The sequence below is a fragment of the Pseudoliparis swirei genome, chromosome 3, assembly GCF_029220125.1.
Source record: "Pseudoliparis swirei isolate HS2019 ecotype Mariana Trench chromosome 3, NWPU_hadal_v1, whole genome shotgun sequence".
NCBI lineage: Eukaryota > Metazoa > Chordata > Actinopteri > Perciformes > Liparidae > Pseudoliparis > Pseudoliparis swirei.
In genome coordinates this window covers 16323212-16395300 of record NC_079390.1, presented here as the reverse complement: position 1 = coordinate 16395300, position 72089 = coordinate 16323212, and the positions used below count along the sequence as shown (strand labels likewise).

General features: G+C 46.5%; 1 protein-coding gene across 4 annotated transcripts; it reads left to right on the top strand.

Moving 5' to 3' along the window:
* Positions 1–21269: 21269 nt before the first annotated feature.
* nrip1b (nuclear receptor interacting protein 1b) lies at positions 21270–64638 on the top strand. Of its 4 annotated transcripts, XM_056442529.1 has the most exons (4): positions 21270–21573; positions 26891–26972; positions 34399–34529; positions 58575–64638. In XM_056442529.1, the coding sequence occupies exon 4, from the start codon at positions 59009–59011 to the stop codon at positions 62660–62662; it is 3654 nt and encodes a 1217-aa protein (XP_056298504.1). In that variant the 5' UTR covers positions 21270–21573; positions 26891–26972; positions 34399–34529; positions 58575–59008; the 3' UTR covers positions 62663–64638. The 4 variants fall into 4 exon arrangements, with proteins under 4 accessions (XP_056298504.1, XP_056298494.1, XP_056298521.1 ...); XM_056442519.1 differs by lacking the exon at positions 26891–26972; XM_056442546.1 differs by lacking the exon at positions 34399–34529.
* The last annotated feature ends 7451 nt before the right edge of the window (positions 64639–72089 follow it).

The window sequence follows — 72089 nt, the reverse complement described above, 5'->3', positions numbered from 1 at the left end:
GTGGCGTAAAATCACACGTGAAAACACAGTTCTACATTCTACTCATTAGTACGCGGAATGTCAGGTCCAATGTAAACTATGGTAATCACATATAATACAAAACAAAGTTTTATGTTAGCTGAAACAGAGAAAACCACTTCTGACTGTTTTTTTCTCAAAGCATATATGGTTGGATTCGAAATCTCAGGACTTATTAAATTCAGTTTATTTTGTATAGCCCAGAACCACAAATTGCAGATTTTTCTCAGAGGGCTTTACAATCAGACACAAATGGTATATATATATATATATATATATACAGGGCTCTCAAGTTTTGAAGACAGGCAAGCGTGAGATTTCCATCTGCACCCAATACAGCTGACCGTTACGCGCGCCGGCATCGAGCCGAAAAGAGTTGTTGACGGGGGGGGGGGGGGGGGGGGGGGGGTGCTAGTGACTATTTTGCTCCATCCCAATGCGCGCAGACCGGCGTCGTCGGAGCTCTGCAGCGGAACAATCGATCGGCGTATTGAGCACCCCTGCATTCAAGCATTAAATAGCCGAGAGGTTTTTTCAGGGAGTGCGTGAGATAAGACCGAAATGCGTGAGAGCCCTGTATATATATATATATATAGTTATTAGTTTTTAAATATATATACGTATATATACACTACCGTTCAAAAGTTTGGGATCACTTAGAAATGTCCTTATTTTTCAAAGAAAAGTATTGTTTTTTTCAATGAAGATAACATTAAATCAATCAGTAATACACTCGATACATTGTTAATGTGGTAAATGACTATTCTAGGTGGAAACGTCTGGTTTCTAATGAAATATCTCCAGAGGTGTATAGAGGCCCATTTCCAGCAACTATCACTCCAGTGTTCTCATGGTACATTGTGTTTGCTAATTGCCTTAGAAGACTAATGGATGATTAGAAAACCCTTGAAAACCCTTGTGCAATTATGTTAGCACAGCTGAAAACTGTTTTGCTGATGAGGAGAGCTATAAAACGCAAGTTACGTATGTAACTATGGTTCTATGAATCCTGGATGACCGCCAGAGGCGGTGCTTAGCACTGGATATCTTCCGTCTTGCGCATAGCAGGTCGAGTATTAATAACGACAAAGTCACCCGTGACCTCGGATGACCCGCCCACCGGGTATAAGTTCCGGTGTCATCCCGAGATCAGTTCTACGGAATCTTCTCACGAACTCACGAGATTCCGAGTGACCAAGAACTCTGGCGGTCATCCAGGATTCATAGAACCATAGTTACATACGTAACTTGCGTTCTATTTCATCCTTCCTGACCGCCAGAGGCGGTGCTTAGCACTGGATGACTTATATCAACAGAGTCACGAGGAATCCCAAGGAAACTACCTCATATGACTCAAGCAGAGGATTTGGACGGAGAACCACCTGCAATGCATGGAGGGTGTTCCCGTTCACTCTGTAGTCTCTGGTGAATGTGCGCAACGATGCCCTGAGGCTGTTGCATACATATGCACCTATATTCCCTACGGGCATACCTCTCAGGGTCGCCCGTGATGTGGGAACGCTGTTGGTAGAACAACACCCTGCTCTGGATGGCAGAGCACGGACGTTCACCACCTCTGTACAGGCAATGGCCTCCACTATCTAGTGGAACAGGCACTGTTTTGCAATGGCATAGCCCTTCTTAGATCCACCCTAACTGACTAGTTATGGTGGTCAAGCTGTGCAGGCTGGACAGGCTGGTTGAGACCCGAGCGTGCCAGCACCTTTGGGGGAAGCCACTGCTTTAGGCCGCAGTGTGACACCCGAGCCATCTGAGTTCCCCTCAGACAAGGCTCATTGACCGACAGGGCGTGTAGCTTGCCTACTTGCTCTGCCGCAGTTATGGCAAGGATGAAAGGTCTTTGCCGACAGCAACCACAGCTCTGCCTCTGCCAAGGGTTCGAAGGGAGGCGAGCATAGGGTGTCCAGTACCACGGGCGAGTCCCCTGGAGGAGCCCTCGGGGGGGGGGGGGGCTCAGGGGATAGTCACTGAGGCCCTCCTTATGAAGAGGGACACCAGCTTGTGGCTGTTCCGCATCATTGTCGGCTTTAGCATGCTGCCATGAAATGGCAGCTATCTAGGCCCTCAGGATAGAGGCAGACATGCCCTTAACTAGAAGGGATGATGGAGGCGTGAGTACCGTAGGCACAAGGCACCGTACTGGGTCCCTCCGTCCGCCGGTCGGGAAGCGGCTTCGGTCTGCACATGTCTTGTAGACGGATGTCACTCTGGCGTTTAGAATAGTCCTTTGGACTGATTCTGTTCAGCTGCTTCTGCTCTCCTGCGGCCAAGCCCTTTGTTGGGCACGGCCGGGATTAGGATGGCAGGTCCCACCATCTAGCTGTGCTAGGGGTCCCGCATGTCAGCGAGGCGCCGTGGCGTCTCACAGCGAAGTCTGTGCAGCCAGGGGAACCAAGTCCTGGCTGGACGCAAGGGGGCCACCAGCAAAATTCGGTGGCCCTGTTGAAGACCCCGAGTAGTTGGCAAGATCAGCGGAAATGTGGGGAACGCCCTGGTTCCGTTCTCCTGGTCGATACCTCGCCCGACAATTGGTCAGGTGAAGGGTTACCGGAGTAAGAAAAGTCAGAAGGGCACGGGAGCTCCGTAGCAGCTCTGCAGCCCTAGAGACCCCTGGAGGTTCAAGCCAACACGTGGTTGAGGCGATGTCTCGCCCAACAAGTACATATTCCCTCCCAAGTATGGCAGGAACTGTTTGAGCGCTAGGTGCATGGCCTGTGGCTCCAGACCCAAGTGTCGCGAATAGACTGTCCTCTGGAAGTCCTGTACCGCCAGACTGCGCCCCACCTTGAGCCGAGGGCACCACTGTGACACCCATCTTGTGCCTGTGGCCCCTGGCGAAGGCCGTTAGGCCCTCCATGCGAAGGGCGCAGCGACAGCAGCCCAATCATTTGCCCGATAGGCAAGGAAAAAAGGATAAAAGACCACTGCCTGCCCCCTCAGAGAGGGGAAGGCTGCGGAGGATGCCGTCCACCTGCTTGAGTGACGGGCAGGCCCGCTTAGTGGCTGCATCTAGAGCTACACCAATGAAGGTTATGCTCTGAGAATGGCTCAGACAGTTGTTTGTTCACGAAGGCCCAACCGGGCGGCGTGAGAGAGAGTGCAAGTAATGCACTGTGTGGCCCTAAATGGGTATGGCGCACATATCAGCCAGATCGTCCAGGATGGCAGTTTCCTCACGCCCTGGTGATTGCAGGGCGGCAGTAACGCCTTTTGTAGAAACTCCTGGGGAAGTCCACATGGAAGAAGCCTGGGAATAACGGCTTTGGAAAGCATAACAGAGCAACCGTCTGTGAAGCATTCTAGGAACCTGACAAAAGGCCTCCCTTAAGTCGACAGACATGAGCCGATCTCCTCTGGAGACCACACGAAGGATGTCTGCTGTGCTCAGCATGAGAAAGTCAAGACGTGGCGCCCCCGAGTCTGCGGGGTGTGGACACGGTCCTGCGAAGACCAGATAACTGCTGCCTGGTCTAACCGGCTTGCACCGTGCGCTGCTGCGCCTGTAGAGCAGGTCCCTGATTTCACTGGGACAGTAGGGAGGTTGTTCCTACATGCCTCCGACAAGGGTGCCTGCGCCGGCCAAACAGCTGGTCTGAACCCTGGAGAGCATTAGGCGCCCAGGTTCTCTTGACGTAAGTGCAAATGCCTGCAGCGAAGCATCACTGAGGCTGTAGTCAAGTACGACATAGGAGGGGGAGTTGCCGTGTAGTAAGCACGGTAAAATGGTCACCTGAGAACCGACTGGGCTCGAGGGCACCGGTCATCCGGCCTCGGAGTCCCCTTGGGGAAAAAACCGATGGATGCGATAGTCAGCTCAATGGATGGCATGCGACGAAGGCCACATTTGGCCATGTCCTGCATGGACGCCGGGGTTCGGTGATCTGTCGTAAGATGGTAACCCCTCAGATAGTCTCTGGAGGGGAGACTGAAAATGTGGCAGGGCCGGGAATGCCCCTGAAGAATGCACTAGCGTGCGTGGGGTTCCGGCTGCTGTATATCCAGCAGTTCCTGTGCCCTGCGAATGACGAACCCGATGGGGCCGTCGACTGCCACCTACAAGGGGCTCTGGCCTGAGGAATGGGAACCAGGCCCAGAAGCGTGGGTGGGCCGCTTGTCCCCGTCCTCCAGTAAGGAGATTGGTGGACACTGCCACTGGGATGTCCTCCCTTGGGAATGGATCAGCCGTGGGTGGATCTGATGCTTCAGTCCTCCCTGCACTAGGGTGGTGACTTATCTGAGCTAGTTCTGCGGTCAGCAGACCTACTCTATAAGCTAGCATGCCCGATTGAACTGCTAGGGGAGCCCCTGCACCTCCTAGCCGGCGCTTGCAACTGGTCGGCTGGCCTGGAGCTGACCTGACCTGTCTGTTGGGGTCCTAGCAGTAGCCAGAGTGAGCGCACTCCGCTACTGCAGCGCAGGTCCTGTAGAGCAGGACAGAGACAGCCCGTCTAGTGAGGGGAGAGCGCAACGCTGCCCTCACTAGTACGGTAGCTTGAGCAGCTGGGGCCGCAGTAGTAGCACTCCGCTACTGTGGCCCAGGTCCTGTAGAGCAGGACAGAGACAGCCCGTCTAGTGAGGGACGAGCGCAACGCTGCCCTCACTCGTACGGTAGCTGTAGCTGCTGGGGGTCGCAGCAGTAGCACTCCACTACTGTGGCCCAGGTCCTGTGGAGCAGGACGGAGACAGCCCGTCTAGTGAGGGTATCAGCCACCACTGGCCTCACTAGTACGGTAGCTGTAGCTGTAGCAGCTAGGGTCGCAGCAGTAGCACTCCGCTACTGTGGCCCAGGTCCTGTAGAACAGGACGGAGACAGCCCATCTAGCGAGGGTAGAGCGCGGACGCTGGCCTCGCTAGTACGGTAGCTGTAGCAGCTAGGGTCGCAGCAGTAGCACTCCGCTACTGTGGCCCAGGTCCTGTAGAACAGGACGGAGACAGCCCGTCTAGCGAGGGTATCAGCCACCACTGGCCTCACTAGTACGGTAGCTGTAGCTGTAGCAGCTAGGGTTGCAGCAGTAGCACTCCGCTACTGTGGCCCAGGTCCTGTAGAACAGGACGGAGACAGCCCATCTAGCGAGGGTAGAGCGCGGACGCTGGCCTCACTAGTACGGTAGCTGTAGCAGCTAGGGTCGCAGCAGTAGCAGTCCGCTACTGTGGCCCAGGTGCTGAGGAGCAGGACGGAGACAGTCCGTCTAGTGAAGTGAGGGTGTCCCAAAACCACCGCTGTCCTCACTTACACGGTAGCTGTGGCTGCTGGGGGTCGCAGCAGTAGCACTCAGCTACTGTGGCCCAGGTCCTGTGGAACAGGACGGAGACAGCCCATCTAGTGAGGGTAGAGCCACCACTGGCCTCACTAGTACGGTAGCTGTGGCTGCTGGGGGTCGCAGCAGTAGCACTCCGCTACTGTGGCCCGGGTCCTGTGGAGCAGGACAGAGACAGCCCGTCTAGTGAGGGTATCAGCCACCACTGGCCTCACTCGTACGGTAGCTGGAGCAGCTAGGGTCGCAGCAGTAGCACTCCGCTACTGTGGCCCAGGTCCTGTCGAGCAGGACGGAGACAATTCGTCTAGAGCGAGGACACCTCTTCAATACAGTAGCTGCAATTACAAGCATCCCACGAGTAGCCTGGGCGAAAGCACTGTGCTACGGGGGAGCAGGTCCTGTGAAAACAGTCGTAGTGAGAGGGCAGGTCTCTTCGAGGACCCTTTCCACTAGTATGACCACTGTACTTACTGGTGTCCTCCCAGTAAGCCTGAGCGAGAGCTCTGCGCTACTGTAGACGCTGATCCCGTGAGCACGGGTCAGAAAACAGCATGTCTAATGAGAGACTGAGGACACACTTCACTCGTCTGGTAGCTGTCAGCATTAGCGTGGCATTAGTTAGCCTGAGTGGAGACGCTCTGCTAGCTGCAACAGCAGCGATGTCATGGAGGTACATGTGCACGTATGCATCAGTATCGACTTATAGCCTCCTTAGCGTCCCACCGGTGAGCCTGAGCGGGACGCTCTGCTCACTGGAAGCCGGTCGCGGTGTAGCAGTGTGGCATCCAGCCGCAACGAGCGGACGCGCTCTCGTTAGCGCTGTAATCGCCCAACAGTAGCCTGCGCGAGAGCACTCCGCTACTTGGGCCGAGGTCCTGTGCAACAGGAGGTAGCTGTCGGATTTAGCGTAGGCTCCGTTAGCCTGAGTGGACACACTCTGCTAGCTATGCACGGCGGCAATGCTACCAAAGTCAACACACACGCTATCCCAATCGCTACAGAGAGCCAGTCGCGCCGGTGTAGAACCTTGGCGACACCGAGCGGACGTGCTCCCGTTAGCACACAGTTAGCAGGAGCGAGAGCTCTGCCACTGTGGGATATGAAGTCATAGACAACAATTGTATTCGATCTCACCCGATTGAAGCTTCGCGGTGAAGGTGCTCTGGTGAAGACCGAGAAAGACCCGTGCGTTCTCCGGTCCGCCTCGACGGTCCGCCGTAGAGAAACGCAACGTCCTCCTCCTCAGAGGAGAGCTCGTCACAGCCTTTGGAGGGCGACGGATCGCAACTCCGACCATTTGGTCACAAGGCGACGAGCTTCAGTTAAACTTCAGCTTTAGCTGATGCTAACGTAGTAATTCCGTTAGCCTGCATTTGCGAGAAGATGAAAAAGAACTGATCTCGGAATGACACCGGAACTTATACCCGGTGGGCGGGTCATCCGAGGTCACGGGTGACTTTGTCGTTATTAATACTCGACCTGCTATGCGCAAGACGGAAGATATCCAGTGCTAAGCACCGCCTCTGGCGGTCAGGAAGGATGAAATAGAACTGGCCTTCCTTTGAGGTAGTTGATTATCTGGAGCATCACATTTGTGGGTTCGATAAGACTCTCAAAATGGCCAGAAAAAAAGAAGTTTCATGTGAAACTCGCCAGTCTATTCTTGTTCTTAGAAATGAAGGCTATTCCATGCGAGAAATTGCAAAGAAATTGAAAATTTCCTACAGCGGTGTGTACTACTCCCTTCAGAGAACAGCATAAACGGGCTCTAACCAGAGCAGAAAGAGAAGTGGGAGGCCCCGGTGCACAACTCAGCAAGAAGACAAGTACATTAGAGTCTCTAGTTTGAGAAATACACGCCTCACAGGTCCTCAACTGGCAGCTTCTTTAAATGGTACCCGCAAAACGCCAGTGTCAACGTCGACAGTGAAGAGGCGACTCCGGGATGCTGGCCTTCTAGGCAGAGTGGCAAAGAAAAAGCCATATCTGACTGGCCAATATAAAGAAAAGATTGGTATGGGCAAAAGAACACAGGCATTGGACAGAGGAAGATTGGAAAAAGGTGTTATGGACAGATGAATCCAAGTTTGAGGTGTTTGGATCACACAGAAGAACATTTGTGAGACGCAGAACAGGTGAAAAGATGCTGGAAGAGTGCCTGACACCATCTGTCAAGCATGGTGGAGGTAATGTGATGGTCTGGGGCTGCTTTGGTGCTGGTAAAGTGAGAGATTTGTACCAGGTGAAAGGGATTTTAAATAAGGAAGGCTATCACTCCATTTTGCAACGCCATACCCTGTGGGCAGCGCTTGATTGGAGCCAATTTCCTCCTCCAACAGGACAATGACCCAAAGCACACCTCCAAATTGTGCAAGAACTATTTAGGGAAGAAGCAGGCAGCTGGCATGCTGTCTGTAATGGAGTGGCCAGCACAGTCACCAGATCTCAACCCCATTGAGCTGTTGTGGGAGCAGCTTGACCGTATGGTCCGCAAGAAGAGTCTATCAAGCCAATCCAACTTGTGGCAGGTGCTTCAGGAAGCGTGGGGTGAAATTTCAACAGATTACCTTAACAAATTAACAGCTAGAATGCCAAAGGTCTACAATGCTGTAATTGCTGCAAAAGGAGCATTCTTTGACGAAAGCAAAGTTTGAAGAAAAAAATTAATACTTCAAATACAAATCATTATTCCTAACCTTGTCAATGTCTTGACTATATTTTCTATACATTTTGCAACTCATTTGATAAATAAAAGTGTGAGTTTTCATGGAAAACACGAAATTGTCTGGGTGATCCCAAACTTTTGAACGGTAGTATATATAATATTATATACTTAATTTATATATATATAGTATAATATATTAATGATCTGAGGACTGTAAAACCAGCCCTCGTGAAAATATCAGTTCTTATTAGTTATTGGACTTTAAGGCTTTTCAAATCTACAGAGAAGCAGCAGAGTTTAAATGTATGTTAGTCCATATTTATAGACACTCCACCCTGGAATACAAATTATTACAATGACAATTAATCGAATCAGATGATGTTATAGCCTGATATGTAAAGGTCAGAGGTCAACAACTTGTATAATTTAAGAGCCATATTCCCCTATTTTACATCAACTACAATTTGTCTGGAGACACAAAAGCTATTTGATATCACATGAAGTTATATATATACAGGACTGTCTCAGAAAAGTAGAATATTGTGATGAAGTTCTTTATTTTCTGTAATGCAATTAAAAAAACAAAAATGTCATGCATTCTGGATTCATTACAAATCAACTGAAATATTGCAAGCCTTTTATTCTGATTTATTGCTGATTATGGCTTACAGCTTAAGAAAACTCAAATATCCTATCTCTAAATATTAGAATATCATGAAAAAGTATACTAGTAGGGTATTAAACAAATCACTTGAATTGTCTAATTAACGCGAAACACCTGCAAGGGTTTCCTGAGCCTTGACAAACACTCAGCTGTTATAAATCTTTTTTTTAACTTGGTCTGAGGAAATATTAAAATTTTATGAGATAGGATTTTAGAGTTTTCTTAAGCTGTAAACCATAATCAGCAATATTAAAAGAATAAAAGGCTTGCAATATTTCAGTTGATTTGTAATGAATCCAGAATGCATGACATTTTTGTTTTTTTAATTGCATTACAGAAAATAAAGAACTTTATCACAATATTCTAATTTTCTGAGACAGTCCTGTATATATATATATAAACCAAAAAATATTGTTTTGTTGTATTTATGAAATTATACAACAGGAAAAAAAGACAATTCTCAACATTTTATTGCAAGACAATATCAAACCATTATAAAGAGAAGACAGAAATACCCTGGCGTGTGTAGGCCTACATTGAGGTAAATTAAACACAGAACTAAGAAGTCCTTGATTCCTTCATCTGTGGAAATAAATCTAGCTGCAGAAGTGAATTATACACAGACAATGCAGGTCGATTTGATTACTCACCATATTTGTTGGTGAGCCTATTAAATGAAAGTGTTCTCACCTGTTTAATGTGATTTATTTCTGAACAATGCTGCAGAGTTTCTCTATGTCAGGGCTGTATGATGTGACTTTGAGCTTCACACAGGACTGCGGGAGCAATATTTGGATTTGATATAGTTAATGTTGAAGAAAACCTGCTCGCATATTATGTCGATCCAAAGATGGACAAGACTCCAAATGCATATTTGTCCATGTTCATGTCAGAGTCAGGAATAGCCTTCCATGTTTCAAACACTAGTTCGTCGGGTATGGTGAGGTTTTCAATCTCGCTCCATTTGTGTTCTTGTCCACGCGTCTGACAGGGAGGATACTGTCCTTTTTTACTCTCTGAATCTCTTCCCAAATGCAGTTTGCATTCTCATAATTGCGCCCTGTCAATACACACAATTTATGGGAAGGGAAGTGAGAAGCGTACATTTTTGGCAAACACTGTCATCTTGCGCTCTAACGCCAAACATCCTCCAGCACCTGCAGAGCCGGACCTCCCCCACCCTGGAGATTTTTTTACAGCGTGTTTAATTAATGACTTTTCATATCTACCAGGAGGTTAAACGTTTCAATATTGAGCTAGGTAAGACTTACATTAGCTTGTCACCAAGCGAAGTAAACGATTCGCGGTTCTGTTCAGAGTAATTTGGCGTGTGTGTCTGCATTTAGTTGACGCGTTGGTGAACACATTTGTCTACGCGCGCAATCACACCATTTGGGCTACAACCTCACGCTGATGTGGAAGCTGGAATAGTGTCTTGGCTGCTTTTGCAAAGCCTGCATTTACTGTTTATTTTACAAAAAACTATGACATTTGTAAGACAGCAAGGGTGCACGGTGGGTTCACGGGACCATATACAAATCCTCTGTAGATAATGAGAAGAGTGTGTGATGCTGGGAGGCAGTGTTATCCATCTATCTGTCCATCTCCAGCAGGTTTCATCAAAAGGAAAGGCTTTGTCTGGAGAGTCCCCTTTCAATGATTTGCTCATCCAGGTTACATGCTGCAGGTTTCTCAATCACAACTCAAGTTAGTTGTGTTAGATGTTTATCGGAATGCAATCTTTCATTAAGCTTTGAACTCTGAATTACACGGAAGTTTGGTTGTTGCGGCAAGCTACGCAATATCATTTCAGAAATGTACTCTTTGGTTTGACGCGAACAACAACTTGTGAAAGATTTGCAAAGAGCGGATTGTTCGGCAGAAGATCTATATCCCGTATGAAGGATATTTATCGAGGCCGCTGCCGGAATAAGACCAGGAGAACCTCGGGGGTCTAGATGTTCTCCCGGAAGAAGGTATCGGAAACCCCGGTGAAGCACTCGGGAAGATCTTCTACTGTACCCTCAGCCCACTCAGATCCTAAATGAGGTCACTGACCCTCCCCTGCACCCGCCCCCATTAATACAAAACTGTTATACTACAGTATTTAAAGCTTTTTTAATGAACTACTGTGACTACATTTCCCTTTAATTTTACAATACATGATCACATGGGACAAATGAAATGCATTAATTGGGTGCTTGATTGGTTCATTGATTAATTGATTGAAAGTTAAACATAATGTTTGTAGGCATTTGGCAGCAAACTTAAAATAGAGTATTCAGTAGAGCATTCAAGTATAGGGCCATCATATTTAATATGAACACAAGTCTGTCCATTTCCAACATAACGAGCTGACATGGGGGAAGGAAAAAAGGGGAGCTTAAAAGCATCAAACATTTCACAGCTCAAAGAGTTTGCGGGGGAAGTCTTTAATACTACTGGCAGTATCTGCCGCCGCCTTTCTCGCGTCTTGCTCGTCCGCCTTTGAGGCGCGGCAGATCAGACGCATCAGTGCCATCACGGCTTGTCACGGGGAACAATCGCGTCTTGAAATAACACAAACAGCCGTGTTCAAAGAACAGACATGAAAAGATGACATACGCGTCAAGAGTTCTGAATGCAGTTTGTGCGTGTGAGTGTGTGTGTGTGTGTGCCACATTGAGACAGACAGTTTTGCAGGGATGAAGAATAGAGGGAAACATTTTTTTTACTTAAGGGGCATTAAAATGAGTGATTTAGTGTGAATGCAGCTACTGTAAAAGAAAGGCAAAGAGAGAGAGAGAAAGAGAGAGATGATGGGAGGAAGAAACAGGGAGACAGGCGGGGGTGGATTGGGGGGATGTGGGGGGAGGAGAAGAATAGACTTTAACTGTCTGAAGGACAAAGCTACTGACCCGCGGATCATTCAGCGGATTGCCTTTCGGTTTCAGAGCAAGGTCAGGCTGCTTATTTTACCTCAGTGTTTTCACTAATCTGCTTTTTGTGTGACACAAACAAACACGTGCACGGACACACGGCGCGGCACGCACATGCAAACGCTGAGGCTAAGCCTTCCCATAATGCCTTGAAATAATGACAGCCCATGCAGGCTTTGCTATCAATAAACATTAGACGTGCAGGCTTTGTGCCTACATGAGTATCACACTACCTTGGACCTGTCATGAATTTCAATTTGCCGGAAGGGGGGCCTTCACAGGCCGCACATGTCCACGCTGCATTCCAATGTCTCCGTGACGTTTTCTCCCCGCTGATGATTCGGCCTTCGAATGAATAAAACACACTGATCTTTATACTTTAATCTATTGTTAGACATCTTGGCGTAATGAGCTAAAGTCGGTCTCCATCTCGTATTGACAGCTCCGACAGTGGTCGTCGGTTGGCAGCTCATTAGGAGCCACACTACATTTATGTCAACACGTTCGCTGACAATCAGCGGTGGGGGGGGGGAGGGGGGGGGATGCTGGAAAGCCGTGGCGGTCCCAAGGGACCCACCGGCATCTGCGGTTGAGACATACCGGTGGGCATTGAGCTCCTGGCGAAGCACTTCATCGTAACGCAACGACGTCGGCAAGTAAGCGCTGCATTACTGCCCCACTGCAGTTTTTGAAGGGTTGCTACGAAGCAGCGGCGAGGTCCAAAAATACTACTCTAAAAGCAAAGTAATCTGCACCCGGTGTGCGTATGGAGTGTCAGGATGTATGTGTGTATAGGGAGGGTTAAAGTGCCCTAGTGTGTTCCATGCTGATCGGATAATGAGTGAGCAGGGTCAATAGGATGTTAACGGCCCCGTGGGAACGGCCCGTGGTGGATGGGTGGAGGAAGGACGAGGGCCCAGGGACACGGAGCTGTGTTTTCACTGTCCTCGCTCGCTGCCATCTGTGTGTGTGTGGGAGAGAGTGAGTGAGACAGAGTGCAGCAGGGACAGTAAGGTGCCTCTGTCCCTGATATTTGACTCTTTAGCTCAGCCCCCGCTGTGGGCTCCCAGTAAAGCCCCAGTCAAACAAAGCAGCTCGCCCAGTGTAAAACCAACAACCAACACAGCAGCATTGACTACAGATTAGGCGTTGCTCCACTTGGCTCACTCAAACACACACACACACACACACACACACACACGTTAAACAAATACATACGCACATCACGCTTCAATGTCGCGTCCAAGAACAATATCGGACACTCAACTGGAGGCTCGTTTATTTTGTAAAGGTTTCCGACTCATTTTGCTCGCCAATGGCCCGCACTGGGCGAACAAAGAGTCGTACATCGCCAGGTGGGAGAGTAATTGGATCCAAACATTAGTAATAAAACCTCATACGAGAAGACAGCGTGTCAGCTGTGTGTCTGCGGGGGAAACTCCTGTTACACGTGTAAGCCGAGAGACCAGCACTGATAGCTCGACGGCTACGGGATCGGCACATCTCGGCCTTGAATGGCTCGCACCCACACACACGGTTAAAAGTATCGGTACCAGTCAGGGTCAAAGTGAGCGAAACAAATCTAAATAAATGGGTGAAAGAAAAAGACCCATGTTAGAGGGGGGGTGGGGGGTGAGAGAGGAGTAGCAGGGAGCACTAAGAAAACATTGCATGTGTTGGCAGGCACTCCAGTCAAATCCCTTGGCGTTATTTTCCCGTCTCTCCCCGCGATGCCCCGCCCTCGCCATCTGATATTCAAATGTGAAAAAGGAAACTGGAGGAGAGCTCCCCTCGGACCACCCGTGGAATCGTCGGGGATTAGTCAAAGAGCACCAACTAGGTCAACAAGATGCAGGACCAGCGCGTGTTTAGGGGGGGACGCGAGGCAACTCACCCGCACAGGAGTCGACCTAGTCTTGCATTCCCGTTCACACACGTTCTCTCTCTCTCTCCCTCTCTCTCTCAAACACACACGAACACAGCGCTCTCGCACGAAGAGGCAGCCACGCTTTACGCAGTGACCTGTTTTTTTGTGTTTTTTTCTCACATACTTTGACAGTTATCCAAAAACAACTCCAAAATTCCTGTTGATTTTTCTGTTTCAGAGCAAGTGTGTATGGGTTAAGCATCAGATATGAGGACAGCGTAGGGAGATGTGAACATTCCCACTGCTGTCAGCAGCCTCGCCGTTGATTCCCTGGCAGAACATTTGCTTTACCGGGCAAAAAGAAAAGAGATGAAATTGAGTTTCAATACACGAGGATTACTGAAGTTAGTTTTTTGGAAACAAACTAGTTGTTTCACCTCTAAACTTTTACATGCCGCGTGTGTTCAGGTCACGTCGAATATTGAATGGCAGTCACACCTTCAGAAAACAGCTCCAGGCTGGGCGGCCTTTGAGATTCCTTTCTTTCTTTTTTTAAACCATAGGTGTTCATTCTTCTCTGTAGAAGGCCGAAGAAGCTACTGAATAGGAAAGCAGACACCCTCCCTATTTTGGAGCCTACCATCAGGATATCCCTCCGCAGGGATGCTGCGCTACACAACACTGACATACCTGGACTGTGAGCGTAAAATGGATTGTCTGAGGGCCACTGGACGCAGAAGGTGACCTCAGTCAAATGCATTGTCGTCCCACGATGACCTCAGTCAATGCAATGGGCCTTTTCTGGAGCACTTTTCCCGACAAACTTAAATAACTCGCGGGCCGTACTGATTGTGAGTCTGATGAGAGGATAAGGTGAGACGGGGTCGTCAGACTGAATCAGTAGTTTGGCACGCCTTTCCTGACAGTGGCAGCTGTGACTTTTCGTGTATCTCCTCGCATAGCGCAGGAATTATCTATCTTGTCTATCAGACATAGTTTCATCTCCTCGACACACTTCAAGGACAAAAGTGGAATATTTACTGAGATGGCTGTTTAGCATGTCTGCCGTAATCCAGTCATAATCACTCCCGTCTGTTTATTTTGAGCAGAGGTCACTCATTTTCTGTCTCCGTTCACAGTTTGTTGCGCCAATAAAGACAGTTTACCTCGTTAATGAGCATACGTAGTTCTATGTATTTTACGTGTGATGTTGTATGTATTTTATTCTATTTCATGTTTTGTACTATCTGGACCTTGAGTCTGAAATAGAAGTTTGATTGATTCATTGATTGATTTATTGAATGATTGATTGATTGAATGAATGAGTAACCCGCTCATCACAAAGACCGAGTCCGTGGTGAGAGAGGCCACTTACAACGTTTGAAAGTTTGAACTTGTCAAAACTGCTTGAAAACGGGGGAATGTGGCTTGTCATCGTGGTTGTGCCTTTGTTCACTTTGTTGAATTCCACATGCTGCCTTGGCAGAGTTTTATTGGAGAGAAAGCAGTCGAAGAATCAAAATACGCCTCATCTGCGTCTCTGAGTCACATGCTTTCAGTCGAAACCTCCCCGCAGCTGTATACGTGGGGAATGTCACAGCCATCCCTTACTCATTCCAGTTCAAAGGTTACAGTGTGGTGCGACTTCCAGTGGACCTTCCCACTGCAGATCGCACCTGCCTCCTCCCTAACAGGGCCTTCCTTCCCTCTAAAAACTCTTAGGAGTCACCGCGGCAGAAATTGGGGAGTAAAGGTCAAAGGTCTGGAGGGTTAATGTCTGCTGACACTCCGGCTCCCTCCCTCTGAGACAATCAGGCGTCTGATTCTAAACTCTCCTCCGTCTGAGCTGCCGGGCCAAGAGTACGCCACTGCAGTGCTGACCTTTGCCCACGCATTCATGTGTTTTCCATCTATTTTCTCTTTCTTTTTTTAACTTGAATTCATTCAGTGGAGTACAGTATAAGTGTAGAGGGAACCAATTTTAAAGAGGCGGGTGTCAAATCCCTCTGTTCCTGGATGGAGGGAACAAATCAAATCTTCATAACCCATCCAAAGACCTGAATGGTAATCTGCCCCAGTAGCCGCTCAGTGAACTCGAGTGACACCGAGAGGTAGGGATGGGAATCGAGAACCGGTTCTGTTTTAGAACCGGTTCCCAGTGAACCGATTGTTTGGGATCGTCAGCCAAATTCTTTAACGGTTCTGCTAACGGTCGTCTGTGGCGCTACTCATGCGCGAACTTTTTTAGTTTCTTCAAACTGCAGCAAACATGGCAACAGAAGCGTTCTAAAGTTTGGCTCTATTTCAGACGACAAAATGACAACTACGCCACTTGTAACGTGTGTAAAAAGTCTATTTCGTCGAAGGGAGGAAATACAACCAATATGAATAAGCATTTGAACACAGCATGGAATTAAATTACAGGAATGTCATGTGTTCGATGCATGCAGCAGCTCAGCTAACGTCGGTGCTTCATCTCTTTCTGTCCAAGGTAAACTCCTCCAAAGTGATCACAACCACTCACTGTGTGAAGCAATTTGCCTTTATTGTGTGTAGTCGATCAAGTTATCTTCTGTCCCTTCGTTTGAAGCATACATTTTAGCTCCGGCATTGGTCTCCCATTATTGATCACTTCACGTTTGGATTGAAAGTCCAGTTTTGAGAAATGTTTGATCGTAACGGTGTTAATTATCGGAGGGTGTGTGTTATCAGCAAACGTTCGCGTTATCGTGTTAACCCATTATTAAACTGAGCATATCGATTTTTAATCCATTATTAAATTTAGCATATAGCTACGCTAGCTTAGCTATATAATCTTCCATTTTCAGCCCCCTACATTGAGGCAGAGGTCGTGTTTGCCTCCCCTCTTAATGTGGCTTTATGTCAGCTCAGCAAATTCAGCGATTTTGTTAGTGCCATTTGTTTCATTGTGTAAACCAGCTTTCACTATATAAATAATCACGTCTTGTACACCTCCTCATATCTTTGTGTTCAGGCATCCTCCACCCCATCTGAGAGAGTGTTCTCCACGGCTGGAGACACAATAAGTCCTGAGAGATCGCGTATCCTCCCGGAGAAAACAGACATGCTTATTTTTCTGCACAAGAATTGTTGATGATCCATACAATTGATGGTTGCACACTTAGTATTTGCCACTGCTAGTTTCATTTTTGGCAGCTCAGTTCATATACCCTTTTAAAAAAAGGAAGGAGCACTGTAATTTCTAGGAACATGTTTAAATTAAACAGAATACATTTTATTTAAGTTATGTAAGTTTTATTTTAAGTTCAAGAGGAATATGTATAAATGTTTTTGGTTATTTAAAAAAATGTAAATGTGTATGTATACATACTGTATATGGTGTGTGCAGCATTATAGAAAATTATATAAAAGAAAATTAATGTAAATAAACCCGTTTGTGCTCTTTTTTTCACCCCTTGCCCAATAAGAATCGATAAAAGAATCGATAATGAATCGAATCGATAAGCAGGAATCGATAAGGCATCGGAATCGTTAAAATCGTATCAATTCTCATCCCTACCGAGAGGTGAGTTTCAGATGAGCTGGCAATATCGCCGCAGCCTATTAATACACTTAACTAGAACGGGCACTCGGTAGAGCGCATACCTTCGCATATCACAAGATTGGGCATTGAATTATGAACATTTTGGCATTAGTTGCATGCCAATTGGACAAAAATGTATCGTGCTATAGTAAAAAAGAGTTTGACCTTTCCATGACCTTGACCTTTGACCAGATTGATCCCAAAATCTAATCAAATGGTCCCCGGATAATAACCAATCATCCCACCAAATTTCATGCGATTCGGTTCAATACTTTTTGAGTTCTGTGAAAGATTTTGACCTGTTCATGACCTTTGACCTTTGACCCGATCGATCCCAAAATCTAGTCAACTGGTCCCCGGATAATAAACAATCATCCCACCAAATTTCATGCAATTCGGTTCAATACTTTTTGAGTTCTGCGAAAGATTTTGACCTGTTCATGACCTTTGACCCGATCGATCCCAAAATCTCATCAACTGGTCCCCGGATAATAAACAATCATCCCACCAAATTTCATGCGATTCGGTTTAATACTTTTTGAGTTTTGCGAATAACACGCATACAAATAAATAAATAAATAAATACACGGCGATCAAAAAACATAACCTTCCGGCATTTTCAATGCGAAGGTAAATATCAAATCTGACGCATAGCTTTTAAAATATTTGTCCACAGAAGTCTCAGCTTTTAGTTTTTCGATGTCGCTTCACACAATACTTCTGTTGAAACTAATAAGCAACAAAGGGCGAAGTCCTTAAATTGGAGGAACATCATTCCACATGGAAATAAGCCTTTCACGTGTCCCTCTTTCTGTGGTTTCAAAATAAAGCACCTGAAATTTGAAAAGCAAATTTTCACTGCGCTCCACAGCTGGTGGTTAGTCTGCTCAAATCCCGCTCCTGCACTGTTTAACATACTACGCCTGTTCACTGTGTTAACTAGATTGTAAAAAGTCAGTCTTGTAAAACAACAAAGTCCGTTTTCCTAAAGACATTTAGATGCTTGTAAACTTTTCCTTTTAATAACGTGACACGCTTTCTTTTCTCCATGTACTTCACTCCTTTTGTAACCAGCCACACACTGGTTAACAACCAGCTGGTTAACATCCGTAACCAGCCTTCTCCTCTGCAGCTCCTCACAGAGTGGGTTAAAAACCGCATACAAAAACACAAATCATGATACAAAGTTTTTTAAACATGGCACAATCTGTCCGTATACTTGAGGTCAAAGGACAAAGTTTCCTGAACCACATTTCTGTGAAAAGCTCCCGGGGGCAAAGTTCAGCGTGTTGTGGTTGGGGGAAGGAATGAAAGGGAGGATATTGTATCTCCATTTATGTGGCATTCAGGGGTCAGGGTTCAAAGATGAAAGGTCGCTCTAGCTCTAGAGGTCACGAGGTGAGATGCCATCCAAACTGCTGAGCCCTCCCCTCGTCTCAGTTAAGGCTGGACAACAAAAACAGTGTCTCGAGCCGCACTCGTGGTGCAATCGATCGACGGCGATAAACAGCAGCAAACATCAACTTTTTATGAACGGCACTTTGGCGAGGACTTTGATCAGACTTTTAACTGCTGTCGCACTCAAAATGCAAATTGCAGGTAACACCTACTGTGAACAATAGCCTTGTAAAAGAAAAACTATCCAATTTACCTGACTGACATGTTAAGTGCCGCCTCTGTTTATACTACTGGCAATGAACTGAATAACTGTTTAAACAACACGGTGGGATTGTGGCAGGTTAGCAGGCACAGTATTCAACTGGCTGAGTGCACGCGGCCAATAACACAGCATGATGTGATAGCAGAGCAGTGAGAGGGGGGAGGATGATCCCCCCTCTCAGAAAAGGGAAACAGAGACAGGGATGGGTAAGAAGTAGGTTATGTTGTTGTGTTCTTATTCATCAGAACACTGATGTTCCTCAGGTCCTCAGAGACATTTTGTTCAAGGTCATGTTGAGAAGACCGACTGCAGGCCAATGGCCCTGATAGCACGGATTAGCACAAGATGCCGAGGAAGACGGAGAGAAAGGAAGTTAATTCGAAGCATTGGATGAACAATCATATGTCTGAGCTTTCATAGGCGCATCTGCTGTTGCTCAAATGACACCTTGCTTCACACTTTAGTGACACGCGTTCACACCTGGGGGCTGCCTTGGTGCCCCGTTCAAGGGCACCTCGGTGACGGTGTTGGTTGCTGGGGGAAGGTTGTAGATCTCCAGTGCTGTGGCAGATATATTCTCAGAGCTCTCCTATTCTGGACATCATCCAGGGAGAGGCCCGATGAGTTGTTCAGGACATGCTGACTAAACTTCTCACTTCATTCTTCCTTTAGCGGAAAGTCCATTTTATTCCTCTGTTGTTGTTCTAAGGGGATAGGTTATGAATTATTGTGTTGTCTTCATGAAGGTTTTTGGTTTCAGGCTGCCTATCAATTGATGTGTGACTCAACAAAACATGTTGCGTGCAAAGGTTCTTACTCTGGTATAATAAATTATGTAAATTCCATTTTGCTTTATGTTGGCCCAACAACATAAATAGATATTTAAAACCAATGTTTTAATTGTGTTTGAGAAGACCCTCAATTAAAACATGTTGGAGTCACATTAAGGAATCAACTTCTCAAAACAAGGCTGTTGAGGCTGAGATATTTCGATATTGAGCTTCAAAAACATCCTACATTTCCCATAATGCAACTTAATAGCATCTTTATTTTGAACTTCCCCGTCCAAAACGCTCAAAGTCTTTCAAACGTCACGCCACTGTGTAACCCATGTTCTCTGTTTGGAAAGTTATTCTCTGGGAGCAGACCTATCCTACCCCTGATGACATCATTGGGGTTATTTATATCTTCATAGCGAACAGGAACTCTTCATGGAGTCCGCTATGTTGCACCGCCATGTCTCTACACTGTAGAGACATGGCGGTGCAACATAGCAGGAGAACTAGGATGGCCTTAAGATAATGTAAAAACATGAAAGGCTCTCACGAGAGCCGGTGTTTAGTTTATCCGTTCTGGGATACTCTTAAGGCCATCCTAGTTCTCCTACATGCTTATGAAACTGCGGTAACATGAGCCACAGAGTGCAAAACCCTAGCGCTGCTAGATAGCCTCTGACTTCCGTTGCTCCTGAAGAAGTGTTATTATGGTAAAGAATGCTTCTGAGCGAGGACAGCGCCGTTAACACTATTTTGCCATTGGCGGCTCATGCTAGCACAGTCTTGGAGTGACTGGAGGGGTATTCAGTTGGTTGCAATCTGCAACCATAGCGCTAAATGCCACTAAATCCTATACACTGTCCCTTTAAGAAAATGTCTCCGGGTTTACACAATAAAGATATACAAAAAGAATGTTCCTCCAGAGCCACAGAAGACAATAGGATATATATTGATTTGTATGTGTGAAATTGGAGAAATGCCCCTTTAAGATATTCAGTGAACCCCTGAACTTGTAAGTTGCCTTTACTCTGTGTCCTGCTGATATTTACTGTGACACACTTTTTTGGATATTGTTGTGTTTCACAAAAAAGTGTTAAAATACAGAATACTGCTGCTGTTACAGCTGCTACTGCTACTGTTACTGCTATACTAGTCTGTTTCTGTTCATGTTATGGCTTTTTCCACTAATACAGTATAATTTCTGCTACTAGTGGAATATAAACTACTCACAATAACAATATAAAACAATGAAGTTACAATTAAAACGTACAACAAATATGAATTTCTAGTATTAACTAATTCAATTTAGTATTTTTTTTTATAGCCCAATATCACAAATTTCAAATTTGCCTCAAAGGGCTTTACAATCTGTACACATATTAAATGAACATACAAAAATACATAGCATAGTCTGCCCTTTAATGAAGATTATTATTATTGAGTGATTATTATTATTGTTATCATTATTTATATTGTTTAAGTATTATTAACAGTGGTATTCTTATCAATATTATTATACGGGTATTGTTATCATTATTGGTATTGTGATATTATTAATATTGCTGTGTTGTTATTATTACTATTACAATTAGGGTATTATTATTATTATTACTATTATTACAGTGTTGTTATTATTTTTATTATTCTGATATTGTTATTGTTGCTGTGTTATTATTATTAATACTAAAATAATGGTATTATAATTAAGACTGATATTATTATTATTATTGTTCTTAATCTTAGGGCATTATGAATATGGTTGTGTGCGGAGGAGTGAGAGGAGCCGCTGAGTGGAGGCCTGTCCCTTTAAGGGTGGTGTCCGCGGCAGCGGAGGAGGAGGAGTGTGGCTGCCTCCTCTCACTTCTCCACAGCGAGGGGACTCTGAGAATAAACAATTCCCACCGACTACACGCTATACACCTCGGCTCGCTTGCAGTCGCAGCGTGCGCGCGTACACACACACACACACACACACACACAAACATAAACACCCAAGCATCGTTTTGGACTAAACATTTTGTTTTTTAAAAGCCTGCCTCGCCATCTTTGTTCGCCCGCCTTGAGTGTTAAGACGGACGCGACCGTTTTTCATTGGATTTGCCTCCCCCTGTCGAACAACAGCGATGCGCCTCGCCGGCTGACTGTGGGGTGGACACTGCAGGTAGGGGCTCTTTATGTGCTAACGTATAAACGCACTGTCATATCTGGATAATTACTATCACCCCGAGAAGAGGAGGGAGAAAAAATCACGCGTACGGGACGCGATGTCGAGGATTGTGCTAGACGGTTTTTTTCGAGGATCGTAAGCGGCTGTTTGCGTGTCGTACGGCGGCACAGCCGCATATGGATGTAGCACTGGGGAAAAAGGGGGAATAAAGCGCTGCTTAGAGAGGTGGAGAATGGACCCGGCTGTGTGCGGTAGGCTCCTTGCTTAACGTTACAACAGCCTCTTTCCGTGTGTCGCGGCCACCATTGAACCACTCGGCCTACGTTAGAGGCGTTTATCCGTGTGAAGACAGAGCCGAGCAAATGCATGTCAGCCGTCGTTCCCGTACCCCCGTGGCGGAATGAACGCGCCCCACTCGCCGCCCGGGCTGCATTTGCAGGCTACTGTAACGCTACCGTCGCGCTGGATGAATCATCTCGCCACAGGGCCAACAACACACCAGAAGGCCGAACCGTGTCACGGTGTAGCGTGAGTGCGGTGTCTGTTCCGATGGGTCCAAACACAGGACAGCCGTCTGTCTCTGGAGCGGGGTTAGCGCCGCGGACGGGGAACACTTCACGGCTGCAGTGTTCTGGAAATGACGGTTCCTACTCATAAAATACAACAAAATAGAAATGTCGACTGTGTTTTGAATGAACGTCAAGGCCTAGATTGTAGTGTAGCTTGAGTCATGAATGGGCTTTGTGAGGTACACAAAATGTAGCGAGGTCTTGGATATATTAGGCTAGCCAATGAGAAATGTCCCTCTGTGCCCAGACTCATAGTTCACTTGGAGCTTCTTTTTTTGGAGGGGGGGGGGGGTGGGTAAATTGTATTAATATCTGAAAGAGTCCTTAATTTGCCTTGAGTGTATGTACATGCCCCTGCAGTGTCACCTTCTGTATTAGATGTTGCAGTGCCACTAGGGGGGGGGGGGGGGGGGAGGACTATTGCACTAACCTTCCCGAGCACCCCCAGTAGATACAGTGTAGGCAAAGGTAGCTAAACAAAGCAATGTCTCCATGTCTGTTGCTACAACATGTCTGGCATCAGGCCCCTTTTTAATGCACCATAAACAGCTGTGATCTGAATTCATGGCTTATTAATGATGCTCATCCTTAAAAAAAAAAGGAAGGCTATGAGTTAAAAATGCAGTCGGTCTACATCGCTGTGTCGTCATGTCAGATCTAATTTGATCAACTTCTTTAACTACCAGTGAGAGGTTTTTTTTTGCGTAGGTGTTCCTTTTTCCTGAAAAGTCCTATCGCTTCATTGGACTTTGGATCGGCAGTGGAGGCTAAAAGGTCAGGGGCTGAAGTTTGCCGCGAGTTACAGGAAAAAGGCAGAGAACTTCAGTTCACGTTTCAAAAGGGCAATTTACAGAACTTCCCAGCGGCGAACCTGTTTAGATGTCGTAATGGGAGGATGGGGGAAACAAAAAGCGCTCTGTTCGGTGCTACACTTTGACAGAGCCGCTGTAACTTCAGACCCCGGCAGCTTAAAAGTAAGGTGGAGAGAAGTCAAACTTTCTGTAAAGCCTTCTAAATACTGTCTGTGTCTGGAGGTCTGCCTTTTTAGCTCTCCTTTTGTTGAGCGTTTAAGCTGCGTAATTATTTGACCTGCACTTACACAAGTTGTTCAAGGTAGTTCAGCGTGTCCTCTTTTCCCATAGATAGATAGATAGATAGATAGATAGATAGATACTTTATTAATCCCCAAGGGGAAATTAGTCGTCACAGTAGCAGCACCAATAAACTAAACACACGAGAATAAAAAATAAAATATAAAATACAGGGATGAAAGATATAGATGTATACAAGAAGTATACAAAGTAAAATATATATGTATATATGCATACACAATACAATACTAATGACTGCAGTGTAAAATTAAATTAAATATAAAAATATTTAACTCAAACCTGCACATTATAGTGTGAGCGTGTGTGTGTGTGTGCGTGTGTCTGTGCGTGTGCGTGCGTGTCAGACCAGTAACCCAAGAGGAGCCTTCGTGTTGGGCTGGACGTGGCTCCGTTTGACTGGGCCATCTGTTATTGTCCAGGGAGCTGCTGTTGAGTGATGTGCAGTAGCCTGCAACAGGACCAGAGGACATTCAAATGGCCGAATGCAAATGATGCGTAGGCTGCTGAGCAGTCACAAGACCGGACTCCGCTGCTCGACTCTCTCTCTCTCTCATCGGCTGCCTTCCATGACAGCCAATCTCATCCGCCACCGGAAAAATGCGTCCGCTGCCTCCAAGGAGTGGCGTGTTTTGACGTGTGTCTGTTACTGTGTTATGACGCCGTGTTCCGCACATTTCGTGGTTTGATCCATAATATGTTTCATTACGACATTAAAAAAAAGTAGTCACTCCCAGTGCTTGTTGGTGACTTTCCTCTCCATTTGTTTCAGTCATTGGGCGTAATGTATTTTTGCATACAGGATGATGCCACAGATACGGAAGAGTACCTGCCCAGGCACTTATCCCCAAGAACAGTCTCTCTAGCCACTACCAATGTGGTCAGAAACACTGTCCATCAGGCTGTCAGTCACACAAATGCACGAGATGCGCACATGGCAGACAAAACTGTGGTTGGCATCGCGCTTCTGATTGCTGCGCTCCAGTCTGCACCCCCCCCCAAAAGAAAACCTAATGTGCAATCTACCAGAACAAGTGTCATGCATTTACTGCGGGGTTTTTGATTTATTATAGACCTGGGAACTGCCCAGCACTTGTGTTGTTGGCCACCGAACATTGTTCAAGGGCACTTTGACAGTAGATGTTGAGGAGGAGAAGCATTTCTCATCACTGACTCACGGCCTTGCACTTTGTCAGCCCAGGGAGGATTCAAACTGGAGACCCCCCCCCCCCTCCCTATCCTTTGGCCACAAGCTCAATTCCATAATTGTTTCGGGCTCTGTAATGTTAGAGTGGAGCGTTCATTAAGCAAAATTATTGTTCTCTTTTATTGTTTATTTATTGAGACACTCTGGACTAATAACGGACCTGCTGCTGTTATTGGGAGGAGATTTTCGCCGTGGCAGCAGTTATGTTGTGAATTTCAATTTCGGACTAAAGCATTTTTCTCCGATTGATGAGACAAAGACCCAATAGGAGGTTAGTCAATGAGTCCCGATCAAAGTGTTTGAAAGGATCGGTTTTCGGTATTGACCCGGCTCCTCCTCACTGCTAATCTCACACAAGTATTACAGACTGCAGTGTTGTATGCACAGCATGGCCAGGTTGCATATCATTTGAATTTGAATGGAAAATGTCTTGCAGTTATGACAAAGACGTCTTGAGCTGTAGTAATGTGTAAACAGATTTATGTAGAAACTAAATACAAAAACGGACTATTAGGGCCGCACAATTATGCCAAAGTAATAATCACGATTATTGTTGATCAATTCTGTGATAGCGATTATTTATCAGGATTAATCATTGGTTTTAGGAACAAATTATTTCTGACCCTTTCAAATTTGTTAAATTCCTGCCTATAAACAAAGCTTTGCATAGAAATATGACTTCATAAGGAACTTTCATTTTCAGCCAACAGGGAAAAAGAGTAATACTCAACATATTACTCTTCTACGCTGCACTGCAGAGTAGAAGAGATAATCGGTAAAGTTTCTCACAGGCAGCCACTATGCATGACGGCTCCTCAAAAGTGGAGCGAAAACATCTGGATGGCCGTTAAGGAAGTGCTTGATTGGTTGCACACTAGACTTTTCTACGAGTGCAGCTTTATACATTTAATTGTGGGTTACCTGTGCAGCCCTGATGAACATGGGAGGTTAGAACTGCCAGTGGGGCTCCACGTCCCTCATGTTAAATCAGCACCGTAGGTGTGTACATGTGTATTTTATTCTGAACTAGAACACCCAAATAAAGAGGTCAGAAAACAAGGCATAAAACTGGTCAGTTCTGCGTTCTGAAATGCGGTCCCTGTGTGGGCAGGTCAAGAGCCTCTCTTGTGAGCTGTGCAGAAGATGGAGTCATTTTTTATTTTAAGGGCTCTCAGAGCAGCACTATCTCATTTTGAGACAATCACTCCGGGCTCCTGTTGGTGCTTCTGTCACGAACAGAAGGCAGCCAAAGTTGATGGGCCTCATTCTGATGACGAGGCAGGAACCGCTAAATGCGTCTCTCCGCTGCCATTGCTCCCCGGCGCTGGGATGACGAAATGCTGGAGGGGAAGAAAGATGGACGTCTCCCATGCAAACCCCTGAGGGCTACGCTAGCCAGAGCTCATCTGTTGAATGACATTGCTCTCTTAGCCCCCCCCTTTCCCCCTTACCTCCAACTCTCCATCCCTCTGCCTTTACGCCTCGCGCTTCCCCTTGGCCTTGGCGCAATGACAGGGCCCCTCAATTATCCTCGCCGATTGATCGCCGCTGATTGCAATTGCTGTGAATTATTTAGACTTTGCAGAAATTGCTCACTGAAAGGGGAGGGAGAACGAGAAAGAGAGAGGCGGGGTCAAATTAATTTACCCACATGACATATCGGCCCGTTTGGTAAACAACAGCTGTGGAAGCCTAAGTGTGCCGATCAATGAGGCGGAGCAGGGAGACAAACGCCATCGAGCTACTGTGTCGCGGCGGCTACGGAGCTGCCGGCGACTCCGCCGTCCCTCCCCTCCTGATACGTTAAGTAAAGACTGAGGAGATGTAGCGGGGAGGAGCAGGCCTCCTGGGTGACGTCAGCTGAGCGGACTCTTTTCGCTGTCCACCGGGGCTGTAGAGGTGCAGCAGGAAGGTGTTCTCCAGCGTTGTGGGGAGGTGTGCTTGCTAGGATGCTGCAGTCAGACGGCCAATGTCGCAGGCGTGGAAGAGTCTGTAGGGGGGGTGCAGCAAAAGTGATGTGGGCAGATAAATGCTCGACCCAGCCCGTGTGAACACGGGATGGATGGAGTCTGCCATGTTTTTTCACGGAGGAGAAAGGCGGCAGGAAATCGTCCGCGTGCTGGTAGCGTTTCACCCGCTACTCTAAGCATGTTCGTAACTCAGTCTGAGAGAAATCAATGGTCGGTCTGGAGGACGTTGTGTCACGCCTTGCTCAAACCAAGCTGCTCCTAACAGGAATCAGACAAGGCCACTGTCCCTGCCCGGTCCCTCCCACCCCGTGTGCGCATGCTAAATGCTATTTGTGTATTAATGCATATGTCCCTGACATGGCCTAAGAGGCCTAAGGGTTTGAGGGCTAGAACACCGGGTCACAATGTCCAGGGAGGGAGGCCGGCTGTTACTCAACTGTGTCTTATTTTAACCAGGTTATGTGGCGGGAGTGCAGGGGAGAAGCCGGGGCTAAGTGAAAATGCCACTCATTCCTGAAGAGTCCCTGGCCTCGTCAAGGTTAGTGGCTTGTCTTTGTAAGTTGAGGGATTGATGCATGAGCCTGTCTGGCGCTGAATTCAAAGTCCAAAGCTGTCACAAGCAGCAGCTCCCTCCCTCTCTCTTTGCAGGCTATCACAGGGCCCCGTCCTTCCCAACTTCTTAGCAGACTGTCCTTTTGGGAACCTTGAGCAGCCCAGGCAAGGACACGGCGTCTGGTGCAGTATGCCTGTGCAGAGGGGGAGGCTTTACGTAACGCTCTGCTTTATTAAACATGGCTGTATGACTTTTCTGACACGGAGCAGTGCGGTGCCGCTCGACTCGCGGCGCATGTCTTCCCCGCCCCCGCCCCACCCCCGGGCCCTCCTGGGCAAGGAGGGGGCAGAGAGATTCCTGCAACTTAATTATATCTCCCTCTTTTTAAAAGCTTTCGTTTGAAATTAAATTTTCCCAGGCAATTAACTAAAGAGGAGTTTTCAGGATTTATGAATGAATGAGGGATATATTGCACTGGATGACAGGGAGAGAGGGGGTGGAGGTGGGGGGGAGCAGGGGTTGCGTATGCGGTATATGCGTGAGGTGGTGGATTTATTTCCGTTCCAAAACAGGTGAAGTTGGGGGGGGGGATCGATGGTCACATTTTGCACCTGAGAGCTGCTCGGCTCATGTCCACCAGTCTACTGTCAATATTTGGGTTGTTTTCACATTGCTTGGCTCTGCTGGATTGGTGGAAACTCGGGACTGGGGTTTCCCCTCTTCCTCATTCACTCACACCCACATCCGACAGAAGCTGGATGTCACCCGCCGCACGATGTTATTTGCCGCACCCCCCCGAATCCTTTTGGCTTCGAGCTGTAATTGTGTAACTTTTTGGCTTCTGGTGATGAGCTGAGTGGTTGCTATGCAACAAGGGACCTGTGCGGGTGGCCGTGGAGAGTGGAAGCAGTGCGAGTTCAGATGGATCTGCAGCACTTTAGTCTCCGATGGAGGAATGTGGCCGAGTCCCTCTTGAAACACCTTATATCGTGTTTCTACGAGCAAACCGATTGGTGTTTCGTCCAAAAGAGTCTCGAGGCGCTTAAAGACTGGCCCTGTACTTGCTCACAGAAACCTTTCACTCCATTTAACATTGTTCAATTAATCCAAAAAAGACTCATTGCACTTTAAATACTAACATCGTTTAACAACATGGTTAAATAATGTCTAAATATCTTAATAAAAAGACCCCAGTACCCCTCTTCCCCTGAAAATGGCTTCTGGAATTTCCCGAAAACACTCCATCCTTTTGTGAACCGCCAGCCTGCTTGTGAATCCATTAGCGAGGTGGCGTCCTCACTAGAGCTGGGTAAACAGACCGAAAAGACCGCGGCTCGAGAGTGCAGCTTCTTCGGAACCGCATTAGTCGCCGGCCAGCGGCGTGGAGCTATTTGAGAGGAGATGAGGCGGATGACTCCGGGCAGCCGTATGACCTATTACTTTGGGAAAATGGACTTGTGACCAAATATTGCTTGCTCATACTCCTGCTCACCCCTCTGCCCTTGAGCAAAGGCAATTAACCCGGATTCCTTTCGTAAATATCCAGCTGCAGCAACGCAGGGAGATGTGCAAGAGTGATAATCGCGTAAGTGACTTTGAATAAAAGTGTCCACTAAGCAGGAAGATTAATACGGCTAATAGAATAATAGCTTGTGTTTTCAAGTTAGCAAGGAGTGCTGAACATGTAGAGGAGTATGTGCCCCCCCTATCTGTGTCATCTCTCTTTGTGTTCTCCTCCACACACACACTTCCCTTCTTTTCCTGTGGCATTAGGTGAGACCGTGACCTTGACCTGACTGCCAAGGCGGTTTTTTAAGCAACTCTCCAGAAGGAGAGGGGGGGGGGGGGCTGAAGAGTGTCACATGATTGGATCTCCAATCATGTGACACTCTTCAGCTCCCCCCCCCCCCCCCCACACACACATCCCCACCCTCAATCCTCTCTCCTGACCTTGTATGTCTATGAGGACGAGGGGGCGGAGACGTGTGTACATGCAGCTGCGTGGCGGGGGCCGCCACGGTCACACAGGGTCAAGGTCGCACCATGGAAGAGCAGCTTCCCCCCCCCCCCCGACAGAATTTTTAGAATGGCCGGCCACAAGTTTCCGTCCCCCGGTTGGGTTGAGTCATCCTCTCAGTTCTCAATCACTGATACCAGCATATGTCAGGGAAAGGTCGTCTCATGTCCAGAGTGATTCATGTCCCGAGTGAGCTGGCTGCTAGCATTTGTGTTATTGCAGTTGCCTTCGCTCACTCCCTCCAGCTGCCCCGCTGTTTAAACCGCGCTGGCTCACTGTGTCTCGCGCTACTGCTCCCGCCTCAGAGTATTTTTATGTGCGACTACGGTAACATTTCTGCCCTCCGGATCTGTTCGCCATGTGGCTGGGGAAATCTGGACAGTCCACCCTGTTGAAGCAGGCTATAATGGATCCTAGTCTTTGTGCACATTGGGCCCTGGTGTGTCTTTCCATTGGAGTTGTAGAACTGGACCGTCAAAGGGAGTCCCTTTTCCCTTGAGGCCAACTTCATGCCTCCATTTGCCTCCATGTGTTGTGACACAAAACTAGTCCTTGAATCCCAGAGTGAGAGAAATGCTGCCTTTGCAACTTCACTTTTTAAAATAAGTATCCTTTTTGTTATGCGATTCTTCACGTTTGAATAAACGGCTGAAGTGTCACCGCATCATAATGTACCATAAAACATGAATTGGATCAAATAGAATTCAGCGAAATAAAAGGAGATGCACTTTTTTTTTTAAACACTCATCGTTGCGGCAACTGTAAATAAGCTTTTGATAATAATAGGAAAGTTCATCTGGTGATTTGTTAAGCGATGCCCTGATCTGAATGTAATGCAGTGTCTGACAGGAGAGGTTGCAAAGACTCATGTCCCGTCTTGTTTTCACATAAATGTCCTCTTTCTTTATTCTGCCACAGCATTTGAGCCAAATGTCAAGGATTCTTAAATGCTGTGGCGTTATGAGAAAAAACGACGAGATGTACTGCAGTCCTCCGCTTTATAAAAAAGAACTCATTGTGTGCTGGAAGGAGTGAACCATTCTGCAAGACGGCTGCCTTCAGTTGGTCAGGATGGACACAGAGGCTCGAGTAGGGGAGATACGTGATATGCATGCAGGGCATTCAGGAAGTAGTCCGGCCCCTTCCCTCTGTCCACATTTGTTCATCATGCAGCCTTGTGCTAAAGTACCTGAAATGTATTTTCCCCCATCAATCGACTCAAATTGTCCCATAGTGACAACGCAAAAACATTTGAGATATGTTTGCACATTTCTTAAAAATAAAAAACTGAAACAAGCACTCAGACCTTTAACTTAGCGCTTCTTTGAAGCATTTTTTTGGCAGCGTTTACAGCTTCCTGGATATGACGCGACAAGCTTTGCACACCTGGATTTGGGGGATTTTCTGCTATTCCCTCTGCAAATCCTCTGGAGCTCTCTTGAGTTTGAGTGGAGGCTGTCTACTTTCAGGTCTCTCTCTATCTCTCTCTCTCTGGCTTGGCCACTTCGAGGGCATCCTGATTTGTTTCCTTGTGTTTTGGGTCGTTGTTCTTTATGTCGTGGATGGCCACAGCGGGAATCAAACTCCGAATGTTCATAAGCCTTCCTTGATTGTGTGCAGAGAGTTGTCTTGTTTGAGGCAACACAAATAAAGGTGATCGCCTGCTAGGACTTGACATTTAAAATTAGAGAGACATTTTCTGCCTGGATACACCTTTTAACACACACACACACACACACACACACACACACAAAGCTGCCCAGAGGAACTTTAAGCCTTTGCAATTTTCAGCCTATCAGAGGTCCTCTTGTATAACTATGTTATGCCGAAAGAGAGCAGCGGAGGTTATGGAAGATACAGTAAGGGCCTTTATACACCGGGAGCGTGACGATTAAACAAAATAAGAATATTTAAAAAAATTCACGCAGACTGAGGACCCACCAGCAGGACCCCTGTTGCCAAGGAGCAGGGTCCGCTACGTCAGTCAGCAAAAAAATATTAGATTTGATTGAATTTCCTTTTTAGCGAAATTCTCCGAGTTCATTTTTGTTCCCTGTAGTAAACAGTTCCACAGAGTGTCCAGGGCTTTTATTTTGAATGGTTAGAAAATAAGGCATCGATGAGGTCTGCGCTGCCTTCGTCAAGGTTAATAGGAGTAACACAGTTTGCCGTCTTTGTTTGGACTACTAGTTGTTCTCCACTGTGGTGTACACCTTTAAACTGTACATTCCTCACATTGCGATTGGTTGCTGCCTTTATTGAGGCGGTGCGTGGCTTTTGGCTTTTTCCTCGTAGTACACTCTCTTTGTGGAAGAACTGGTGACAAAACCATTTCAAAAAAGGATCATGGCAATGCCGATTGATAGCATGAAAAAAAGATTCTTAAAGCTTGTATAAAATGTGAGATCTTTTATTGTTACACACACACACAAATACCCACATTCTCACACCTGGGATTAGCACAGAGGAGCTGTGTTACATCTGAGGCTGGCACAAGAGCCAGATGAATGTGGTTTATCCAGGGTCTCTCTCTCTCTCTCTCTCTCTCTCTCTAAGCCACCTTCCATTCAGCGTTGACCTTGGTGCTTATGCGGAGGCAGGGCTTGACCTACATTCACCCCTCAACTGGAACTAGAACCTCTGTCAGTCCCCCCCACCCTCGTCAAATAAAGAGACCCGACACTCCGACTACGCTTTCTCCAACGACCATTTTGCTTCCTGCAGGTTGCACGTTTGATGGCAGAAAAGTACGGCCCGGCACGACCCCGTTCTGGCAGCAGAGGGAAGTGGAGCAGTGGGCTCCATGACTCGTCTCAGAGGCACCGACATCTCTGTGTGCACTGGGTCACCATTAGCACGCAGGGGCTTAGCACTGGGCCGGTGAGAGTTTAGCGGCGGGTCAACCTTCCTCCTGTTTTTGTAGTGCGGAGTGTCAAACCGTGGCGGATGCAAATGAGCACACACGCGAACACGTAGCGGCTGGCATCTGGTGGGACTAATGTTCTAGTGCGGGGCAAACTGTGTGTCACCAGGGCGCTAACGTGAGGCACAGTGAGTCTGTGTGAGAGGGGTTGGCGTTACAAATATATATATTATATACATGCTGTGGTTGTATATAATTATAATCAGTTCAGTCAAAGGGGAAGGGTGATCATTAAATGTCACTCACTCTGACAGATATAGCTCTCGAACAGAAGCTAAACAGTGGTTGCCAAGCAACGCCAAGGCACCAGAGTGAATGATGAATTCCTGGCCGGCGCATTAATATTTACATCGGCAGCCAAAAGGTGCAGCGTCGATTGGTCCCTCACAATGGCTTCAAGCAGCGATGCGAGGGGCGTTGCGGAATCTGTGTCACAAATGAGCGAAGTCCTCAGCCGCTGTCAGAGGAGCGCTCCCCCCCCCCCGGATACCGTTCACGCTTCGTTAATCCCGAAGCGTGAGCGGTACCCCGGTAATAGCGCGGCTTAACGGGGGGAGGGTTTGCATGAGAGCACTGTGCGGGGTCTTGGATACATCATGAGCTGTCCAAACCAGCGCAGAGGCATTGGGGGGGCAGTGTCGTGTGCTACCTGGCATTGGGGCAGCTCCCGATCGGCTGACCCCTGTAATGTCCCCTAGCGAGAGAGGCTTGGCGACATGCCATACCTTCACGGGGTGTTAGACGATTGCAAAAGAAAGCAGCGTGTTTTAAATAAGGCGGAGGCTCCATTTAGCATTCTGAGAAAGATGTGACATAATGGCCACCAAGAAGAGGAGCTGTAGAAATCAGGAGGCGGGGGCTGCGAGGGCGCTGCAAGGGGGCTGTAGATGGCGTTTAACCCTCGGGTGCAGTTGTTGCATCAAGGCGTAGGAGTGTTTCTGCCAAACACACAGCTGGCCCACTGATGGGGGTCGTCCCTCCTGTTCCAGAGGCCACAGAAGTGCATTGCCAAAGTGCAGGGACTCGTCACAGAGAAGGCTCTCTTTTCTTCTTCTTTTTTTCCACTTTTTTTCTTCTTTCTTTGTCTCCCTCTCTCTTCTACTGTCTCCCTCGATCATGCTCTGCAGCACTCCTTGCACGATGTTAGCGAGGAGGAGAGTGAGAGAGAGGAAAAGAAGAAAAGTGGGTCACGGCGACCTATTTTTTTTCCCCCCACAGTTCAGAGGCAGAGGGTGGCGGTGTTATCGTCAGTTAGACGAGGAGCAGGGCCTGATGGGGAGGCAGGGCCCTGTCGCGAGGACGCAGCCACTCAGAACTGGGTCAGCAGCAGAGGCTACGGCTTGTCATGCTAGGGGAGAAAAGCTGCAAATGAACCGTAGATTATACACCCCAAACTGAGGGCCGAGGTCTCTCCTCGCTCCCCAGAAGCATACTTCCAAAAAAAAAGGAAAGAACACACCCATGTAAGCCTTAAAGTAGTGCATGAGCCTCTGAAGCGCTATAGCTCCAATACGTCCCCCCCTTCACCTTCTCAGTCTGCAGTAATAGCGTTTGATTACCGCAGTCAGACCCGACGAGCTCGGAGCACCGTTCTGTTCACATTTCCCGTCCCCTGGCGCGCGGGCTGCTGTTCTATTCCTAAATGAAGGCCCCTCTGACCCTCTCTCACAAATTCGCCGGGCTCTAATTCAGGTCAGGTTATTTACTGTACCGAGTTCCGCTGTAGTTTAGAGACGGACGAGTGGCCTCTTTGCATATCATGTGCCAATGCCAGACATGCGAAGAGATCATTTGCATACATGAGCCCTCGTTATTATTCTGACCAAAAGGACCAAATAGAAGAAGAAAAAAAAACTGTCTTCTGGCGAACTTCTCAAAGGAACACGGATGGCTGAACCAGATCCAATATTGATCTTTAATTTGAGAAGAAGTCTTAGTGGGGAGAAGAGATGTTAGGAATGCAAACAGGTCATGATTAATACCTATTTTATAGTGCTGTGAAAACATCTCCTCCAACCTCTGGAATTATTCAAGTTCCTCACAACGTTACTAGTTAACCGTTGCTTCATTTTTACTGAACAGAGCTTGAAAGCATCATAATGAAACTCAATGTAGCTGAAATAATGATATCTTTATTTTCAGAGCAAAACAAATGTAATATTTAATTAGTTAATTATTTTAATTGGTATTTATATACTAGTAAAACTATAGATATATATCTAGATATTATTATTATTTTTTAATTAAAAAAGGAAAGCTATTATCAGGATAACTAGTCAGATAGGCAGTGCAATAAAGTAGAGTTAAAAAGATATTTGTGTATGACTGTGTGTATGTATGACTACTGGACTCTGGACTGTAAAGCGAGTTTGGGTGTCTAGAGAAGCGCTATATAAAAAATATTTTAAAAATCAATGATTATTATATTTAAAAGAAGCCACTGACTCAGCTTGCCTTGTTTCCTCGGGCAGGAGGTTCAGGAGCCAGCCCCCCTTGGTCGAGCTGAGAGACTGGAATACACGGAAGGCCCGAGGATCCGCCCAAAGTACGAGCAGGGATAAAAGATCTGAGATGTATAGCGGACTCTGACCCTCGGTGCCCTGTAAGTAATGACAAGAAGCTTGACATGGACCCTAAAACGTCTTTTAGCGCTGTTGTTTAGCCAAGCCGCCCACAGCCCGGTACCTACGACGTGGCGTGATGGCGTGGAACGTCAGGTTTGCAGAACTCTGGCCTCGACGAGGTACCAAAGTAGCGATGCTTGTGAATCCCCCAGCTGGGGGTGGGGGTGGGGGGGATTTTGCCTGTGTCGATGTTTTGGCAAACTGCCCGTAAGCCACGGGGGCAGACATTATCCGCAGCCAGCATATATATTGTTTTGATATTGATTTGAATACGGTCTGTGTCTTCATATTCTCCGTGTCTTCTGCGTCTCTGACATACAAAGCGGGATAAACACTGGTTTTGATCTCTTCCTCACAAATAATTGCCGTGCCTATTGTTTTGAGCTTGAATAGAAAAGGGGAAAAAACAGACAATCGGGGCTTATTCCTGCATCAGAGTCTGCTCATGGAGCAATGTAATTTTCAGGCAACAGAGCTCACTCGTATTTCACTATGTGGAACAAATCTGCCTGTAATGAATCTCCCAGGACCCTGTGGTGCCTCCACAACCGAGTCTGTTTTTTTGGTTCTGGAGGGGGGGTCTATACTGGGCCTTTTTAGTATCTCAACTCCCTGATATGAAAACTAGATTTTAGTTTGTGATTGCATTCTACAGCAATCAAACATGTGGTTCATTAGAGTTTGTATCACTATATTAGATCAAGCAGACAAAAAAACAGACCCATTAGCCAAGGTGTCGCAGTTGCAAACATAACCTAATATCCCGAGGTGGAGCTAAACATGGCGGAGGATGGGTGGATCGGATTAGCAGTGCGACTCCGGTGAGCTACAGGCCCCCGGCCCCTCTGGAGAGCCCTAACACTCGGGGGGGGGGGGGGGGCAGCGGACCCGTCTCCTGTTATTCTTAGCCCCCGGAGCTGCATGTCTCCGTGCAAAAGCCCCTTAACGCTAATTGAGGAGACTGCTCATGGCTCACGTTGCTCAACGGCAGCCTCTGAGGGGGAGTGCGCCGTCTGCCTTTCCGCGTGTGAAGGTGAGACACGCTGATCAGCAAACCAGTCAGAACCAGTACTTGGCCACTCCAGTCAGTGTTTTTTTTTCTTTCTTTTTTTGGTAATACGTAGCCACCACAGTGCCTTTAGCAGATGGTTTCCAGCAGGCCTCTGTGTGACATGTGATAACATTACAGTTTCAAAAAGGTCAGGCATGAAGTGAACCAGCAGGAGGGCTGGGCCGGTCTCAGAGTGCCCAGACCTCCAGTACAGTCGTCTATACACACACACACACATACACACACACACAGGCTGTGTAGTGTGTGTGCTTGTTTCGCTCAAAATAAAAAAGCCCTTTTTCTTCTGAATTTTAAAACAACCAACACATTGCCTCTAACGGGGCATTGCAAACAGTTACTGTATCACTTGAACCCCGTCGCAAGGAGGGTGTCACAATCTTTGCACGTGTATTAAAATGAAACCCCTGACCAAAACAACCCTTCTTTTTGCCTTTTACAGTCGACTCAGCTCTCATGCAAGAGCGGAGCCAGACTTTGGTCTATGCACCATGGTGTTTACTTAAAAAAAAAAAAAGGTCTTCATTCGGGGGACCCGACGGGTCATCATCAACCTGTCAAAACACAGGCTCCTGGGCGCGCCCCCCTCTCGTAGTCGGAGAATCCTGATTGGCCGGCGCTCATCCTTGGAGCGGAGGGGTTGGGGTTTGTTTTTTGTAAGCTCCAGGTCGGCGTGTGCCAACGGCTCGCAGCGGAGCGGGGAGGGAGAAACGCTCTGGTATTTCCTAGTATGTAAACAACACTTCTGGTCTGGATGGCCACCTCATCACGCAGGTGTATTCTGTAAAGTGACACCCCCCACTTCCACCCCCAATCCTCTTTCCCTGAAACGGCGTGTGCATTAAGGAGGTTTAAAAATAAATCAGTCCAGGCCGGTCAGTCATTTTGAAATTCTGTTTCCATCTATCTCGTCCGACAGCGAGGTTAAAGATGCAGCATTCTGATACATTTCTTCCCACCACGGGGAACAGATAAGAAGTGGCGTAGATTGAATAAAAGAGCTTTGGAGAAAGTGGGGTGGGGGGTGTAGGAGGAGGGCTGAGATGTCTATCAGGCCGCGTGAAGTTTTTTTTTTTTGTCTCACAGATCCAGTTCAAGGGCGCCCGCAGGCGAGGCAGCTCTCACTCTTGCCAACGCTGCTGCTCAAGGTCATATGAGCCAGCCCTGTGACATTAAAGAGGAACAGGAAAGGGGAACCGAGGGAGGGGGGCAGAAACCATCAAAGCACAGACATGCACAAACACACACACAAAGAGAATTGAGTTGTAAGGGAAAAAAATGGCCTTTAACTCCTCGAATATCTTTCTGTGACTTCTCTGCACTGCCGTCTGGGTCCACAGTGGATTAATTTTTTTGTGAGGGCAGGAGCTTTTTAAGGGCTGTAATGAGGGTGTCTTATTCTCTCTGCTCGGAGCCAAGAGATGCTTGGCTAACTGCTTTGTAGTGTGTGTGTGTGTGTGTGTGTGTGTGTGTGTGTGTGTGAGAAAAAGATGGTTATTTAAAGGGCCAGTGATCTAGTGGCGGACGCTTCCAAAAGCTCTTCAGCTGAAGGTTGACACTATGAAGTGGGTTTTTAGCTGACCAAAGAGCACAACTGTTGTTTAACAGGTACAATTTGTCATCGTTCTGATGATGTCCAAGCCTGCAAAACTATGTTTTCCTGCACGCCTAGTCAGTTCCGAAAGTGTTTATTTGAACGAGTCAGGAATGGTTGCATAAACGTGGGGTATGATGGGTTTCAGGAGGCGTAAATAACGAAATGAATGACGGCTGAGTTTCATTTAGCTGCTTCAGTCTCAGGGTCCATGTATTGTCATGCTGGCTCACTATCACTGCTCACTGGGACACTTAGAATCTAGAGAAAACAGTAAAACCTGTGTCTTTCCTACTATGACAAGTCAATAGAGCGATTATTACACCGTAATGTGCCTTTATTTTGCTAGTTGTCTGTTAACTCAGGAAAATAATAATAACAAAATTTGGCACAAACATCCACTTGATTAGGTAATGGTGGTGACCGCTCAAATCAACTTTTTGGGCCATAACTCAAGAATGAATGTGCTAATTATGACAATGTTACATAAGAAAACACGATTAAGTAATGTAATGGATGTAAACTGCAACATGACAATGGCTGACTACCTTCAAGATGGTTCTACTTTTTGACCGGTATGTGATAGATTATGATAAAAAAAAGAAATATTTAATCATCACTGTTGCCACACAGCGGTTTTCCATCTGTAGTCCCTCCACAGATATTATAAAGTCAACCTGTTATTCAAAGGCTGTTTCTGTACACATTTCAGTCAATCAGGCATCAAGTGCGCTCATCACTGGATGTCGTGACGTCGCACCAAGAGAACAAAGAACGTCGTGTGAACTTGCTCGTCCACTTTTTTTTTACATTGTAGCCACGTGTCCATCGGGTATCGACTTGCAGTGCCCATTACACAGTGGCTGCCCGCTGAGAGAGGCGTCTCGTCCTCCGACAGGTGAGAGACGGCCTTCAGAGGACGTGAGATCAAGTCCCTGTTGGTAGCAGAATGCTGTACTGAATAATAATGAGACGCTACAGGTAAACGGGGTAAAACATGTAACTCATAGATATCAACTAGAAACTGACATAAAGACAATTATTTATTGTGTTACAAGTGAAAAGTATTTAAATGAGGCGTTTTATTATGAAATACCTTTAAATTTGCATTAATCTCTTTTAAATAATGGATAAAGCCAGGTTCCAAAGTCTTGTTTCATTTTGTTGACATATTAGAGTCAACGGTATTTTTAAGAGGGGATTTTAGATCTCTATTTAGTAATAAAATATTGTATAAATGAGCATCATATGAACAAACGCCTCTGTGAAAATCCTCAGAATACAGAAAGGAATGAAAGTGTAATGTTTGGGGGATGTCGGAGCTGCTGAAGTGAGATTTATGGATCAGTCTGAGAAATAACTCTTTTGAAAAAACAGCCATTAACATACCTGCAAACTTGTCACCTTTCGGTGAAATTCACCGTTTTGAACTCAAAATAGGTCATCCACGTGAATCGTGGAGATCCGAAGAGTTTTTGTTTTTTGAGTTTGCAGGTATGCTTTAAAGAGATGTTTTATTAAATTATAATATGAAGACCCTACAGTTAAATATGGTAAAATAAAGAACTATCAACATGAAACTTCTCCCATTGATTACTGTCACTAAGACAGAGTTTTCTCAATGTTATGTTTGCGTATGCAAATTAGGGCCATATTTAAAGATGAATGTACAGACACAAAGTAGAAAAGAAAACACCTGAATATGTCTTTAGGATGATTTATTTCCTCTAGTCTCAAAGAAAACGATCTATAAATCAACATGAAGAACAGGATTTTGGTCTGCAGTGTCTCTCCTTAGGAGAACCACTGGCTCACCACCTGCTCCAGTCCAGGGGCTTTGCCATGTAGCTGACCTCCCTGTGTCTAGTGAAAAGACCTTCACTCAGTAAAGTATCACACTATTAATAGAATCCAGTTATTATTGTATACAGACCAACAATTTAGCCTTGTTTTTACCTCTAGACTAATACTGTTTTTATCATCCTTAGCCAGAGATGAGAAACACCTCCTCACCTAAGATTTCACACAAAATACAATGGATTGGTAGAGAAGTACAAGGTGAAAGTAATGGGACTGACTTTTGTTTGGGACAAAGATAAAGCTATGGTTTCTGGAATTCTAAATTCCCTTGTAGATGTAAAAACGTACAGGCAGACATCGTATAAGTCCACAAAGTCAGTCTCTCCGGCCGCTAATGGAGCCGCTTTGGGCCATGCATCAATATGACATCGCAGATTACAATCGTTAGACTTTGGGAGCACTTTAGGTACTTTCAGTGCTGGAGGAGCGGAGCAGGAACTGGCCGACAAAACACTGAGTCATTATAATAACAATCAAGAGAGGTGGGTGGAGCCGTGCGGGGAGACAGCCCAACAGAAATGACTCCAGTGCTCTCAGAAGGCCTTGTGGTGTGTCTGTGGGACCTGATAGGGGCGTTCAGTGACCTTAATAAACATCAGTTTCTTTAGTCTCATGGCTTACCTTGTCCTATTTCATCATCACAAAGTAGAGGAGGAGGGCTAGATTTTAGTTTATATATACACATATACATATACAATGTTTTATGTTATATTTTATTTAGACTATAGCGAAATAAATGGTGTTTAATGTCAAATTCAATGTATTTATACATTTATATTCTGTACAATCAAACTACTAGTATTTTCTCTATTGTATAACTGGAATCCGTTCCTGATTACACGTTACTCAGCGGCAAAAGTCGTGCGTCTCGTTGCTTGCCCGCCCTGTCAACAGTGCCCCGGCCCCCCCTCCCAGCTTCTGCATTGAACCTGTGTCGACATGGAGGCCTTGTGGTGTAACGAGCAGGTAGCCTAGTGTTTGGGGGGATTTACTGAGCGTCAACAGCTAGCTTAGCATCACACATCCTCCAACTCTAAATAAACCCAGGTGATCCCGACTGTACCCGTCACTGTTGTTGGAAAGCCTGCAGACAACTCACAACATGTGATAACTCTACCCGTCTGCAGTGTGTGAGTCCTGCACCTCGATGGAAACAGCACAAGAATAGAAGGAAAACAAACTCATGTATTAGTGCAGCAGAACACAGTTCTAATGACAGAAATCACAACAAAACAAACACATTGTTTACCAGTATTAGAAAATAAAATGGAGGCGCCACAAGATATACATATTTAACTACTTACATTTCTACAAGCTCAACTAATATTTTCTCTTGGCCCCTTTAGTCTTTTCAAGACAGTCGAGCCTTCACTGAGTGTTTGTCAATTGACCGTCTGTCTCAGTAATTCATAGCTTCACAGTTGCACTGAGAAGGGCAGCATTTTATGTTTTTGACAGAATTTTGTTAGCGCAAACGGTATAGTTTTAAATTTTAAATTACACGCATTGAATAAAGTGACAAAGAAAAAGAAAGAAAGCACCAACTGTGTTACTTCTCCTGCCAAGCAAGCAGTTGTTACACAGGATGTGTTCATGGACGGTGGGAAACTTGTAAATCTGACAATATTGTCAGTTTTACAGCTCGTGGCTATGATAAATGGTGTTATTGTGGGGAGCTTTCTGCTGAAACCCTGTTTTGAAAGCCGGGTTCAGAGGGCTAACCCCACCACCACCACCTCAACCCCTTCTCCAAGTTAGTACGTCGGTCTGTACTGGACGACTAGCTCGATGCACAGAGACAAAAGATGCGTGACTGGGATAAGTAACTGCAATGTAACCTGTAATCAATGAATCATTCAGAAACAAAATGAGAGAGTGTTGGTACCTTGGAACAGGTCACTTCGAGTGATTAATAATAAATTGCAGCAGGGCGAGTCTGGTCTGTGGAGCGTTGCTCGGGGAGTTCAGTGTTTATCCCCTTTGCATGCTCAAACTACATAAATGCGACCGGTCTGCGCTGTCCTCCCCTCCATTCTGTGTGTGGAGCAGGGAGGACGCGTGTCCCCCAGGCACCTGGAGCTCAAGGGCGGAGCAACATATGCATCCAGCCTGCATGACATCTAGTCTAAGTCTCCATGAACTGTACTTTGTACTCAGACAGGATTTACGGGATAAGTGTCCCTCGCACTTGTGATGAAATCCTTTCTAACAGCAACTACTCAAAGCTGGATATTGAAGCTCCACTGAACCCTTGTGAATGTTGACATTTAAGGTGGAACCAAGGAAAGGAAAGGGTTTCCTCGCGCCTTGCTCAGTCCCCCCCTCGCCCCTTTCCCCCCCGGCACCATTTTGACTATTTCTTTTGATTAAACGGAGGAAGTGTGTTAGACCAAACAATCAATTGGTGCGGGGCTGGAGTCCTGAATCGCTCCAGTGTAAACCCCCAGTAGGCCACTCCTCCCTGATCATCTCATCCATCTTGTGGTTACAAATAAGAGAAATGGCCCCGGTCTCATTTTAAGAGTTGTTCCTCTTTCATCAAAATTCACTTGTATCCTCAAAAGTCAGCCATGCCTCAGATAGCAGTTATATATGTCTAATCTGTAGTTGAACCCCCCCCCCCCCCCCCCACACTCTCTGTGTGTGTGTGAGAGAGAGACAGCTGCCTAATTGGGCATTCTCCCCTTGTCTGAGGGCTGCCTCTCTCTCCTCTCCTCTCCCTCCTCCTCTCCTCTCCCTCCTCCTGCCCGGGCCGGGGCTGCTGACGAATGGCAGCGGATTACAGATGAGGACACGGTGACCCGCCTGACCTTGCTGCACAGCCGAGAGGGGAGGGAGACAGAGCACTAGGAGTGGGGCGGACGGGATTCTGGGACGGCAGAGGGGCAGGATGGGTGGCGGTGGGCAGCCTGACAGGTGGCAGGGCGGGCAGGCGGGCGGTTGATGAGGCGAGTGACAAGCGTGTCACATGACGGCTACCCCCCTCCTCCCTCTGTCCGTGTCAGTATGTCAAGGGCACGAACCCCCGCTGGCACGAGCCCCCGCTGGCAACACCCACACACACTTTTGTGTGTATATATTTTTTATATATTTCCCCTCTTTTATGTGTTTTTACACGTCTCCATCAGATGAGCAGTTTCTACGTGACCGCTGGCTCGCCTCCGCTCCCCCACCCCGCCACCCCCCCTCAGGGGGACCTCGATGCATTCGGTCAAAAGTAGGCGGCGGATTCTCAGTGTGGTGAATTTTAATTTCTGCGCGCACTGTAGATATTTCCATGCTCCCCCCAGCAGACCCCACCTTCCCCGCTGTGTGTGTGTGTGTGAGACTGCCAAGGTGAGGTTGTGTCCTCTTGTTAAGAGCGATTAATGGCACTCGTTATGTACATAATGAAATATCCCTGCTGATGCATAGGGTAGTGTTGTCTCTCTATTTCCCCTGTTTTACACTCCTAACGCCTGTACACACACCAATAAATATATATATATTAGTGCTGTGAAAAATAACGCGTTAATTCAATTTCAGGTTTAACTAGTTTTTTTTTTTTAACGCATTTAACGCATGCGCAGAATGAGCTTCCAATCCGTCTGTTGTTGGTCGTCGGGACGAAAAAAAAGTCACTTGCAAAATGAGCTTCCAATACACCACTTCAATCTGAACTATGTCCGCTCTCATGCAGACGGTCGTGCTGTTCATCGGTAATGATCCTTCCGCAGGTTCACCTACGGAAACCTTGTTACGACTTTTACTTCCTGTAGATCAGGGTCTCAACACGTCGATCGCGACCTGCCAGTCGCAGTGTTGGTAGATCGCATGACATTAAAAAGATTGGCCCGCCCCCTGACATGTTCTCTATAGCACGTCTTTGTTCTTTTATTAAACTAAACGTCTGTTGTTGATCGTATCTCCACAGCAGCATGTCATTTCTGTCTCTTCGCGTTGCGTTAACACTTATCGATCTCCGTCTCGCGCGCCACAGAGCTCCGTGCGCGCGCATCGGGACCGAGCAAAAAAAAAGTCACTTGTCAATCTGTCCACCTGTCCGTGTCGGTGAGGTTTCAGCTTTGCAGCGGTGTCCCCGCCGTCCCTTTCATCACAGCCCAGTTCATGAAGAAAACCCACACAGTCAGTTTGCCTCAGCAGCTGCTAGAGGAAGACTAGAGGCCTTTAGATTGTATCATGGTGGAGTTAATGGTTGACAAACAAGAGGAAAATGTTCTGTTTAACCCTCCTGTTACCTTTACATTTACTAACATATTTTACCCTCAGGGTCAATTTGACAATTAAAACCTCCAGAAAATTATTAGAATTAATATTGCTTCCCAAGTTTAAGTGTGAGGTACTTTATGTTTGTTTGTTGACTACCTAAATAGCCCTTTAAATAAATAAAAAAGTTGATATTTCTTATATGTTTGACACAGTGAAAAACAGCCTAGGGTCAAATTGACCCCAAAGAACACCGACATTAAACATTGAATGGGGTCAAATTGACCCGAAAGGTAACAGGAGGGTTAAACATTCTGTTTAGGATGAAGATGTATTAATGTTCCATATGGAAGAAAACTGCTAAAGAACTGCTGAGTTGCAGCACCATTGTATAGAAGAATGTATAAATGTATATATCCGTCTTTTGTCATAAATCTCTATGTTCTCACAAAATATACCGAGAATATCGGTAATATGTGATTAATCATGATTAATCCACAAAAACCTGTGATTAACCCGATTAAAAATTTTAATCGTTTCACACCCCTAATATACAGGACTGTCTCAGAAAATTAGAATATTGTGATGAAGTTCTTTATTTTCTGTAATGCAATTAAAAAAACAAAAATGTCATGCATTCTGGATTCATTACAAATCAACTGAAATATTGCAAGCCTTTTATTCTGATTTATTGCTGATTATGGCTTACAGCTTAAGAAAACTCAAATATCCTATCTCTAAATATTAGAATATCATGAAAAAGTATACTAGTAGGGTATTAAACAAATCACTTGAATTGTCTAATTAACTCGAAACACCTGCAAGGGTTTCCTGAGCCTTGACAAACACTCAGCTGTTATAAATCTTTTTTTTACTTGGTCTGAGGAAATATTAAAATTTTATGAGATAGGATTTTAGAGTTTTCTTAAGCTGTAAGCCATAATCAGCAATATTAAAAGAATAAAAGGCTTGCAATATTTCAGTTGATTTGTAATGAATCCAGAATGCATGACATTTTTGTTTTTTTAATTGCATTACAGAAAATAAAGAACTTTATCACAATATTCTAATTTTCTGAGACAGTCCTGTATATATATATATGTGTATATGTATGTATGTGTAACATTGAAGACGCTTTGTTACAGCCTCCAGGCAACTGGTATGTGTTCGATATGGTGTAACCCCCCCATCCCCTGTAAGCCGTTCTTCAAAATAAAAAACGAATGGGACTTAAGGCCCTGTCAATTCACAGTTCAGTTTGTCTCGTCCCCCCACCCCACCCCCGCTTTAGACACTGCACAACACTGCAGCTCCCTGCGTGACATGTGTTCTGAGAGAGATAGAGACGGGTGGCTCGCCACCGAGTCCTGCTCTGACTGGCGGAGTAAATTTAGATCTAATCTTCTTGTGTGTGTTCTTTTATAGCGGCGGGAATGTTCGCCGAACATCAGCTTTTAAATTGACCTTGTTGTGTTGTTTGCTCGTGTGTTTGTGTGCGTTTGTAGGACAAGACGCTGCTGGCTTCCCTATTGTATATGTGTGTGTATATGTGAATGTGTGTATGTGTGTGCACCAACACATTTCAGTGCCTGAGTCAAGCTGTGCAAGCTCTTTTAATCCCATGCCTCGGTGCATGTAGGCTTGATTAGTGGCAGCAGTTATCTGTGCAGAAGACATCCTGCCCTCCTTTAGCATTTGGTCAGGTCTAGGGCATTGGAGAGGTGGCGGTGGGGGGGTGGGTGTCAAGTCATGAGAGAGGTGAAGGAGAAAGGCAGGGGGGTTGGAGGGATGGCGAGAAGAAGAGGGGAGGGCGGGAGGCCTGATTAGTATTCTGGAGGAGCTCTCCTGCCAGTAGAGCAAATTGATTACTGCACTTTACCTGTATCGGCCTCCACAGCTAAGGATGACAAGGTACGGGGGCTTCATGTGTGTCTGCGTTCGCCTCCCAACCGCTGCAGAGTAGGTGTGTTAGCAATCGGCTTACTGTGGATTTTTGTCCTCCTTTGGGAACTTTTCTTGCTACATTTACCACACGTGGTAGTTGCCTGCGTCCTATCCCTCTCCTTAGTTACGGGGAAATAACGGCCCGTTTCACTGCGGCTGCCGGCCTTGCCCATCGCTGCCCGTCTGATTTAACAGTCGATGGCCGACCGAGAGAAGACAGACTCTTTTTTCCCCGCGAGCCTCAGCCCCCATGCTCGTCCCCGTCTCTGCTGACAGTCTGGGTGTTTCTCTTGGTTACAGTAAAAGGTGACTTGGTCGTTTTCAAGGAAACAAAAGGATTCAATTATTCTGTCTTTTTAAAATTATTTTCCAGCAGCTCAGTCCAGAGCTCCTGCTGGTTTTCATTCCCGCTGCTCGATCAGGGACACCTGGGCTGCCAGGTAGAGGCCGTTTATTGCAGTTCACCCGCTGAAACCCCGCCACCCCCCCTCCCCAAAAAATGCCAGCTGGATTAAAAGGCAAGTTTTCTTTAATCAAAACTAAACACTATTATTGTCATATTTTCATCTTTCCGACGGTCTTTGAACACAGCAACCAAATAAAAGAAGATACAAAAAACCCAAAAAGTGATGCCTCATCAAAATATTTGTACGTTACGTGCCTCATTTGAGACCCGGATTCTTTCACTGGTGACTGAACCTGAGCGTAGAGACAGACCGCTCCGTCTCAGAATCATCTTAGTGATTACTTTCTCAGCCCTTGTCTTTCGCTGTGAAATAACATTCAGAGCCAATTACACTGACCAGCTCAGCGTGTTAGTAGCGCGCACCATGTTGTCAATAGTCAGTGACCACTGCAAGGATCACTATGTTACTGCTCAGCCCAAATCATGAGGTCATATGTCTGAGGTCATATTTTGTAATAATGAGTTCCCGCCCAGAGCGGCTCATCCACAAACACTGGGCAGCGTGTGCGCATGTGTTTATGTGTCTGTGTGTCTGTCACGGTGATCTTGGCGCACTTGAAGGAAAGCGCACAAAGAGAGATTTTTTTACTGTTTTTCATCTCATCGCGTGTATTTGCAATTTTTACAATTTATTCATATCTAACTCTTAAGCCCAGAAAGCAGTCCGTCATATTGACAGTATTGTTTTATAAAATCCCCTTCAGAACTCCAACAGTGATTGTGGGGCCACCGCTAAGGACTTTTCAAATGTCACGTTACATTGTGATGGGGATTTAAAATGAATCTGTTCAGCTGTCTAATATTAGAGCTCCTTATCGCAGGGTTTTTGGATTTACAGTTACTTTTTAAATACTGGACTCGGCAGGCAGTAGTTGACTTGTAATGTTTCAAAGGAGAGGTATTGTGGCTTCCAATATTTTTGGATGGTGGATGTAAATCTTTCTATTCCTGAAGAATCTTCCTGTTTGCAGTACTGTACCAGAGTATCTGGGAATAACTATGTCCAATGTTACTGCTTTAGTCTCTCGTCAGGTGCGGGCTTCTAAAACTGTCACAATTAACATGATTATTGTCACGCTCAGACCATTTATTGACACTGATATAATAATGATATAATATAAAAATAAAGCAGCTACCCTTTTTCAAACAAAACTGAGCTTTACATTCTTAACCCTTGTGTTGATTAAGAATCATTTTGACCCGAATCAATATTACACCCTCCCCCCGCCTTTGGGTCATTTTGACCCAATTCAATGTTTCACCCTCCTGTTACCTTTATATTTACTAACATATTTTACCCTTTGGGTTCAATTTGACGCCAGCAATTAAAACCTCCAGAAAATTATTAGAATTAATATTGTTTTCCAAGTTTAAGTGTGAGGCACTTTATGTTTGTTTGTTGACTACCGAAAGAACACCGACATTAAACATTGAATGGGGTCAAATTAATCCTAAGGCGGGGGGAGGGTGTAATATTGATTCGGGTCAAAATGACCCTAAGGCAACACAAGGGTTAAGAACATTCAGATTTTTTAATTAGATTTTTGAAAGAAATCTAAAAACATTGTAAATAAATGCAACAAACTAGAATGGGCACTCGGTAGAGTGCATACCTTCGCATATCACAAGATTGGGCATTAAATTATGAACATTTTGGCATTAGTTGCATGCCAATTGGATAAAAATTGACCGTGCTATGGTAAAAAGAAAATGTTGACCTTTTCATGACTTTGACCCGACCGATCCCAAAATCAAATCAAATGGTCCCCGGATAATAACCAATCATCCCACCAAATGTCAGGCGATTCAAGAATATTTGGACCTTTTCATGACCTTTGACCCGATCGATCCCAAAATCAAATCAAATGGTGCCCGGATAAAAAGCAATCATCCCACCAAATGTCATGCGATTCAAGAAGATTTTGACCTTTTCATGACCTTGACCTTTGACCCGATCGATTCCCAAAATCTAATCAAATGGTCCCGGGATAATAAGCAATCATCCCACCAAATGTCATGCGATTCGGTTTAATACTTTTTGAGTTATCCGAGTAACACGCATACAAATAAATAAATACACGGCGATCAAAACATTACCTTCCGCATTGTCAATGCGAAGGTAATAAAATGAAACCACAGAATAATAATAAATCAAATAGACTCTCGGGCTTGGTTGACAAAAATGTGCAATTTTCCAAGTCTTTTCAATTCAGTTTTTGTATAGCCCAATATTACAAATTTGTCTCTGAGTGCTTTACAATCTGTACACATCTTTAATGGTGGGGCAAAGCCTGCTGATTATTCTGGCTTCATACCGGCCGACATGTGGGTGACAGACACACAATGATTGAGGTCCTGTCCACATATCGTACGATAAGTCGATACAGTATGTTTAACATGGGCGACCACATATAGTCACCGTTCACCCTTATTGTTATTTCTCTTCCCCATGTGTGGAGAGGAAGATAGTGATGTGTTCTTTTGCCAGAAAAAAAACACACTTGCTACTAAATGTGTCTTATTTTGATCCCATGCAACGCCGACATGTGTGTGTGCAGCAACAAGCGGCTCTGCCCCGCAGGGTGGCAGGCAGTCCATTGTAACCCCCCGCTTATCTAAGCTCAAAAACGTGTTGAAGTGGTTTGTTTTGCCTACTTGTATGAGGCATGCCTCACAAGCAAACGTGAACTTGAAAAGTCTGAGGTGGCCTGCCTGAAGCGGACACTTGGGTCTTCTCCAGGTTGCGTGACAGCAGGCAGCGCGGTGGGTCAAGGTCCTCCGGGGTGGCAGAAGGACAAGCGGATTGTTGCTCGCTTTATCAACGTTGAATAAAAGCCTTACGTTATGGGGAAGTATGGCCGTTGCTCTCAATGGCACATACGTATCAACTGTTCATGTACGCCGTGTTACTGCATCGATAGTAGATGATAAGGCCCATTATCCTATTCTGCCTCGATGTTACCAACTCAGTCAAAAGGTGGGTTTTGGTCATGAACCTGGACTGTCGGGAGCAGCAGCCATTGCTCTGAGAGCTCTGGGTTTGTGCGTTGAGGCCAGGTGTAGGACTCGTCTTATTGAAGTCTCCTGTTCGTTGGCATGTGCTCCGCTCGGGCCTGCCAACTGGATTGGTGCTGCTGGGAGCTTTCCTCCAGAAAAGGTTACACGTAATTGTTTTATACTTTATTGGGTTAAATGAATCTAATGGATTGAAAGGATCCCATTAATTGTGTGACTTTGAATAGGACTGATTTCCTAAATGCAACACAACTGTTTTTTAAATTTTTATTGGCGTGTCCCTTCACAGCCCCGTACCAGTGTTATCGTTCTCCAGCCTCACTCGGAGCAAGCATTAGGCGATTTGGAAAAACAGAAAGTAGGTCAATGGGAGCATTATGAAAAGCAAAATAATAACTGAGATATGTCCTCTTCTCTTTTTGTCACTAAGACCTCTGCCATCGACCGCATTACTCTAAACCGTTTAAAAAAGAGTAGCAGCACTCTTTTTTTTTTTTAACCCAGTAAAGGCGGGCGTCCTGCTGACTCACGGCAATAGCCCTCTTAGGGCGGATGACAAGGATATTATGGAAATGATTCATTAAAGGCCACGTTTTTTTTGCTGGTTTTATCCGGCTTTCAGGGCCGCCTGACGGTGGGACATTTGATCTCAATTGCAAAGTGGCCCATTTACCTCAGACACCACCGCTGCAGTCTGTCGCGAGAGCCGAGCCTGGTCTTTCGGAGACGCCGGCCGCGGCGCGAGCATCTGCTGCGGTTTGCAGCACAAGTGTTTACAAATGGAAAATGTGTGTCGTTTCGGGAGGGAAATGAGCCCCATTTTGGACAGCCGATGGAATCAGAAGATTACCTCGGAGCCCAATCGAAAGGGTCGAGGTATAGATTGATGGCAGCCACGGCTCATTAAGAAGGAATGTGTGTGTTTGTGTGCGTTTGTCTAATTGATGCACTAATTCACAGCCACTCAGGAAATGGCCCTTGGGTGGGTCTTCCAAATAGCACACAAATATTTACTGTGGACGCAAAACAATTTCTGTAAGCACCTTCTGTGTAAAGCTTGTGCAGCATGTTAGGTTATAGAAAAAGAGTGGTTGGGGGGGGGGGGACTGTCCAGGTCCCCGATAAAGTGGAATGATCTCATCGTTGCTTTGACTTATTTGGTCGGATCTTCCGCCAGTCAGCTGGGCTCTGAACCAATTACATGACTCATCAGCGTGCACACATTTCTCTCTTGCTCTCGATCTCTCTCTCTCTCTTCTCTCTCTGTCGACCCCAAGAACACATTGTACTGATGAACACGGATGAAGTTAAAATCTACCCCCACGCTCCTCATCCAAAGGCCAGATGCAAGCCGAGAACCTCTCGCACTATATGGTCCCATTTTGTCTGAAATCTCAGCGCTCAGTCATCACACACTGTTCCTTCACACGCACGAGCTCTGGGTGGGAGGATTTGTTTCTCCCCCAACGGATCGCCTGTGCTACTTAACACAGGAGTTCTGACTTATCCGTGTCTCACATTTCGGTATGTGGAGTACATCCACAGGTGTGTGTGTGTGTGTGTGTTGTTATTTTGTCCTGATTGACTTATCCGCAGAAGCATTTTCTTGCTCGGCTCTCCTGCTGTTCGGGAGCGTGTTGTTCCTCTTGTTTACCTCTCTCAAGGCGAACAAAGAGCTTTTAATTCAACTTTCCTCCGGTTCACTCATTCACTCACGGTGGAAAGGGCCCGGAGCAACAGCGTTTGGTCCGGTAGCTTATGTTTTGTCTTATTTAATCAAATGGTCCCGGGATAAAAAGCAATCATCCCACCAAATGTCATGCGATTCAAGAAGATTTTGACCTTTTCATGACCTTGACCTTTGACCCGATCGATTCCCAAAATCTAATCAAATGGTCCCGGGATAATAAGCAATCATCCCACCAAATGTCATGCGATTCGGTTTAATACTTTTGAGTTATCCGGTAACACGCATACAAATAAATAAATACCGGCGATCAAAACATTACCTTCCGCATTGTCAATGCGAAGGTAATAAATGAAACCACAGAATAATAATAAATCAAATAGACTCTCGGGCTTGGTTGACAAAAATGTGCAATTTTCCAAGTCTTTTCAATTCAGTTTTTGTATAGCCCAATATTACAAATTTGTCTCTGAGTGCTTTACAATCTGTACACATCTTTAATGGTGGGGCAAAGCCTGCTGATTATTCTGGCTTCATACCGGCCGACATGTGGGTGACAGACACACAATGATTGAGGTCCTGTCCACATATCGTACGATAAGTCGATACAGTATGTTTAACATGGGCGACCACATATAGTCACCGTTCACCCTTATTGTTATTTCTCTTCCCCATGTGGAGAGGAAGATAGTGATGTGTTCTTTGCCAGAAAAAACACACTTGCTACTAAATGTGTCTTATTTTGATCCCATGCAACGCCGACATGTGTGTGTGCAGCAACAAGCGGCTCTGCCCCGCAGGGTGGCAGGCAGTCCATTGTAACCCCCCGCTTATCTAAGCTCAAAAACGTGTTGAAGTGGTTTGTTTTGCCTACTTGTATGAGGCATGCCTCACAAGCAAACGTGAACTTGAAAAGTCTGAGGTGGCCTGCCTGAAGCGGACACTTGGGTCTTCTCCAGGTTGCGTGACAGCAGGCAGCGCGGTGGGTCAAGGTCCTCCGGGGTGGCAGAAGGACAAGCGGATTGTTGCTCGCTTTATCAACGTTGAATAAAAGCCTTACGTTATGGGGAAGTATGGCCGTTGCTCTCAATGGCACATACGTATCAACTGTTCATGTACGCCGTGTTACTGCATCGATAGTAGATGATAAGGCCCATTATCCTATTCTGCCTCGATGTTACCAACTCAGTCAAAAGGTGGGTTTTGGTCATGAACCTGGACTGTCGGGAGCAGCAGCCATTGCTCTGAGAGCTCTGGGTTTGTGCGTTGAGGCCAGGTGTAGGACTCGTCTTATTGAAGTCTCCTGTTCGTTGGCATGTGCTCCGCTCGGGCCTGCCAACTGGATTGGTGCTGCTCGGGAGCTTTCCCTCCAGAAAAGGTTACACGTAATTGTTTTATACTTTATTGGGTTAAATGAATCTAATGGATTGAAAGGATCCCATTAATTGTGTGACTTTGAATAGGACTGATTTCCTAAATGCAACACAACTGTTTTTTAAATTTTTATTGGCGTGTCCCTTCACAGCCCCCGTACCCGGTGTTATCGTTCTCCAGCCTCACTCGGAGCAAGCATTAGGGCGATTTGGAAAAACAGAAAGTAGGTCAATGGGAGCATTATGAAAAGCAAAATAATAACTGAGATATGTCCTCTTCTCTTTTTGTCACTAAGACCTCTGCCATCGACCGCATTACTCTAAACCGTTTAAAAAAGAGTAGCAGCACTCTTTTTTTTTTTTAACCCAGTAAAGGCGGGCGTCCTGCTGACTCACGGCAATAGCCCTCTTAGGGCGGATGACAAGGATATTATGGAAATGATTCATTAAAGGCCACGTTTTTTTTGCTGGTTTTATCCGGCTTTCAGGGCCGCCTGACGGTGGGACATTTGATCTCAATTGCAAAGTGGCCCATTTACCTCAGACACCACCGCTGCAGTCTGTCGCGAGAGCCGAGCCTGGTCTTTCGGAGACGCCGGCCGCGGCGCGAGCATCTGCTGCGGTTTGCAGCACAAGTGTTTACAAATGGAAAATGTGTGTCGTTTCGGGAGGGAAATGAGCCCCATTTTGGACAGCCGATGGAATCAGAAGATTACCTCGGAGCCCAATCGAAAGGGTCGAGGTATAGATTGATGGCAGCCACGGCTCATTAAGAAGGAATGTGTGTGTTTGTGTGCGTTTGTCTAATTGATGCACTAATTCACAGCCACTCAGGAAATGGCCCTTGGGTGGGTCTTCCAAATAGCACACAAATATTTACTGTGGACGCAAAACAATTTCTGTAAGCACCTTCTGTGTAAAGCTTGTGCAGCATGTTAGGTTATAGAAAAAAGAGTGTGTGGGGGGGGGGGGACTGTCCAGGTCCCCGATAAAGTGGAATGATCTCATCGTTGCTTTGACTTATTTGGTCGGATCTTCCGCCAGTCAGCTGGGCTCTGAACCAATTACATGACTCATCAGCGTGCACACATTTCTCTCTCTTGCTCTCGATCTCTCTCTCTCTCCTCTTTCTCTCTCTCTGTCGACCCCAAGAACTCATTGTACTGATGAGCACGGATGAAGTTAAAATCTGCCCCCGCGCTCCTCATCCAAAGGCCAGATGCAAGCCGAGAACCTCTCGCACTATATGGTCCCATTTTGTCTGAAATCTCAGCGCTCAGTCATCACACACTGTTCCTTCACACGCACGAGCTCTGGGTGGGAGGATTTGTTTCTCCCCCAACGGATCGCCTGTGCTACTTAACACAGGAGTTCTGACTTATCCGTGTCTCACATTTCCGGTATGTGGAGTACATCCACAGGTGTGTGTGTGTGTGTGTGTTGTTATTTTGTCCTGATTGACTTATCCGCAGAAGCATTTTCTTGCTCCGGCTCTCCTGCTGTTCGGGAGCGTGTTGTTCCTCTTGTTTACCTCTCTCAAGGCGAACAAAGAGCTTTTAATTCAACTTTCCTCCGGTTCACTCATTCACTCACGGTGGAAAGGGCCCGGAGCAACGGCGTTTGGTCCGGTAGCTTATGTTTTGTCTTATTTAATCATGTCAGGCCATATTGGATTTACAAATAGCGGTCACGCCGCATGTGTAAGTGAGCTACCCCGTTGAGTATGTGCAGCGGAGATGGGCCGCAGATTACACGATATAATGGTGTTTAGGCATCGCCTCTCCTTCTTAAATTACTTTAACCTTGACTCCCCTTAAATGCAGGGAGAACACATCTGCCAGGCTGGTTTCAGACATTAGTAATACACACCGCTTGGGCAGCATTGTCACTTTTTATTAACGCCCAGAGCTTTGCATGGACACCAGCTGTTGCGTCAAGTGGGAAAGCCTTGGCGGAGTGAATGACCTTGACTTTAACTGCCTCTCCTTTTGGCTCTATCCCTTTTTTAAATTCTTTTGTTTGGTCTCATACATTTTAAATGGATTACCATTCCAGACAATGAAGGTCATTCAGGAAGTCACTTTTTTAAAGATAAAAAAAGAAGCTGTATTATACATGCCTGTATGTCAGTGGGTGTAGTCTGGAGGTCGGCAGAGGGAATGAAGGTCACATATTGAGATCCAATCCCTGGCATCTGCATCGGCACCTTTTTACGGGGGCCTCCTGATAATATTATGGAACTCTGGCGCTGGCTGAGAGTGCAGTGACCTTTTCTGTTCCAAATGTCTGTTAAACGCGAGAGGAGCGAAACACAGGGAGAAACACACGGAGCGCTCAAGCAGCAAGGGGATGATGGCGCCCCCCCCACACACACACACACACACACCGCCTCCCCATCTCTTTGCCCTGCCTCTCGTACGTGGCCGACTGTAGGGGTAAAAATCACTTTAGAATGGCGCCCGCTCTGTCATTGGCTGACATTGTCAAGGATAATGGATAATCACCACGGAAACCGTAGAGCAGCTCATCGGTGCTGTGGTGTCTCGCGGTGGGTGAGGGTGGGGGGGTGGCGAAGAGGGGGTGAATGTGGGTGGAGGTCAGGCTTTTTAGGTGCCACCACCAATGAGATGACATGTTAACAGATGTGTAAGGTCATTTCCAATGTATACACCAGGGGAGATAATGTAATAGTAATGCACACATCACACATTGGGAGAGAGGAGGAGGGCCGCATGCTTCAGGGGCTCGGCACAGAGGACAGCGTTCCCTATATTAAGGTCATTTGTTTGTTAGCCGAGCTCTGTCACTGAGGGGAACATATTTTTTCTTGCCCTTGCTGTCGCCGGGCTTTTTGACACCGGCTCCGTCATTCCGTGTCTCTCAAGCACCTGAAGGTCCCCACTTTGTTTCAGAAGTCATTTGTGCTCTGTGTGAGATAGTGAGCGCAGTGGCTCTGTTGTATATTAACCATCAGAGTGCAGTGTCATAGTGTCCCTGTGCCGCCGTGTCTGCTCTGTATTGTTACGTTTCTTCAGCCAAAAACATCGACAAGATCAAGTGTAATTCCAAAGGTTCGCAACCGGCAGCGTTGAGATTAACAGCATTTGTCATGTTGGAAACTGTCGCTGCTTCTTGTCTTTTTTCCATTTACTTCTCTCTCTTCCTAACTTGGTATCAGCGCTTATTTGTTATGTAACCAGGCCGGTGTTGAAGGTAAACATGTGTACGCGCTTACCGCCGTGATGAAACGTGGTGTTACAGGGCGTTCTATTATGATTGCGCTAAACCCACTGGCGGGAAAATAGCCCTAATCCTGAGCATCTAAGATTAGCATGACAGCAGACGTCAGATGGCCCAGTATGACCAGGTTGGCTTTTGTTGTTGTCAGATTTAGGTCAGCCACTTTCAAATGGCCTTGAACTGTAATTGCCGCTGATGGGCCAATCACGATTAAATAATGATATTCTATGCATTGCCGCACCTCCTCAAAGCCGCCATCCTGCTGCCACTCAGACTTAATTGTTCTCTGATCAACTTAATTCCAGCTCCTAATCCCAGGTCATTTTCAAGGTGGCATTAAAAGTGACACCGAGTTGCCCTGGCTGTCATAACAACTTGTGGACCTTGGCCACCGGGGTATATTTCAGCGTGATTAGAAGCCTGTTGCGTTGTTGTTTTTGGCCCTGGCTCGTGCTCTCAGTATTTAGGCCAGTGGCCGCGTGGGTTGCCGTGGCCTTTCGTCATAATCAAGGGCTGCTGTCCTATTGCGTGACCTGCTATGTCGGTCCGCTCAGCGGACACCAAAGGTGAGGGCGACTTCGGTAAAGGACACAGACAGCAGCTGAGGCGAAGGGGGAAGATCTGTATTAATTAACCTTTATGGGACGCGGCCAGGACTGTCGGAGGTGTCCTGTATCCACGGAAACCACGCTGACAGGGTTCAGAGTAGAGGTCTCCCAGGGCAGCAGCGTTGACACTGTCATGGCAACTGGCACAATGCTCACCCCAGTGTCACAGACTCTGCCCTCCTGACAGTGGTGCAGTGTGACAGGTGCACCTGATCCTAAAGCCAACCCACCCCTCGACACACATGCACACACACACATGCACACACACACTCACAGCTTGTCTGTTAGCTGTATCCTTGCTGCGATGGCCAATTGCATTTATACTGTACGAGTCGCATCGCGTCAAGTCCATTCATGTTTTGCTTTTGTCTCTTGATTTAAAAGCAATCTCGGCTCAAAGGAGCTAAGCTTTTCAAAGATTCACTGCTCGCCGAAAACACCTGAGACTGAGCCACCAGACCGCTTTACTTAATCTGCGGGACAGTATGCGTGCACATGTATGTCTTCTTGTGCATATTCATCTAGGCATGCATGCTTAATGCCTTCTAGTGTACATCTGTGTGGGTGGGTGGGCGGCTCCTGCTTTGTGTGGAGGGTTGCGTTGTGTGAGATGCTGCTCAAGTGCATAAGGAGCAGGAGGTGGTGTGGGGGTATAATCCACTGAAATGACAAACTGCATAAGAAATGATGCACATCTCTCACAAGGCCCTTCACTTTTGAAAGACATCGCTGTGAGGGGCTTACAGCCAGTGGTGTATAAAGTACCCAAAAGTCATACTTGAGTAAAAGTAAAGATACTTGACTGGAAAATTACTCAAGTAAAAGTAAAAGTCACCTATGAGAATACTACTTGAGTAAAAGTATTAAAGTATCTGATTTTTTTTGTACTTAAGTATCAAAAGTAATTTTCTGATATTAAATGTACTTAAGTATTGAAAGTAAAAGTAAATGCTGTTAATAAAAAAAACAAAGGGTCAGAATTTTGAGAATTATGAAGTTTATTTGTTTGGGTGCTGTGGCCGCCATGAACAAGGAGTATGAGCTAGGATGAACTTAGCAATATATGAATACTATTATTACTAAAATATAAAAACACGATTAACACAAAAAAAAGCAGAACCAAAAGTAACAACCAGAATCATCACTTTAAAGTGAAAAATGTATTGTTCATCTTCAAAAGAAGTTGATTTTCAAAATGGACAGATGTCAGTGTCTCTCTTCTGGGACTGAAGATGAGTCCTGCGATGCTGAAGAGCCGTTCACAGGCCCTGATGCAGGTAGAGTGTGTCTAGCTTCACAGGCCCTGATGCAGGTAGAGTGTGTCTAGCTTCACAGACAGCAGCACACAGTTGGAAGTCAGCAAGTCAACGTGATCCACGTCTCCATCCAGCTGTTTGCTGCTGTCATGCGCTTGAGATGACGAAGAAGAAGTCCTCTTCATCAGATGAACTGGACCTGGTGGCATCACATAGCTGCAGGGAGGGTTCTTCCATGTGCTGCTTGATGTAGTCCATTCCTGAAATAAAGTGAGAGTATTACAGACATGATAGAATTAATAACACTTCCTAACATGTCATGACCCCAACCTAAAGTTTTGTACAAAATAGTTTGTTTTAATTTGAAGTTTATACATTTAGTTTCATGCACTGTCCGTGCATCCAGAGTTGATTTGTGAATATGTACTTGTATCTCTGTAGTTAAACACAACAACAATCCCAAATCAATATCGTCGCCATTACTGGACCGTCACTCTTATAATATTAATACAAATAATTATAATAATGCTGTAATGATTAGCATTATATTATAGCTAAGACGACTCAAATCAACAAATTCTCACAACTGTCAACACTTCTTCAGCTCATTAACTCGCTAGAGATCAGTCTACTCCACTCACGCTCATTGTCTCATTTAATTGACGATAGCTAGCGAACGTTAGCCTAACATACAACATGCGTAGGACAATCAGACACCTGTCTCCCCCTCTCCTGCCAAAGATATAACTTACTCCAATCCTGAGGACAACACTGCTAGATATCTTAACAGGTTTATGATCATTATCAAAACTAAACATTAACGTTGCGGCTCATGGGATTAATCTTAATTTACCTCAATGTGTTTCCTGAGGTTGGTGTGTTGTTGAAGGCCAATAGCTCCGTAGCTTTCGGTCGGCATAAGAGGCACTTCATCCGGTAGGAAGAAACTTTCACTCCGACAAAAGAAAAGAGTTCGCCCTAATATGGCCACGGACGTTGATCTTGGTCCCCGTGGTTGTTCGAGTAGCTTCCATTGCTGCTCCACATGAAATGAGTCGTATCTGTAGCCGCTCGCTCGCTAACATCCTGGGCATCACTGGGAAGAGAAAACACGCGGCAAGGACCCCTGATCCCCAACCTGGTGTTCGTGCTGCGTTCAGGTGCGCTGCGGTGTGTTCCACAACAGTCCCCGATGTTTCTCATGATTATTTTTTCCCGTAGTAACGAGTAACGATACTGTTTCAGGGGAAATGTATCGGAGTAAAAGTACAAGTTTTCATTGCAAAATGTAGTGAAGTAAAAGTAAACAGAAATATAAGTAGTAAAATAAAGTACAGATACCCAAAAAAACTACTTAAGTAAAGTAACGAAGTACTTCTACTTCGTTACTATACACCACTGCTTACAGCTCACAACCTGAATGTTTTCAAGGTAGTGGGCTTGCATTTTCAATTTGGATCCAATCAGGCCTAATCTGCATTTGTCGTCTGCTCGGTGGCTGTGAGGGGAGAGTGCAGAGAGGAGAAGGAGCCGTGTGCAGTCAATCTGAAATGTTGCTAAGTAACAGAGATGGCAGACAAGGTGGTGAAATGAATGTGATATAGTGCTGTGCAAATACCTGCTTCTCACACAAGTTCTCCTTTTTCTCTTTCTCTCCACTCAACCGTCTCTCCCGCCCTCTTCTCTCTCTCTATCTCTCCCATAGGTCCCCAATGTGAGATCTGCAAAGCTGAAAGGCGCCACTGACGGGATCACTGCCAGGCCTCAGGACAGACATCCCAAACATCCAAAGCCATGGAATGTTTCAACATCTTTGTGGTGAATTCCCACTGACTCCTCGCATGCTCCTCGCATAAGTGTGGAGCTCGGCCTTCTAGTATCCTACAGTGTTTAAAGGCATACAACAATGCCTGGGAGGCCCGCCTTCCCCCGATTGCCTCCGACCATGGATGCTGTGTCACCACAGTGCTGACTGCGCCCACTCCAGAAAGGGACCACATCTGGTCAGTGCATCCTCCGGCCCGCTGCAGACTTTTCTTTTAGGTTAGGAGGTACATGCCACTGTCAACCAGATGACCTAGTGGACATTTGTTTCCCACTAGCAGTGCTGAACCATACGAGGGGATCCTAGTATTGAACATGACTCATGGGGAGGAGCCTGGCCCTGAGACACACAAGGATTCAGCTGTTCTAACTTATCTGGAAGGTTTACTGATGCATCCAGTGGTAGCCGGGCCTGGGGCCACGGCGAGCGGGAGGTCTGAGGCTGCCCACAGCAACCAGGAGCAGAGTGACAAGGTGGGCGGGCCTTTCCAACTGCCCAATCATAGCCCCACGGCTCCCAAAGCGGGAACTAACGGGCCCACACAGGGTTCCTCGCAGCACCTGAAGAAGGCCCGTCTACTGCGCTCCGGAGACTGGAATGATCCAGGATCCCAGCGGATCACTTCACCCCCAATGGAGATGAACGGCCAGGTGGGAGGCCTGCAAAATGGAACATTAGAGGGATCTCCTCATGCCGGGGAGAGCACCCTGTTGGCGTCCCTGCTCCAGTCCTTCAGCTCACGGCTTCAGAGTGTAGCAATGTCTCAGCACTCTAATAAACCCCCCAGTGAGTGTTCCTCTCCATCCAAGGCACCGTCTCCGGATAAAGAGCCACTTCCTGTGTATGGCACAGCCTCGAGCCGCTTGAAGGGCCTGATGAGGAAGAGCAAACTTCAAAATCACAGCAACACCCCTTACAGTCGCAGGGGACACAGTCAAGACAGGCCCCCAGAATCGCCCCGGTCAGCACACAGTGCCACTCCTCCCTCCGCCCAGACGACTGCTGAATCCGTGTCCTGTGCGGATCGTCTGAAGGCGGTGGCCAACATGGTGAAGATCCGTTCTAGTCCGGCGCCTTCACCCAAGCCCAGTGTGGCCTGCAGTCAACTGGCCCTGCTGCTGTCCAGCGAAGCCCACCTCCAGCAGTACTCACGGGAGCATGCACTCAAAGCCCAGCTCTCAGGAAGGTCTGCCAGCGAGAGACTAGCTGCCATGGCAAACCAGCAGTACGGCCAGGACAGCCGGCCCCCGAGTGTGGGAGGGAACCTGCCTGGAGCCCCAGACACACTAAGCTCCTTATCAACCCAAAATGGAATGACAACAACAACCACAACAACAACAACACTCCCTCGAACGGCGCTGTCCAGTCCACAGAGCCCCTCTTTGCTACATGGCAACAGCCGAAGCTCCCCACCCACTCCCCCTGCGCATGCTCCAAACCCCACCCTCAGCCAGCCATCAAGGGAGAAGCGAGGCTTTGACTCCCGTCCAGCCCGCCCCCCGCAGACATGCAGCAGCTTGCTGCTGCTGCTTCTCAACAACCACAACAACCAGAAGCAGCTGACAAAGAACGGGCACCTGGAGGACGGCTGTGGCATTCTGCCGCCGAGCGGCTCTTCTTCAGTCACATCGGACAGCGAGTGCTCCGTCCAGGAGAGGAGCCTGACCAAGGACAGCAGTGATGCAGAGAGTTCCTACTCGAGTTGCTCTCCCATTGACCTCTCCATAAGAAGCCGGGCCAGTGCACGAGACAAAGGGCCCAAAAACACTGCCCCCTCTTCCTCTTTCTCCTTCTACTCTTCCACCTCTACCCTCTCTTCTTCCACCGCAGTGTTTTCCTCCATGCCAGTTTCATTCTCTCCCCGAGCTTCTGCTCAACCCTCCGCCGCAACCTTTTCTCCAACCTCTGCTGCTGTCCCCTGTATTTCCACTGCCATGTCCTCCTCTTCCTCCTCCTCTATGTCTACCTCCTCTCTAGACAAACTAACAGAATCTTTAATAAACAAGTGGAAGCCAGAGCCATCAGGGTCAAAACTGTGCAAGAACAAGGAGTCTGAAATGAGCCAGGACCTAAAATCACACTCTAAAGTCACACTAATGCAGCTTCTTCTTGAGCGCAGGAATAATGAGATGGTTAATAAAAGCGTATGTAAGCCTGATTCACCTGCTGATATAACTATGGCAGCCATAGGTCGAGGCCAACCAAAGGGACTTGTGCCCTGGGAGGAGACCAGGACAGAAAGCCCCATCGACAGACCGGTAGCCCCAGCCCAGCCCCTCTACTCACCACTCAGCCGGGACACTAGTGGTGCACGATCCCCATACTCCTTCCCCTCCCCCCATGTCCAGTCCAGCCCATTGGATTTGTGTAAATCTAAAGCCTTCCCTGCTGAGGAGGCTTCAGAGCCTGCCTTCAGTGCCAGTAAACTGTTACAAAATCTGGCTCAGTGTGGCACAGCTTCTTCCTCCCCACCCATCCCCTCCAGCAAAGGGCTCGGTCAGGAGCTCGAGGCCAGCAGGCCCCTTGCCCTCTTGGAAAGGCTCAATGCTCCAATATACAGGACCACCACCACTCCACTCTCAGACGGACCCTCTGGCAGTGGCACACCTTTCAGTCAGAAGGACGCTTCTCCTCCTTCAATGCAGATCGAGAACCTTCTAGAGAGGCGCACTGTACTGCAGCTCCTTCTGGGAACGGGCTCGGCCACTGCTCCGGTCATCCGTAAAGATAGGCCCAGTGGCAGGAGGAGTGTGGAGATCGCAGGGGGCTGCTATGAGAAGAGCCCCGGCACCTCCCTCATATGTGACGGCTCCAATGGGCCCACTTTGGATGTAAAGGTCAAAACTGAGTTTGCGGAGGAGGTGGGACAGTCCTCGGCCATGTCTGAGGACTCTAGTGGCAGAAAGAGACATGGTGGCTATGAGAAGAAAAGCCCCCGAGCCGATTGTCAGCAGGACTTAAAAACAGAACCACGGCCCACAGAGGTCATCGCGAAATATGGCCTCCTCAGCCAGCTGCTGAAACAACAGACTGCTACCTACTATACCAGTTCTGCGATGCAGGCTGAGACACAGCCCAGGCAGGTTAAAGAGGAACAGAGGGAGTATCTAAGCCCCACTCCTAAGAAGAGACGCCTCTGCTCTGTCCGGACTGACAGTTTGAATCAGACTAGCTGTCCGAGAGCAGTGGACAGTGGCAACATAAACATGTACGCGTCCCCTGCCGTTCAGGAAGAGCCTGACCGGCAGAGGACCGTGAAGGAAGAGGAGGCTCCACCGAGGAGTCCTCCAAGTGAAACCCTCACCAGAGAGGGTCGAGGCTTCAATGTGCTTAAACAGCTGCTGCTCTCTGACAACTGCCTGAAGGAGCTGTCCCAGCAGCCCCGGGGGACGCCCAGTCCCTCCGTCCTGCAGGCCAACGGCAGCATTCTTAGTCAGCCCGCCCATAATCACAGCTTCCTCCACCTGCCGGGCTGGCAACCCCACGGTTCCCTCAACTCAGGGCCTCCGAGTAATCTCAGACCGCTGCCCACCCCCCCTGCAGGGGACAGCCCTATCCGCACCTCCTGGAGCCGCCAGCCAGCTCCGTGGCCGGTCGCTCCAAAGCCGGACCCGCCCACTCTCGTCAAACAGGAGCCCGAGAGCCCTGTGAGGTGGAGTAGTCAGGAGAATGAGGAGGAGCAGCCGGAGGAGGAGGAGGGGGGGGAGGGTTGTGACTCAAACCCGGACTCCCCGCGGCTCTCGCGCTCCAACCCCATCCTGTACTACATGCTGCAGAAGGGCAGCATTCAGCTGAGGAAGGAGATGCGGGATCAGGCCGAGGGAACCCACTCTCTGGTCCGAGTTAAAGAAGAGCCAATCAGTGACATGCATGCTTATGAACACAGTCTGAGCTCCATCCCGCAATCACCCAACCACAATGACAAGCACAGCCATGAGAGCCAGGGGCTGAGCCAATCATATGAGTAGAAGTTGTATCAACTGCAGAAAAATACAAAGCGGAATCAAATTCATTGACTTTCTTTTTTCATTTTTTCTTCTTTTCTTTTTAATGACTTGCCAAATTTGATGGGACAAATAACAAAGACTGCAAACATGATTCTATTTTATCTTTTTCTTGTGGAATAGAGTATTGCATACAGTACAGTGGTTTCTCAATTGTAAATGGCGACGTCATGGCGTGTACAGGTCTATCATAGCAAAATGTCTAATGGATTCAAGCTAAACTACACAACCGTCATCGATTGAACCTTTCCCATCTGTGATTATCATGCTCTCCATGTTTCATTTGGTCAACTAGGAAGTCCTCCTTTACAATTTGGTCTTGTTCTACACTTTTCATTTGGATCCGAGTTCTACACATAGCACTAGTCCATGTCCCCTTTGTTGCCGGCCATTAAACATTTAGAAGGAACATTTCAGGCAACATTCATTATTGATGACTCCAAAAATGTTAGCGCTCAGTTCAGTGGACATTTATTTATTTATTTTCTCCATCAGAACATTTTCAGATTAGACAGAGGCCCATCAATTTTAGATAAGATTCCAAATAAAGCCGTTCTCGGTCTATTACAACAATGCACATGGCAAATTCATTCAAAGGAGGACCTTGAAAACAGTTCACACTGCAGTGGCTTCGGTGAGGAGCCCACCATGATGAATGCTTTGTCTCGCTCCTCCTCGAGATGCACCGTGTGGTGTGATTACCAGTGGATGTAGGATGTAGCGCCGGAGGTTTGAATAGTCACAATTCATTGAGTTACGCTTTCATTTGAATTGAATGTTTCAAGGGCAATCTTCGACGGTGCAAATTCCGGGTGACGTGCTTGCAGATTGTGCAGTTTTGAGCAGACGGGTCAGCGTGCGGCGCTCGCCGCTGAGCGACTGCGTGTAAACAGGTTTCTGGAGCAACAGTTAGAAAGGCTGAGGGCGTTATCCCCCCCCGCCGCCGCGCTCGACACGCACACCCAGACTTCAAGTGTGAAGCGCTTTTTCTTCTCTTATTTCACGTCACGTGAAGGACCACCTGGAGTTTGCACTGTCGAACGCCGAGTCCAATCATTTAATGAATGGCATGTAATAAATAAATAAAAGAAATGTCAGTATTGTTATCCCTTGAGAATTTGACAGTTTGTGATTCTTTTCGGCATTTCTTCAACTGTTGTGGTTAATGGACATCTTTCTTCTTCTATTTTTTTTTTTTTTTTTTTTGGCTGTCTCTTAACTCATAAAATGTCTAAAGAATTGCATGGTAATTAAGAGAAGACCACAAGGTACATGTTTGTTTTCCAGGCAGCTGGATGAGTGTACCTGCCCCCCAACAATCACCGACACATGTCGGTGTCTTGAGGGATATCCGGTATCTGGCTCCTGATTTTGATTGTACTGTATTCTTTTCGGTTAATGTCACACACTGCTTTATCCATTTAGTCTTGTGATCTTTTTAATACATATACCTATGAAGTACGTCTCTTCGATTATTAATACATTTTCACAATGGTTCAATATATTTGTGTAAATAGTACTTTCAGTATGAAAGATGACTATTTTGTAATGTTTAAGAAAAGATATTAACCTAGTTTTTAATGCCCCGATATGTAAATATGAATTATATGCGTACAAGTGTACATACAAAGGCAGAGGATGCTATGCCCATCTTTTTTTGGTTGGTTTGTTCTTTGCATGTGTCTCTATGTGGTAAATGATAATCTATCCTGCGCTGTGTTGTGTAATAATGTCTGACTCCTCACTGCTGCCTGTTGCATGCAGACGCATGGGAACTACCTGTGTAGCCCTACTGGTGACGGGGGAAACGTCAAGTCTTAAAAATAGGTCTTTTTTATCACAGAGAGGTCTGTTTAGAATACCAACAGTCCCTAAATAACCACAGACTGTCGAGCGAGTTGATTCTGAAATGTGTGAAAAATAAACGTGCATTGAATATTTTTGTGATTTTTTTTCTTTTTCTTTTTCTGTTACTGGTTAACAAAAGCTCCGTAAGAGAGCTCGGGCTATAGTGGGGGGATTGACGTACAATCATAGATCTGCATTGTGCATCTAAGAAATACATTTGTAGCAGCAAATATATCTATATATATATAGATAGCTATATATAGATATATATATATATTTATATATGAAGATATATAGATATATATATATATATTTCATGTGAAGACCTGAAACTATTTCATTTTTTCTTTTCTTTTTTTAATGTTTTCATTTTTTTGGTGTTCATTTGCACTGATATCTCAAAAATAAAGTACTAAAATGCATGACCTAGTATGAATGTCTTCCTCTTTTTCTAGTTTGCTCTTCAGTGTATTTTGTTGTCTCTTCTTCACACACACACACACACACATTGGGGCTGTGTATATTAGATGATAAGATGTTGTCTGGGCAAAGCTAAAACACATTTATATTCCTCTACATTATTTTAATTCTCCTGTCCAGAGGTCGTGCGCAGCCTGGTCCAAAATCCCATGAGAGGTCCCTTAAACAGTTAAATGATTAACCCTTGTGTTGCCTTCGGGTCATTTTGACCCGATTCAATATTTAACCCTCCTGTCGCCTTCGGGTCAATTTGACCCGATTCAATGTTTAATGTCGGTGTTCTTTCGGGAGTCAACAAACAAACATAAAGTACCTCACACTTAAACTTGGAAAACAATATTAATTCTAATAATTTTCTGGAGATTTTAATAGCTGTGGTCATATTGACCTCAAGGGTAAAATATGTTAGTAAATATAAAGGTAACAGGAGGGTTAAACATTTAATCGGGTCATATTGACCCGAAGGCGACAGGAGGGTGAAACATTGAATCGGGTCAAATTGACCCGAAGGCAACACAAGGGTTAAATACACGTATTGACATGGTGAACGATATAAGTTCAGTCTTTGGAGATAAAGTCGAGCAATCAATGGGCAGCTCTATCTGCCTCACAATAAAGAATAATGTGGTTTAACAGGGACATCAAAGCCAAGCGGCGCTTTGTGTAATCAAAGACGCCATTAAAGCAGAGTGAGAGGATGTCCTGTATTGGCCCTGAAACGTCTGCTTCTGAGTTGGCGGCTGTTCACTGACAGTGCCGAGTCCGAACAAAGGCAGGAAAGACGCTGAAAGGAGGGAGGACACAGAGGTCACCAGATGTACACCGAGAGGCCGACGACGACGCGTCTTTTCTTCCCGACCTCAAACGGAGGCCCTTGTGCCACCTCACTGAACCCTCGCTGTCTTGTGTGTGGAGAGTCGCCCGTCATGTGATTGCTTCCCCTGACTCGAGTCGAGCAGCCCGCGTCGTGAGACTCCCTAAAGGTGAAGATGAGTTCACATGCCAACTTCCCCCTCGCGCCGGCTTTTGAATATGCAGTCCAGGCGAGTGAACAGGCGGCTTTTTGTCTGCCGTGCACTTTTAAAATCGTAGCGCAGTTCCTCAGCCCTGACTTCCCCTTTTTTTTTTTTTTCTTTAATGCTCCCCATGACTGGCTGCACTCTCTTTAAACTCTCGGTAACCTTTCCCCTCCGTGAACTTCTCTCATTTCAAAGATCCTTATCGAGGCTGAACTGCCAGTAACCCCTTGATTTCCTCCGAATGCTGAAGCAGGCGCCAAACATCAGGGAGGGGGGGGGGGGGGGCAAACCGAAGTCAAGGTGTAGAACTTGACAATCGTCCGTTTGTCCGCGGCTTGTCTCTTTGATTCCCTGACCTCGGGACGTGAGCGCCGCACGCCGGCCCACCGGGGATTCAACTGGAGGCCGAGGACCCCGCGTGTCCCTCAACGTCACGCGGCCTTCCGCAAACATTTCCCCCGGCGTCACGATGCTCGCTCCTCGCTCAAGCAACCCCATTAGTCGCACTTAACGTGCTCAACTGCACGGGAACACGTGCACTGTTTGGACGCCATTGTGCTGAGATGGGCGGTAACAAGACACCCTCTTGTCAAGGTGCTTTGTTTATTCACATGGAGGCCATGCAGAGCTAGCTGACTGGTTGTTATGGTGATTGGTGGGATAAATATGCTCACAGATGTTCAGTCACCCTCTCCTCATGCAAGTGTTTGAACTTTGAGCACATGGTCTGACCTCACATGTTATGTAAACACACAAGCGCACACACACAATGTCATTCGCATTTTATGGCCCCCCCCCCCCCCCCCCATTTGAGCGTCACTAGGGCGGGATGTATTAATAAAATGCTAAAGCTCTTTCCTCCAAACAGTTCCCAGTCAAGGAAAACAAAGTCCCTGCGTACTTTGACGTCAAGCCGCTGCACGAGAGATGAACAATAACGAGGTCAAAGCAAACACCTGGGGGAACTCCTGCTCCCAGAAAGGAGGTCAAACTGCTTTGTACTGGTTTCCCCCGGTGGGGCTTTTTCTTTTGAAGGTATACCTCTTTGTGAAATCTGTTCCTTAACCCCTCTCCCCTCCCCCTCCCTCCTCCCCTACGGGGTCATGACCTTTTGCCCCCCTCCTCCTCACCCTGACCTGGCTGATCCTGTTTCCCGGCACAGGATCAACTGTTGGCCTGCAGCTGTGGCACTGACCCTCCCTCCCTCCCTACACATACACACACACACACACACACACACACAAACACACAAACCAAGCTGCACCATCCGCCTTCCTCCACCCCCCTCTGGTATTACACTCAGCCCATTCTTCTGACATTTTGTGTAAATATGACGAGTGGCCGCACGGCTCCAGTCCTTTCTTCTGCTGAATACCTGATAGCCTCTTGACCGGCTACTTCCCAGGGCCTCACATGGGAAGAGGTAATTAGTCATAGATGACTTATTAGTCAACGGCTTGATGTGCAGAGAGGTTGGAAGAAACAGGTCACAAAGTCAAAAGACTTCTTACTCCGGCAGACAGCCCATCGGAGTAAAGAGTTGAAGAATGCACAGGGCGGGTTTGGTGTTGGGTTCTTCACAGTTGCTCACATCAAGGGAAGCTTTCGTGTGAAGTCTCTGTAATGATGGCCACATGCAGGCATGTAAACACACCCGATGTAATATTCATGACGTGAGGGATCCCTGGCCGACGCTGCGTGGAGGAACACGGGTGATATCTGCCCTGTCAGATGAGCGCGAGGGTAAGTGATTTACAAAGCGGACGAGGGAGAAGGAGCCATGTCAAACGTCCTGCCTCCGCCTGCAAGTCCTCTCTAGGGGGTGAGTCTGCTCACTGGAAGGTTCTGCCTCCATGTTCCCAGTCTGACCTGTTGACTCGTGTGTGTCTCACCGAAATCAAACTTAAGAAATGTATTCACCACTAATTCCCTGTATGTTTCATCACATGACATGCCAGAGAGGTTGATTTGCGGGGTCATGAACTTTCCAAGTAAACATTTCTCAACCCCCCCTCCTCATCCCCCCCTCCCCCCCCCCTCCTCCCCCTCCTCGGTACAATGAGAAAAGAGCAGCCCAGTGTTAACCAGTCTGGCTGAGACCGGCTCGGGATGTGAATTTTGTGCCGGGGGGGCTGAGGGCCATTCAGGACGAGCCGTGACAAAGTGAACTGGTTTGAGTTGGAGCTCCGATGCTCCACTCACTTCACACTTCACACTTTGGATCAATCAACTTGTAAGATGTGTGGAGGGGACAGCAACGTGATGCCATATATGAGGTCATGCTAAACAGCTCAACACTTAGTGACAGACATCACTGTGTCACTGGTCCGTGTTAAGGAAGTCAAACTCCTTAGCCATTAGTCACATTGTTTTATGAACAGTCAGTTTGGGGCTATTACCTACAATGATTCATTATAATAATAATAATAACCTTCAATTTTATATAGCGCTTCTCTAAATACCCAAAGTCGCTTACAGAGTCCAGTAGTCATACACACACAGTCATACCGGTGGTGGTAAGCTACATCAGTAGCCACAGCTGCCCTGGGGCAGACTGACGGAAGCGTGGCAGCCAATCAGCGCCTACGGCCCCTCCGACCACCACCAACATTCATTCACATCCATATGAACCGGGGTGAGGCTGCGGTGCATGTCTTTATGATGGTGGGGGAAACCGGAGTACCCGGAGTAAACCCACGCAGACACGAGGAGAACATGCAAACTCCACACAGAAAGGACCTGGAACGACCGGGACGACCGGGATAACCACTGAGCCACCGTGCTGCCCAACCACCGTGCTGCCCATTATCTATTCATGTATTGAATATAGCCTTCTTAAACTATTTAGGTGAATGTTCCAGGCTCTAATATTGAACCATGACTTGATTTACAGTGAACTTTGACTTTACTGTTGTCATGACGATCACGCCACTAAGCTATTCGACGTAAGACCCCTAAAGTTAATTCACTGTTTGCACTTCTAACTATTTTACTACAAAAAACATGAATGAATAAATACATATATTTTTGCCTGTATGAATCCAGATGGATCCAGCTACATCTTTACATCATGACATCATCACTGGCCTCAGTACACATAGAAGGAGCTAACCTGGATCACAAGCCTTGCTTAAGCAACGTTTTAATACGCATTACTCAGGTCTGTATTACAATGTTTATTAATAATAGTAATAACATATATAAATACTATTACTTTACAGAATGCTTTCTCCCTGTGTCGGCTGTCCATGGTAACATGGATCACAGGCCAGCCAATCAGCTCCTTCTCATCTGGAAACTCTGTCTCAGACTCTTTTGTCCACTGTTATTTAGTACTTATTATTCAAAGGATTCTTTTTGCAGCTTTCTCGTTAAATGCTGTTGATTCAGTGAAGGCTACACCGAGACACTGCACACACCAACAGTTAAGTTAAGTTGTGAAATAATGTTGTCAGATCTGCTGGTTCTTTGACCTCAGTATGTGTCCCAGATGCACAACAAGTCAAAGCCAACAAGATGCATGCTATACATAAATGGTCAATACACTCTAATTAATAAACAGATCAGAGTCAAGTTTCACTGAAATGCTCCTGAACAAAATGACATTTTCAAATGATGAACTGCGTTAATATCGTTCCAGCCGAGATGGAACGCCCACAGCTGGCGCCGCGCCGCAGCAGCTTCACAGGATGCCAACAGCGTATTGCAGTACTGCTCAAAAGAAGTGAAGCCGGCCTAAATACAGATACTGTGTGTGCGATTAACACAGCAACAGGTGTACTGTCGGTCTGTTGTTTGTGTTTATAATGTGGCATTTTTCATTTTTCATTTTTAAAGAGTGGAACTCAATAAAAGCAAGATTATGAAACCTAGAACCTGACTCATCCGTTTATTAACTAAAGTGTGTTGATCATTTTAAAGGACTATCTAGTAAGAAAATGTTTTTAAAGATTTTTATTCATTTATTTTGCCATGCTAACAGCGTTGCCGGGGCAACCACTTCGATCCAGGCGGATGTATCTCAACAACTATATGGATTGCATATTAAAAACTGCTTTCAACCTCATCTGCACTCAGCACAGGTGAGATCATAAAACACATGATAAAAAAACAGATACGGTCAGGATCAAGGAAGCGTCTTCTCCCTTTCCTCTGCAACACTCTGGGAATTTACTTAAGTTCATATGGACATATTCTGGCTTGACTCATTAACTTGGCCTTTAAAACCACCGTAAAAGATATGAATTGTTGTCTATTACATAAGGGCACTGGTACATGTGGTGAATGTCTGCCATAATGAAAATTAGAAGCTGAAGTCTTCTTACAGCTCTTGTGTTCTCTTGCCTACCTCGGCCGGGTTTAACTACTTCATTCTTTACTGTGTCATAAAATCAATGCTCATATTGCACCGGAGACGAGGGGAAAGGACACAATCAGTGTTGTTCATAATTAAATGAACTATGTATTAATGCAGCCATATTGCGACAAACAAAACACATTGACACGTGTTCCCTGTGTAAAGAAGCCCGGCCGTGTTGCGATGCCTCTCAGGTAGCCGTGTTCATATTTCCTGTATCACATATTAACATCTATGACGGACGTTTCATGTTTGCATTTGATATTAAATATGAGGATCAGCGACCAAGATCTCGTTGTGGCACTGTAATTTCCCCTGACCACAAAACACTGTGGTCAGGCTTATCTTGCTGCATGGTGTAAAAAGACCAAGACCTCATATACGGTCCCGCGCTTTAGTCTGAAGGGGGGAAAATGCTTTTCAGATGACATATCAGTTCTTATGGTTTCAGGCCGTATGAGAGATACATATCAGCGGTGTTGACAGTAACCTCTGGGGTTTGCTGCAAGAAAGCGGCTGGATTTGATCGAATACTTGGCAGAGACAGCGTCACCATGTCACCCAGCAGTCGTCATTACATGTCTGTACGGCAGATATACCAACGAAAATAAAGAAAATAGTTCGATTATATTGTTACAGAAATGCAGACTGAACGAAGACGGAGGCTTTGCCTCTGCAAGTGAAGGTATAGGCACTACTTATATTTAACAAGAGCGCCTTTTTGGCCCCAGACTTCTATTTCTAAAGTGGCATTTAAAAAAAAATCCCCTTCAAGGTGCCGTGTAGGCCACATTAGGAGGGGGGGGGGGGGGGCTCGGTGCAGGCCCCCCACATGCAATGGATTCCTGTGGCCCCGCTGTCTGCGTTTAAACCCCGGAAATGCTGCATAATTGGTGAATATTTTCCAACTAAGCATTTGCACACTGTGAAATATCGCAAGTGTCAGCGTGCTCGGAGAAACCGCCTGCCGCATACAAAAATACCAAAAATTATATCAAATTTCATAAATGACTATGCAAACAAATTGATGGTAAAGCCAGTTCTGTACTCACCAAGTGACCAGAACAATGGTCCGCTCAGGAGCGGGGGGTTGGGGGGGGGGGGGGGGTGATAATGGATGATGCTTGGTCAGCCACATTCAAAGACATGTAATTGCCGCAAGCCCTTAGTTAATAAAAAAGAATAAATCTCTTCCGCCACTATAACTGTACGGTATCCATCCAGCCTGTCTCTAAAACCCCCCCGAGGAAGACATGGACGAAGAATAGAACCCAGTGAGGGCACAAACAGACTCACATGGAAGAATTTCAAGATGTAGTCTCCAAAACACTGTTGCAATAATAATATTATAGAGTCTGCGTGGAGCCAACTCGGGAGTGGTCTCATCAGAGATGTATGGTGATATTTGATAAAAACCTTGTCATCCATTCTTTTTCTGGATCCCATGAATACAGACTCCAGCTGAAGCATTCAGAGAGTGAAATATAGTCAAACAGCAACTCATAGAAACACAAACATCTCCAGTCAAGAAAAGACTCACCGACACGTGCAGGAACGTAATACTTCTGTTTTCACACAGGCTGGAGACGAGCTGCTTTACCCACGGGGCGAGCAGCTGTGCTGGGGCACCAGATGCCTCCACGCAGATACATTTCCTATTTAGCAATCAATTCTAAACCCAATCGAC

Coding starts and splice junctions, on each gene's coding strand:
- nrip1b (XM_056442537.1), top strand. CDS start 59,009: ATGACTCATGGGGAGGAGCCTGGCCCTGAGACACACAAGGATTCAGCT.